The following is a 72089-nucleotide window of genomic DNA, read 5'->3' as shown; positions in this document are numbered from 1 at the left end:
TTCTCTCTCTAGAATATTTTTCTCTCTCTAGGCTAAAACAGATAGAAACAAGGTCTTTATATTTCTGAAGAGGGATTGATTACAGGGAAAGATACTAGACATCAAAAAGGGGGTGGGGGAGGAATCTTACATTCTACCCCACTTAAAAAACGCGAGATGTCCTCATCTCGCAAACTGGGATAATTTCGCAAGATGCACGAATATGAGACTTAGAGAAAAATTTTAATCAAGATTAACCACCAAGAAACGTCTTAAAGAGAGCAAGATTCAAAATAAGAACAAGATTTAAACTTTATTCATTCTCGAAACTTATACAGTAAAGATAGAAGAACTCTTTACACTTCCATAAGCCCGTCCATCATATGATCACAAAAGCAGTCTTCACAAGCTGCACAAGTATAAGGTAACTCATCTATGGGAATAATTCTGTGGGTTATTGCTGCGCCTATCTCAGTGGTATGAGGTGTTCTAACAAAAGGACCTCTGAGAGGCAAGCCAAAAACGGGGTAAAGGCATACCTTCTCATGAGGAAGAAAACACGCCAGTAAGAAGACCCGCTCAGAAAACCCAGGATGCCTTGATCTCATGACGCAGTAGTATCGGGGACCCAAACCCAAAGCTTCAATAACCATGGCCAAGCGGACATTGTTACGAAAGTGCTGCTGACCCCAGGGTGTTACCCTAGTTATGTCTTGATAGGTCCGCCATTTTGTCTGCGCTACAGAAGTTCCCAAGTGAGGGAAAAGTGAGCGCTCATACTGCTCTATAAAATCTTTCTTCACAGACTCCCTTGCGTCTTGAAGGTGAGAAATCATTAGGGATAAAACTAGTTCTTGTTGCCAAGCCATGAAGGATATTAAGAAAGAAAGGAGATCGATGGAAGTAAGATTACTGTGAGCGACAAGTAAAAGTTACGACTTATATAAAGGAAGGGGCTAGCGTAACTTAGAAGCCAACGGTATCTTGTCACTGAAGTTTTACCGTCTTTCCATGATTTGGATTTGGCACATATTTCTATGAAATACATTAAGAACTTTAAGATGAGGAGATAAAAGAAGCTTGTAGGCTAAGTCACCTACTTTCATTGAATTCAGATATAAGGCTCACAATATCTGGGAGATAAGTTCTTATACTCCCTAAGAGATAAAGAACTTCTTTTGGGCCGTACTCGAATGAAAACCAAAACCTTGGTATCCAAAACACCGATTTTCACTTCTGAACTCATTGTTCTGAATCCTTAAAACAGCGTGACTCCTGAGAAGTATTCTAGGGAAAGGGTCTTCCTTTTTTAAACAGAATCTTTCTTTTATTTTAGAGAGGGAATAATTATAAGATCAAAAAGGGAGATTCTTACTCCTGTATACCTCTAAGGCTGGGGGAGGAATCTTACATTCTACCCCACTTAAAAAGTGCGAGATGTCCTCATCTCGCAAGGTAGAGGACAACTCTTTTTCTTAACATCCAATTTTATTTTGGGGTTCCTTATATTCTGGTCAACCCAACAGAACACTGGGATAAATATCCCTTATATAGAACTCATCATTAATATTCAGCTCATATCATTCATATCTTTAACATGATAATGATCCATTAGACCGAAAAATTTCCTTCTGAACATTCCTCCACGGGAATTTCAGTCAAGCAAGTTCTCAATTTGTCATCCCTTAACTTGATCTACTGATCAAGTATTAATAGTAACAATTTGACAGCACAACCACTAATCTCATAGTGATTTGCTGAATTCATTATCATCATTCCAGTTATGAATATCATCACTGGGACTCGTCCCATTCATCCTCATTGTGGTTTTGTTCAGATTTTTATATTTCAACTAATTTCAGAAATCATCATTTTTCAATCAGAATTTTCAATCAGAATCCAATTCAATTCATCAATTCTCAAACAGAATTAAAAATCATATCAACCACATTCGAATTCATCATCTGGATAGCATTAACGCTTATAATTTCAAGTCTTAGATTTACTCGTATATACTGTCAGTAAAGAGCTGCAGTATACTCTCGGTATATACGGTAGTCGTGGCTCTTGGAATTATAAGGTAAATACCATCATGTCTAGGCCTCAAGCAAGTCAGGGATTCTATATAATTGCGGTACTTCCATCTGAAGACCCAATTACCAAATTACGAATTTCAGTTTGAATATCAAATTGTATGAATTATATCACACAATTACAACCTTTTTGTGCTTCTTGATAAATTTTTGACATATTTGTCTTCTCAGTTGATCTTTATTAACCAAATGCTCTGATACCAACTGTGAGATCCCTGTTCCCACCGCGCAACGGATTCGGGGTACTAGCAGCGGAAGTAGCACTTCTTGCGCGAGGCAGGGTCCCACACTCGGGGCCTTGTCCACGGATATCCGGACAAAAGACTAATCCGTCGGTTTTTCCAAAACCAGACCCGGAAAAACTTCCCTTATCCGGAAAGCACGGGCGATTCCACCAAGATAAATTTTACTCTAACGTAGTCAAAACCTTTACTGATCAAACAGATCCGACTGCATCTATAAAGATACTTGGTCAGATCAAGGAAGAAACTTGCACTTGGATCATTGGGATCAACGCTTTTTTCCCCACCAAGGAGGCACAGCCGTTGATTCCTATCCATAGAACAATTACTATCCGGGATTTACTTTATCTATCGTAATAACAGAAATTGAGTCTCGATTTATGGATCCATCAGTCCAGCCTAACCCCATCCGATCCCATGGGTTAGCCAACCGCCCAACCACTGTAGTGATGGGATCCAATTTAGAATTTGGTTAGGTTTTGTCCCGGGTACCAAGGAAAAGAGTTCCAAGGCCCCCTAGCCGGAATTTCATGCAAACATAAAACTAGCCACACCACTTACACACCCAATATGAAAATTGCCTTTTTCTTAGCATCAGCTAACTTTAAAACAATCCTTTAATGAAACCATAGTACCACTGATCACAATCTCCCAAATTATCCAGTTGATTCATAATTTCCCATCATTCCTTCATCAGAGTATCTATGGCATCATTGGCAACTAGAACGCTCACCACCTGTCCACACAGGGGCCGTTTCAATAGTTCCTAGCCCATAATACTCAACAGTATAATCACTTATCAAGATGGACTCTCGTTGAAGATCAGCAAGATCAACCAACAGATCCATATAAAAGAGCCATGGACTCATCCGTTGAGGACCAGCAAGGTCAGTCAACCAGATCCATGCCCGGTTCCAGAAAACAACTCTTACTCCTTGTTCCAATATCTTCCTCGACGCACGCGAGGGTATCCTGGGCGACCCAGAGCCCGAGCACCGTATGGTCAGCACCCTCTAGGATCCTTCGCAGGTGACCTAGCGCTTCACTCATAGGCCGCTTCCTTGGTCCCTCATCCACCGTACCGGAAGCTCACCATTTTAATCGAACCGAGGCTGGTCAAGACCTCGGCCGACCTTGCTACGCGAGACGTCCTCCATTGACTCTCCGTCAGCAGTTGCAACTTTATCAGTTAGGTCTCCACGACCTTAATCACAAGACGGTCAAAATGCTTTCCCAGCATTCTTGACATAAAACAGCCATTTACAAACAGCATTTACAAACAGTTTACAAATACAATTTCTATATTAACTCTCATTTTTCCACATTATCCCTCATGCAATCCACATTACTTATTCCACATTTCATTTATATGTGTACTCATCCAATCATATCATTTTCCATCTCTTCACTTCAGATTCCTTCACATCACATATCATATATTCACATCCATATCCACATCCATACATACACATCCACATCCATACATCCACATCCACATTCACATCCATACATCCACATCTACATGCTTATCTCCATTTTCACATCCTCATTTATACATCCACATCCTATATCCACATTCATACATACACATCCATATCCACATCCATATCCGCATTCATACATACACATCCATATCCACATCCACATGCATACATTCATTATCACGTCCTCATTCATACATCCACATCCACATACATACATACATACATCCACATCCACATCCACATTCTCATTCACATCTATACATCCATATCTACATGCACATTCACATCCATACATCCACATCTATATCCTCATTCACATCCATACATCCACATTCATGCATCCACATCTACATGCTTATCTCCATTTTCACATCCTCATTTATACATCCACATCCCATATCCACATTCATACATACACATCCATATCCACATCCACATGCATACATACATCCACATCCACATTCCCATTCACATATATACATCCATATCTACATGCACATTCACATCCATACATCCACATCTACATCCTCATTCACATCCATACATCCACATTCATGCATCCATACATCCACATTCATACATCCACATCCACATCCACATTCACATCCATACATCCACATTCATACATCCACATCCACATCCATACATCCACATTCATACATCCACATCCACATCCACATTCACATCCACATTCACATCCATACATCCACATTCATACATCCACATCCACATCCACATGCATCTTATCATATCTTATCACTTCCCATATCTTTTATGCATACCTCTATGCATGAAATTCAATTATGCTAAAAGTAACACTTTTATAATAAAATATTCAACTTTTATGCATACCTCTATGCATGAAATCCAATATGATAAAAGTAACACTTTTGATATAAAAAAAATTATCCTTTATGCATACTTCTATGCATGAAAATTAAAAATGATAAAAGTAACACTTTTGATATAAATTTTTTTTCTTTATGCATCCTTCTATGCATGAAAATTAAAAATGATAAAAATAACACTTTTAATATAAAAAAATTATCCTTTATGCATACTTCTATGCATGAAAATTAAAAATGATAAAAGTATCACTTTTGATATAAAAATTTCCCTTTATGCATACTTCTATGCATGAAAAATTAAAAAATGATAAAAGTAACACTTTTGATATAAAATTTTTTTCCTTTATGCATAATATTAAAATTCAATTTCTCCATGATTATAATGAAATTCTTTCAATTAATCTAGGATGATAATTCCTAGAATATGGTAGGAAGTCCTCTTTTTATGCTTTGAATGAAATTATTTTATGCATAATTTTTATAAAAATTTTACCATAGCTCCGCTGCTATGACTGATAAATCTCAATTTTTTCTAAGGGATAAAGCTTATCATTAAGGAAATAATTAAAATGATCTCTAATTGGATCATTAATCTATAGTGGATTGAATCATCAATATGCATAAACTAAAAGCATAGAAAAAAGCCATTAAATTGGCCTCAAGCATAGCTTAATCTTGGGTTAAGGAAAAGCTTTATGAAAAGCTTGATTTGGATTGAGAACGGGTCATGAGTATGACCATTTCTTGAGTGAGAGAGAGAGTTTACATAAAAATCATTAGAATTTAAACATAAATGAAAATTAACTTCAATAGCATTTATTAACTTATGTAACTCTTCACTACTATTCAAACTTCAATAGTATTTAAAAAAAACCATACCAATTAAACTTCTCAAGCTTGAGAGGGGTTGAGAAGAGAGAAACATTGAGAATTTATAGAAAGATCAATATTCACTAATTACCTTACAACTTGCTTGATTCTTTGTTCACGGTAGAGGCCCCCAACCAATCAATTGGTTAAGTATGTTGATGGAGCCACTAATGGGGATTGAAGAAAGAGGGAAGCTCCAAAAACTAGTGAATTATTAAATGAATTCACAGTTCTTGGCTTAGGTGGAGTAGAGTAACGATGCATAAACACTAACTATTTTTCAACAAGGGGGAGGCTTCTATTTATAGGAAAAATTGAGCTCCTAACCAAACAAACTGATTCTAGAATTTTCTAAATCAGTTTGGTCAATATTTGACCATTTTTAGGTCAGTTAAGCTAACTTTTTGGAACTAGACTTGAATGAGGAGAGAGGAGAGATGAAATATCTCAATTTTTATGAGTTTAAAACTCATTCAAGCATGTGAAATATGCACCTCCTTTAAAGAACTCCCCTTCCTTACATATGTGTCATAATGGAATCATTTTAATATTGCTCATAGTTTTTTTTTTTACTAATAAACCTTGTACATTTTCAACTCTTCATCTTATGTGAAATATGCACCTCCTTTAAAGAATTCCCCTTCCTTACATATGTGTCATAATGGAATCATTTTAAAATTGCTTATAGTTTTTTACTAATAAACCTTGTACATTTTCAACTCTTCATCTTATGTGAAATATGCACCTCCTTTAAAGAATTCCCCTTCCTTACATATGTGTCATAATGGCATCATTTTAATATTGCTCATAGTTTTTTTACTAATAAACCTTGTACATTTTCAACTCTTCATCTTATGTGAGCATTTACTCATTTTTGGATACCCAAAATATCTCATATTTTTAATATTGCTCATAGTTTTTTACTAATAAACCTTGTACATTTTCAACTCTTCACCTTATGTGAGCATTTACTCATTTTTGGGTATCTTCTTTTTTACAAATTTGGATTTATCTCTTCCCTACACATGGATTGATGCTATTGGCCCATAGGAACCTTAATTGGACCATAGTCTAAGATTTCTGAAAATCTAGACCCTTAGACTAAGGTTCTTTATACCTATTTCCAATTAATTCCAATTGCACATTGGAAAATTCTTTTTGAATTTCTATTTCAGGGGAACTCATCTGAATTATAAGAGATATTTTTCTATCCAAAAATATTCAAAATCTGAATATTCTCTCTCTAGAATATTTTTCTCTCTCTAGGCTAAAACAGATAGAAACAAGGTCTTTATATTTCTGAAGAGGGATTGATTACAGGGAAAGATACTAGACATCAAAAAGGGGGTGGGGGAGGAATCTTACAAGTCTTGCTTTCCTGCATCAAAAGGGTAGTAATAGGGGCAAAGAATTTGTCCTGCATGAATTTCTCCTTTGCTTCATTGATCAATGGATTTGACACCACTGTAATTGCAAGCAAGGAGGCTTTTCTGCTGAGCGCATCTGCAATCACATTTTCTTTCCCCGGTCGATACTTTATTTCAAAATCAAATTCCTGCAGGGTCTGCATCCATCTCCCCTTTGACGCATGTTGAGATCCCTTTGGGTGAAGATCCACTTCAGACTTTGATGATCTGTCCATCAAGGTGAATCTTTGTCCCAAAAGATAATGTCTCCACAACTTCAGAGCATACACTACTGAGAGTAACTCCAAGTCATGGATGGCATAATTCCTCTCATGTGTTCTGAGTTTTCTAGATTCATCGGCCACTACATGACCTTCCTGCATTAGAGCACCGCCTAAGGCAAATCCACTGGCATCAGTAACTACCTCAAAGGGTTTGGTAAAATCTGGCAATTTAAGGACAGGGTTGGTTACTGAGGCTGTCTTCAGCTTGTTGAAGGCACTTTAACACATTGCAGTCCACTGAAAAAGTATACTTTTCTTGAGAAGGTTACTTAAAGGGGATGCTATCTGAGCATACCTAGGTATAAGGATCCTATACCATCTGGTTAACCCTAGGAATCCTCTGACTTCCTTTACTGACTTGGGTTCTGATCATTCAACTACTGCTTGGATTTTTGCGAGGTCAGGAGAAATCCCATCCTTTGACACTATGAATCCCAAGTATTCCACCTGGTTAACAGAGAAGGAACACTTGCTCTTCTTTGTAAAGAGTTGGTGTTTCCTTAGGATTTCCATGACTTTGCGCACATGATCTTCATGGTCTGCAGCATTCTTCGAGTATACTAAGATATCATCAAAGAAGACAAGAACAAAATCATCCAAGTATTCTCTGAGAATATCTTGCATAAGACGATTGAATGTCGTCGGGGCATTAGTTAATCCAAATGGCATGACTGTGAACTCATAATACCCATAGCGAGTATTGAATGCTGTCTTTGGGATGTCTTGCTCCTTGATTCTGATCTGGTAGTACCCAGATTTGAGATCTATCTTTGTAAACATTTGGGTACCACTTAACCGATCTAGAAGTTCATCAATCCTAGGAATAGGATACTTATTCTTAATTATTAATTGATTCAGTCCTCTATAGTTAATACAGAGTCTTAACGTTCCATCTTTCTTCTTTTGAAAGAGAATGGGCGCACCCCAAGGCGAGACACTGGGTCTGACGAATCCTTGCTCTAATAATTGTCTTAATTGCTCCTTAAGTTCTATGGCTTCGAGGGACTTGCATTTTGTATGCAAGCTGGGCTACCGGCTGAGCTCCGAGGGTTAATTCGATCTCATGATCTACTTCTTCATGAGACGGAGGCATCTTAGTCAGCTCTTCAGGAAATACATCTACATACTCACTTAACCACTTTGGTTCTTTAGCCTTGCATTTTATGTCTACCGGATTCATTTTAACGACATACACAACTTGCCTTTTTCTGAGTCCTTTTAATAATTTGGAAGCCTTGACTAATTGCAGCACTGGGGATCCGGAAATTCCAATTCCTTGAACTTTATTCCCGTGAAGGTCTAGGAAAGAGATGGTTCCTTTGTGACAATGAATGTCAGCCTGATTCTTTTGGAGCCAATCCATTCCAAGGATTCCGTCATATTTCCCAGGTGTAGGACTCTGAACTGGCACTTTGTTACGTTCCCATCTAAGTCAGTCTCAAGGTGAGTGAAAAGAATCTTCCCACTAGCTAATTCCACTTGCATAGGTTTCCCTGATTTTTAATTTAGGACTAATTTACACAGACATCCTGGGGAAATAAAAGAATGAGTACTCCCTAAATCAAAAGCTTGAATTTCTTACCCTGGTACTTTGCTGGAGTCTGGAGGACTGAGAACTGACTGTTATTCCCTTGATGCTCAATTGCTGCATAAATCTGTCCTTTCTCTTCCTCCACTTCCTCAGCTATGGTGACTGCTCTGGCTGCTGCGGTCTGAGGTGGAACTCTCTCTCTTTGGTTAATCCAATTTTGGGAGGGAGTTTGGAGACTGCTTTTTTGCATGGAGGCTGCAGGCTGAGCTGGCACTCTTCTAGGGTTACCCTGATTTTGGCGCTGGGGACCCTCATTGGACTGATATGAAGGAGTCTGTCTCTCGGAACTCTGGGACCCTGGCTTCCTTGGCCCACAGAAGGAGATGGGCAATCCTTGAGCTGGTGCCCAAGTCCCTGACATCCAAAGCATCTGTTCTCGCTTTGAAGGTCTTCCCTTTGCATTCTAGAGAGAGCCGGAGTTCCTGAGAATGTACTTCAAGGGAAAGGTCTTCCTTCATTTCTAAAGCTTCCCGTCTCCACATTCTGGTTAGAACCTTGGTGTCTCTTTGGAGGCAAAAAGTTGGAAGAACTTCTCGGTGTATGAAATCTCTTGAAGGATGAGGGAGCTGGCTTTGGTGGGACTTTTACGACGATGAAGGCTTTGGCAAAGTCCTTCGCCATTCTGACAGCTTCTGCCATGGACACTGGCTTGGCATTTTTGACCAGTGTATCCAAGGGTTCGTTCATTCCTTGAATGAACCTGCCATGAGTTGCTCTTCATCTAGAGGTGGTGAATATTTGAGTAGACGAGCAAAGGCTTGGTGATATTCCTCGATGGTTTTGCTCCCCTGCTTTAGCTCTAAGAACTCGTTCATTTTGGTTTCCAAAATGAACGAGTTCTAAGGCTTGGTGATATTCCTCGATGGTTTTGCTCCCCTGCTTTAGCTCTAAGAACTCGTTCATTTTGGTTTTCAAAAATCCAGGGGGACAAAATCTCTTTCTCAAATAGGTTTTAAGGTCGTTCCAGGACTGAGTATTTCTGTCCAGACGGTTGGTGTCATAGTGGTTCCTCGATGCCACCCTGGCTGTTTCCACTATTTTCAGCCTGCTGGCAAGAGCCATTTTGCTCCGCTCATTGTAGCCTATGACATCAAAATAATCTTCCATAGCTTCCACCCATTTCTCCACAGCCTTGCCTAGGTTCTCCCCTTCTCCTTTGAAGGGTCCTAGTTGAGTCCTATGAAGAGCCTTGCGAACATCAGGGTCAACCTCACTCATCATCTTCAGAAAGAGGGTCTGGCTGACGGCCACGGTTTTCTCGTCTCATGATTCTGCCAAAATTATATATTATTAAATTTTTATTTTGATATCGTCCACGAGATCCTAAGACTTAAGAAGTTCGAAAAATAATTTCTTAAACAAGACAATGATCTTATTGGAGATCTATGACATATGTCTGATAACAGATTTTTCTTTAACAGTTCGTCCATAAACAATCACTTATACAACAGGGAATTTTTCTCCAAAAAATATTTCTTTATTTATATAAAAGTTGCAATATGTACATAGAGCAGCTCGGCTCCAGAATTCAAAATCTCCTCGGGAGACGCATAAGACGACGGTACTGGTGGGCCATAGCCATGCCCTGATACAAACGTTCACTTACTAATAAGGGAGCTATTATCTTCTCCTTAGGAATAAAGTAACTAAGGAGTCTGTAGACTTGGCATGAAAGTCTGAAATTCCAAGGCGTTGAATGATATAGAATGACACCACGCACCATTTTCAGCTTTAATAGAATCATTGCCAATGAGAGGTCCTGCCTCAGCATTGCACATCGGTCGCAACAAGAGGCGTGGACATACTTCCCTGCAAACCACTTATGTTATCGTCTCTCCACTGGATCAAGAAAATATAAATCCTCGAAATGGCGTGCAAGTCTTGCTCGGGTTGTTTGAGTTGAAGTGGAAGAGTGCTCGAAGGCGAACGCAGTCATATCTTGAGACTGGGTGAGGTCGGGAATACCAGATAAATAGGGAACTTCCATCTATAAAAACAATTTCTCTGATTAAAAATTCTTCATTAATATCATAAAAGCATTAAAAAGCCATTATTTTGGCCTCCAATTAGACAAGCATAAAAATTACTTTTGGATTAGAGAAATGCCTCATGAGAAGCTTCATTTGGATTGAGAATAGGTCATAGGAATGACATTTCTTTGGGGGCAGAGAGAGAAATTCTTAAAAACTAATAAAATTAAGCATAAATAAAAATTTATGTGTTTCTTTATTACAATACATTAAAACATTTCAATAATATTCAAAAGCCATTCAAATTAAAGCTTCTCAAGCTTGAGAGGGGTTGAGAAGAAAGAAACATTTAGAAATTATAGAAAAAAGACCATAATCCACTCTTTACCTCCTAAAATGCTTGATACTTTAGTCACTGTAGAGGCCCCAAACCAATCAATTGGTTTGGTATGTCTTAGGAATCACCAAGGAAGATTGAAGAGAGAGATAAGCTCCAATCTCTTCAATTTTGTAGAGGTTTTTAGAGGATAATAGAAATTAAGCTTAGTTTAGAGCAATACCGAGATAGTTTAGCTCACAGATAATAATACAAAGAAATGAGGGTTTATGTATTGGAGAGGGAGGCTGCTAACTAAGTCCAGAATTTTCCAGCTTCAGTTTGGCTGAATTTGGACAAGTTTTGGACCAGTTTGGCTCCCTTTTTGATTTGGTTTGATTTAGGAGAGAGAAGATATAAAAATATCCTATTATTTTTGAGTTTTAAACTCATCCAAGCATGTGAAATAGGCGCCGCCTTGAAGGTCTCCCTTTTCCTTACACATGTGTCAAAAATACATGATTACTCCAAAATATCTCATTTTTTTTATTAATACACCATAATTTTTAACTAATAAACCTAGTACTTGGTCAACTCTTCATCTTATCTGGGCACTCATTTTTGGGTATTTTCTTTTGTTCTTTGGATTTATCTTGTCCCAACACTTGGATTAATCTTATTGGTCCATAGGAACCTTAATTGGACCATAATAAAAAAAATCAAAAATCTGGACCCTTAGGCTAAGATCTTCTGAATCAATTTTAATTAATTCCAATTGCACCTTGGAAAATCTATTTTTAATTTCTATTTTAGAAAACATTTTTTTGATATTTGAAGAATTTATTTATCCAAAAATATTCCAATTTTGATTTACCACTCTCTAGATTTTTTATCTCACTAGGCAAAACAAGGAAAAATGATATTTTCTTGTATTCAAAATCATAGAATGATTACAAGGGATTGAAGTAGAGGCTTATTTGATATTCAGGCCGAGGAGGAATCTTACAATACTGTGGAGAAAAAGAGTATGTCTGTGAATGACTGCATTGAAGATCAAGGGTATTGTGGAATCCCTTGCATCTATTGGCATTTCAGTAGATGATGATGATAAGGTGGGAATTTGTCTACGTGGTCTCGGGCCACAATACAAGGCATTCAAGACATCTATTCCGACTCAAGAAAACGTTCCCAATTTCATAGATTTGGTGTCTATGTTGATTATAGAAGAGAAGAGCTTGGGTGAAGACCAACAGCCTTCACAAAACAAAAACAATTCAGAGCAACAGGCCTTCTACACAAGTTCAGGAAGAGGAGGCCGTGGATGCAGCCAAGGAGGTGGCCCAACAAGTAATCAGAATTATGGCCAACAGCAACAACAACAATAGTCCCAGAATTCACAACAACAACAACAACAACAACAGGCAGGTAGAAGAGGCCAATTTAGAGGCAGGGGAGTCAAAGAGGTCGTGGAAATTGGCAAAGGTAGTATAATGATACACGTGGATGCTTTTATTGTGGTAAGCCTGGACATGTGTAGGCAGATTGTTATAAGAAGCAGGCTGACATGCAAAATGGGAAATTGCAGCAAAATAACTATGCATCCTCGAGTAGAAATAATGAGGATAATGAAAGGTTGTTGTTTGTTATGCAGCATGTCATTAATGCCATGTCTGAAAATGTTGAAGCAGCACATAAAGATGATGTATGGTATGTTGATTCAGGAGCTTCAAACCACATGACAAATCATGGGGAGTGGTTCAAGGAGATGAAAAACCTTGAAAGACCAGGTTTTGTGGAAACAGGGGATGACACTGCTCATCCAATTGCCCATGTTGGAGATGTGCCATTGTCTATGCAGGATGGCAAAGTGATGTACCTTGTAGATGTACTTCATGTTCCAAACATAACAAAGAATCTTGTTTCGCAAAAGGCAACAGAGTGGGCAGAATGTTTACAATGAATGTAAACATGCCTGAAGTGAGTGTTGTGATGTTTGCAAATGGTTCAGGAATTATTGTAGACACAGACATTTGGCATAAAAGAATTGCACATGTGAATGTGCAGAGAATGAAGTCTATGCAGACTAAAGGAATTGTGACAGGACTGCCAAAGTTTAAAGTTGAAGGTATGCAGAAAATATGTGAAGCATGCTAATTTGGAAAGCAAACAAAGCATGTATTTCCACGTGATAGAAATGTGAGCAGAAATGCACTAGATGTTATGCATTCAGATGTATGGGGTCCTACGAAGACCATGTCTATGGGAAGCTACAGGTATTATGTGACATTCAGATGTATGGGGTCCTATGAAGACCATGTCTATGGGAGGCTACAGGTATTATGTGACATTTATTGATGACCACACAAGAAAAGTATGGGTATACTTCATGAAGGAGAATGGTGAGGTATTCACTCATTTTTAGAATTTCAGAGTTATGGTTGAAAAGTAAACAGGGAAATATGTAAAGTGCCTAAGGTCAGATGGAGGGGGAGAGTACTTCTCCAATGAGGTCTCTGAATTTTTGAAGAAGAATAGTATTCTGAGACAGTTTACATGTAGATACACACTGCAGCAAAATGGAGTTGCTGAGCAGAAAAACAAGCACATAGCAGAGATTGTGCGAGCATTGATGGGAGAGAAGAATATGCCGCATAGCAATTGGGCTGAGGCTATTTCTACAACAGTTTACATCATGAACAGGACTCCAACTGCAGCCATACATGATGTAACTCTAGAGGAGGGGTTTATTGGCAGAAAACCGGATTTGTCTCATCTGAAAGTCTTTGGATGCATTGCATATGTGCATGTGCCAGATGAGCTGAGAACTAAGCTGGATCCAAAAACTGAAAAATGTGTGTTTATTGGGTATTCCCTTGAGCAAAAGGGATACAGGTGTAATAACCCTACTACACATGAGTTGAGGATAAGCATGGATGTTGTTTTTGATGAGATGAGTAGTTGGTATGCTACTGAAAAAGAAGCTGTTGGGACTGATGTGAGTGGAAATGTGGTTGCACAAAATTCAAGTCAGCAATCACCATCTTTGAGTGGAACAAGAGAGTCCTCATCTAGTGGTTCAGTTGATAAACCATGGAGTGGCAGGCTGCATCATAATATCAGTCTTGCAAATGTGATTAGTACATCACATAAAGGCAAAGGGAAAGTGGTTGAGCCCCTTAGTATGCCTGACATTTCTGCAGGGCATTCTCATGTTGATGGAGAGTCTAGTGGCTCAGAGATGAGCCTTGATGAGGAACTTGGGATACCAGCTATGAGAACACCTGGTGTAAAGAAGGATATGGAAGCCATGAATGCAAAGCTGCGAAGATCTGGGAGAGTGAAGAATCCTGTGCAGAGGTTTACCTATGATGGTTATGTGGTACATCACTATGCATACATGGCAAAAGTTGTACAGGTTGTAGAGCCCACATGCATTGATGAGGCTGTTGGAAATGTGTGTTGGGAGAAAGCTATGGATGAGGAGATGGATGCACTATATGGCAATGAGACTTAGGATTTAGTGCAATCGCCTGAAGGCAAGAAAGCCATTGGATGCAAGTGGGTGTACAAAGTAAAACATAACAGTGATGGAAGCATAAGCAGGTACAAGGCTAGATTGGTAGCCAAAGGATATGCACAGACATATGGCATTGATTATGAGGAAACTTTCAGCCCAGTTGCCAAGATGGCAACAGTGAGAGTTGTGATAGCAGTGGTTGCATCAAAGAAATGGTCTTTACATCAGATGGATGTAAAGAATGCATTCTTGCATGGGGATTTGCAGGAAGAGGTGTATATGTTGTAGCCACCTGGTTATGAGGATGTGAGTCACCCCGAGCATGTTTGCAAGTTGAAGAAAGCCTTGTATGGCTTAAAACAAGCACCAAGAGCATGGTCTGACAAGATTTCTGAATATCTTGTCACTATTGGTAACTATGATGTCTGTTGGACTCGTTGGATAGTATTTTTTGGGCCGAAAATGCATTTCGGACACGTCTAGACCTCTGTTTTTCAGTTCGCAAGAGTTCACGCGGGCATTGCAGGGTAAGTTTTGATTCTCTGAAGAACTCTATTTTTGGAACTGCAGGGAGGGTGATTGGTTGTATAGACATTGTGTGTACTACAAAGAGGTCTCAAAGCTGCCATTGGGTGTATATATGCAAATTGAGGTCACTGGTTGTGATAGTTTGAGAGGTTGTTTGTTATGCAACATGTGGTTAATGTTGTGTTTGAAAATAATGTAGCAGCATGTAAAGATGACGTATGGTATGTTCATTCAGGTGCTTCAAACCACATGACAAGTCATGGTGGGTGGTTCAAGGAAATGAAGAGTCTTGAAAGACTAGGTTTTGTTGAAAAACAGGGGATGACACTGCTCATCCGATTTTCCATGTTGGAGATGTGCTATTGTCTATGCAGGATGGTGAAGTGAAATACCTTGTAGATGTACTTCATGTTCCGAACATTACAAAGAATCAGGTTTCAGTTGGTCAGATGATTGAGCAAGGTTGTTTGTAAAAGGCAACAGAGTGAGGAGAATGTTTACATTGAACATAAATATGCCTGAAGTGAGTGCTGCAATGTTTGTAAATGGTTCAAGAGTTGTTGTAGATACAAACATTTGGCACAAGAGAATTGGGCATGTAAATGTGCAAAGAATGAAGTCTATGCAGACTAAAGAAATTGTGACAAGGCTGCCTAAGTTTAAAGTTGAAGGTATGCAGAAAGTTTGTAAAGCATGTCGATTTGGAAAGCAAACAAAACATGTATTTCCACATGACAAACAAGTGAGCAGGAATGTACTAGATGTTGTGCATTGAGATGTATAGGGTCATGCAAAGACTATGTCTATGGGTGGCTGCAGGTACTACATAACATTCATTGATGACCACACGAGGAAAGTGTGGGTGTACTTCTTGAAGGAGACGAGTGAAGTGTTCACTCATTTTCAGAATTTCAAAGTGATTGACCGAAAAATAGATAGGAAAGCATGTGAAGTGCCTAAGGTCAAATGGAGGGGGAGAATACTTCTCCAATGAGTTCTTTGAATTCTTGCGAAAGAATGGCATTCAGAGACAATTTACATGTAGATATAATCCGTAACAAAATGGAGTTGTTGAGCAAAAAAACAAGCACATTACAGAGATAGCACGAGCATTGATGGGCAGAGAAGAATACGCCGCATAGCTATTGGGTTAAGGCTGTGTCTACAACAGTTTATATCATGAACAGGACTCCTACTACTACAGCCATACTTGATGTAACACCAGAGGAGAAGTTTACTGGTGGTGGTGGCAAGAAACCCAATTTGTCTCACTTGAAAGTTTTTGGATGTATTGCATATGTGCATGTGCTAGATGAGTTGCGTACTAAGCTGGATCTAAAAGCAGAAAAATGTGTGTTTGTATCCCCTTGAGAAAAGGAGATATAGATATTATAATCCTGCTACACATGAATTGAGGGTAAGCATGGATGTTGTATTTGATGAGATGAGTAGCTGGTATGCTACTAAAAAAGATGTTGTTAGGGCTCATGTAAGTGGAAATATGGTTGTACAGAATGCAGGCCAGCAATCAACAAGCATTAAGTGGACCAGGAGAGTCCTCATCCAGCAGTTCTATTGATAGACCATGGAGTGGCAAGTTGTGTTAGAATACCAGTTCCTGAAAATGTAGTTGGTACATCACATAAAGGGAAAGAGAAAGTGGTTGAGCCCCTTGGTATGCCTGATATTTTTGCAAGGCATTCTCTTGTTGATGGAGATTCTAATGGCTCGGGAGATGAGCCTTGATGAGGAGCTTGGGATTTCAGCAATGAGGACACCTGATGTGAATAAGGCTATGGAAGCCATGAATGCAAAGTTATGAAGATCTGAAAAAGTCAAAATCTTGTGGAGAGATTAACTTATGATGGTTATGTGGCACATCACTATGCTTATGTGGTAAAAGTTGTGCAAGTTGTAGAACCCACATGTTTTGATGAGGCTATTGGAAATGTGTGCTGGGAGAAAGTTATGGATGAGGAGATGGATGCATTGTATGGAAATGAGACTTGGGATTTGGTGCCATTGTCTGAAGGCAAGAAAGCTATTGGCTGTAAGTGGGTGTATAAGGTGAAACATAACAGTGATGGTAGCATAAGCAGGTACAAGGCTAGATTGCTAGCCAAAGGATATGTGTAGACACATGGGATTGATTATGAGGAGACATTTGCACCGGTTGCAAAGATGGCAACTGTGAGAGCTGTGATTTTATGGTGGCTATAGCTAAAGGTTGGTTTTTACATCAGATGGATGTAAAAAATGCATTCTTGCATGGTGACTTCTTGCAAGAAAAGTGTATATGGATCAGCCACTAGGTTTTAAGGATACATGTCATCCAGAGTATGTGTGTAGGCTTCGTAAGGCTTTGTATGTGGGCTGAAGCAAGCTCCACGAGCATGGCATGACAAGATTGCTGAGTATCTTGTCACTATTGGTTTTTATATGGCAGATGTAGATCACTCTTTGTATGTGTGCAAGAGTGATAAGGGTATTATTATCATCACCATATATATAGATGATCTTATTGTTGGGGGTGACAACTTGGATGAGATTGAGCATGTGAAAAGTATTCTCAAAAGTAAGTTTGAGATAAAGGACTTGGGAGATCTATGCCACTTTTTGGGAATTGAGGTCATTCGCACACCTGAGGGTATTTGGCTTTGATAGAGACAGTATGCACTAGACATGTTGTCTAAGTATGGGATGGCTGATTGTAAGCCAATCTCGGTGCCATTAGATCAAAATGGCAAGCTTAGTGCGGATGTAGGTTATGTGTTGGAGGATCCCACTATGTACAGGAAGATTGTGGGGGGTTTGATCTATTTCACATCAGCAGGCGAGATTTAAGTTACACTGTTGGCTTAGAGAGCCAATTTATGCATGTTCCACGTAAACCACATCTTGACAGCGTGCGACGCATGCTTTGGTATTTGAGGGTCACTATTAATTATGCATTTTCTTATGTAGCAGGTGTACCATTGGAGCTATATGGGTACACAAATTTAGATTAGGCAGGTAGCATCTCATACAGGAGATCTACAAGTGGATTTATGTTTTCATTGGGGAGTGCTGTTGTGACATGGAGCAACAAGAATCAGCCCACAATTGCCTTGTTGAGTACAAAAATAGAGTACAGAAGAGTTGTGGTGGCAGCATGTGAGGTAGCTTGGTTACGCATCTACTTTGTTGATTTGGGGTTGCATGTGGAGAGAAATGTTATCATATATTGTGACAATCTTAGTAGTATACAGTTGGCCAAGAACTTGGTTTTTCATACGACACGGACGAAACACATTGAGGTACATTACCACTTCATCAGGGAGAGAGTCTTGGAGGCGACATTGACTTGGCCTATGTTAGCACACAAAATCAGGTCGCTAACATCTTCATGAAGGCCATGGGAGCTGAGAAGCTCCATAGATTTTGAGATATACTTGGAGTTCATGAGCTGGAGTTGAGCTTGAGGGAGAGTGTTGAGGTGTGAAGCTCAACATGAGCTGACACTCACAAGGCACCTACATGATCGTTTGACATTTATATCACTGGCGGGTTTGGTAGCTGACATCGACATATCTTCGCCAGAGATTCTACAGATGGACTTCACCAACTAGTCCACATCTACCCACTCGTCTTAATGTGTTCACATTATGGACCGCATGTATATACTCTATTATGTGTGTTAGTCACCTTATCTTCTTTGTAGACCTCTTTTTGTTGTGTGAAGAAGAAGAAGAGTTTTCAACCTCTCACCTTGTGTGTTCTCTTCTAGGGTTTATGTGAGTGTGTGTATGCTTGCAAGAGCTCAAGCTATCTTCTCCCCTACATCTTTTCAAAACCTTCCACAACTTCTCAAACTCCACTATCGTGCTCTCCACCTTAACCTTCTGCGACACAACATCTTCATTGATGACCCTCTCACCTCATCCACCCTCTCCTACCTCATCATCAAACTGCCCTACCAATACCTTAACCTCCTCATCACCTTATTTTTCCAAATCTAGGAATCCTTCGACAACCCACTAACCTCTTCACCTTTCCCATTCACCACATCACCACAAACCTCATCAACTAGGCCACACTTCTAGGTATTGGCATGCCACTAACATCGATGGCACCATTAATCTATCCATCCCCCATGACCTCTACCCCTACCCCTATGACTCTTCTAAATCCATAATGGCCCTCGCCTTCTTGGAGCGGCTCGATTGAACCACAATCTTCTATGCTTACAAGGCACTTCACCCACCACCGAGCTCTACCCCCTTATTCCCCCTTATGGCCTCCTCCTCGTTCTCTACCATTGATGCTAGCACCAACTCAAGATCATTGCCGCCGCCATTGGCATCATCTAGTTTGATGACTCACACATCGCTTTCCCTTATGACATCATATCAAAGAGGCCCACGAGGCTAAAAACTTCTTCTTCTCCAAACTGCTAGCCCGTGACCTTGATAATTACAATGAAAAATCAACAATGGCTGGGATGAGGGCACCGATCCGCCCGTAAGAGCAGATCCCCTTCCTCCCACTCTCCTCCTCAATGTAAGGTCCCTCCCAAGCCATGTATGTGTCTCTTTTAATATAGATTTCAAGAAGGAAAGAGAGTGCACTTAGAGAAGAGTGAGACAATAAGACTAGAAACATTAGGAAAGTGATAGAATACAAATATTAGCTCCAAAAAAAATCCTAAAAGAAATAAGAAGACAAGAATAGTTCTATTAAGAGATAAGTATCTCCAAAAATAGAAATTCGAATTTAGGTGATAGGAGGTCGTATTTAGAGTACTTTTATATATTTAGGATCCATGCACACTAAAAATGTGAAAAAGCAATGCATTTCTAAAGATGACACGTTTGTGGCTATATACATACATTTGTGGCTATATACATACGTTTTTTCCTATTCTACTCACGTTAGCTTGTAGACTAGATATGTTCCGGTTCTTTTGAGTGGTAACATGATTATATTCTGAGTTTTGATCAGAGAGTTATGGTTAAAACAATTCGCTAGTTCTGTCAAAGCCTCTACACAGGGAAATTGTAAGAATGTAGCTAGTAGCCACAAGGTGATTCTAGACCTTAAGATGCATATATCCCTTCATTCTTATCTAATCTCTTGGAAAAGAAAGCTAGCTTGCTATGACCTTTATGAGGAAGAGACTACTACTCCATAGCTTTTCTTTTAAAGAAAGAATAGTATGACGTAACCCTACAAGAAAAGGCTACTTTGCCATAGACTTTTGAAAGAGAGAAAAGTCAAAGTACGAATAAGAGGAGATAAAGCTTGGGGATGATTGGATGATTTCAATCGTAATAGAAGGTATTAGAAGACTCTCTATTCTTATATATCAAGTTTTGAAACTTTTATTAACGAGAAAAAACAACGATAAACGATAAATTTCTATAAGGTATATATATATTTTATTTTTCGATTATATATCATTCTTAGGGGTTGAGGTATGGCCCCGGCTTCTCTATTAATTGTTGTTAATAGTGATCTATTTGATTGATTTAAAGTTTTTATTCTTTTAAACATCATATGTCTTAACAAAGAATGCCTTATCGCAATCTCAAGTTGAAATGTTAAAATCTTTATGAAAGGGTTGTTTTCTTAAGAAGATAATGTGGATTCTAGTCCTATGGTTTAGTTGAGTAAATGGATTGTTATCTTGGTTAAATTAAGGTACAGGTACAACTTCTCTCTGCCTTGACGCTACCCCATTCTTGTGCTTGTGTAGACGAACGACGAAGACGTTAGTAAGGCCCGAAGTTGGCCAATGGTATCCCTCATACCATTGGGAGAATGAGGTTCATCTCGATTGAGGCGAGTGAATGTGATGCTATCTAGTTTTGAGAGCCCAGGCTAGTGTGGTGAATAAGCCCACCCTAGTGCGTAGACATCCCTCTGAGGGGTGGGAGGATCAAGCGACGGAGCCTGAGAGGGTGACAGGCTGGCTTGAGTCCTCGCCAGCATGCCTGACGATGTGTATGGTCCCGTAGGATTTTGCCCAACATGTAGAGGCTGGAAGGCCGAATTCTAGATCATGGATAGTATAAAGAAAAAGAATAAGATAGCCGATTTGGCTTGTATCGAATTGATTCTTGTATAAACTTTTTTTCTATAAATCTTATCTTTGGCATTATTGTACTGTGGAAAAAGGTTGTTTTAACGAACCTTTGAAAAGGACCTTAATTAAGGAACATGTTTATTTATGTCAAACAATGTGGTAGGATTAATTAGAAAATAAATTGATACGTGAGTAGGGTGGAAAGTGGGAGGATGGAATGCCCTGATGGTACCATCCTACAGACGGGTGGATCCGATTAGTCGGATAGCTTTCCAACAGATTAAGTGAAATTCCTACGCTAGATAAATAAGTTCTCGGGCAACTCTATTCTAGAAGACCAGGCCAGTGACTGTGCCTTGCATGGATGAGAAAAAAAGCGTTGTCTCTAGGAATCAAGATTAGTGGTTGCCCAAATTATGATCAATTACCCTATGGGTGATTTGATTTTTAGAAGACCACACTCCCCCTACAAGATAGGACTAGGTCTTACCTACAAATCGTATCCTTGAATCTATGCATGGTCAAGGTGTCGACGAGTAAGAAACTTTCACCAAGTTAATACTTAGTAGACTATCTTAAGTGTTTTCCCTATTTTAGAGACCCTCGTCCCCTCCGCGTGGCCTCCTTCGAGGCGCTGGCAGAGTAGAAGTAGTAGCCTCTCGTGCACCAGGATTCCCACTCGAGGCCTCGCGCCCACGAATATCCGGACAAGAGACTAGCCCGGCGGTTCCTCCGAAACCGAACCCAGAAAAATTTCCCTCGCCCGAAAGGCACGGGCGATTCCATACTAGGAAATTCATACGGGTCAAGACCTTAACTAACCAATCTGATCCGATCGAACCCGTAGGTCGCATGGCCAGATCAAGGAAGTGACTTGCACTTGGTTCATAGAAATCACCGCTTTTTTCTTTCTTAAGCGAGGCACACCCGCCGTCGCTGATTCTTTTCCATAGAACAAGAATCTTCTAGAGACTTATTCTAACTAGCGTAACTTGACGTATCTGACTGTATCACAAGAATCCACTAATCCAGCCTAACCCCAACTGGCCCATGGGTTAGCCAACCGCCCACAGAACAAGAATCTTCTAGAGACTTATTCTAACTAGCGTAACTTGACGTATCTGACTGTATCACAAGAATCCACCAATCCAGCCTAACCCCAACTGGCCCATGGGTTAGCCAACCACTGTATTGGTGGAATCCCTTTATATAAAAATTAAGTTATGTTTTGTCTCGAGTACCCCAAGGAAAAGAGTTCCCAAGCCCCCTAGCCGAAGCTTCAAGCAAAATTCAAGGTAGTCACACACCACTTACACACCCAATATGAAATTACCTTTTTCACAGATTCGGCTATCTTTAAAGCAATCTTTTAATGAAACCATAGTATTACTGATCATAATCCTCCAAAATATCCAGTCCGTTGTTCTACAAAAATGTCATCCAGACTCTTTATTGAAGACCAGCTAGTCAACCAATGAGATCCAATCTTAAATTCCAGTTCACATAAATAATTCCTTTTGAGTCCATCCATATCTTCTTTGACACGCATGGGTGTCCTAGCAACCGTGAGCCCGTGCAGCATTACTTGGTCAGAACCCTCTAGGATCTTACTTAGGTGTCCTAGCACTTCACTCAGGGATCACTTCGTTGGTCCTCGCCCATCGTACCCAGGGATTTTATATTCACGTGATCGCAAAATTTTTTTTGTTAATAACATGTGTGAACATGTTATTAACATGTTCACAAAAAAGCCGGTGGCAAGCGACCTAGTAACCGGGAAAAATCCCGCCGGGCTTTTGATATACCCAGCGGGCCCGTCGGGCTTTTGCTTTGCCCGACGAGTCCCTGCGGGGTCGTCACATATCCCGGCGGGGTACATTTTTCTATATATATGGGCCCGGGGGGCCCTTTGGGATTTCATTGCTGACAGCATACACAGGTAATAAAAAACTTGTGTGTGTGTGTGTGTGTGTTTGTGTATGTGGGTGTGTTCGTGCGGGTAGCCGCCCACTGTCGCAATGCGCGGCAAGATGTGGGTGGTCCGCCACACGAGGGATGTGTGTGTGGGTGAGTTCGTGCGGGCAGCCGCCCATTGTCGCAATGCGCGGTAGGATTTGGGTGGCCCGCCACACGACTGGTGTGTGTGTGTAAGGCCATTCTTCGGAATGGTGCTTACCCTGGGGCACTTAGTCGGTAACGTGGCTAGTCTGTGTCCTATGGTAAGTATGGCACGCCGTAGCGGTACTAGTCGGTAACGCGGCAAGCATAGTATCGTTATGGCGATGTCACCTTCCCTTCCCTTCCCTTTGTCAAATGCGGACATATGGTCGGTAACGCGGCCAGTGTATGTTCGTATCCTATTGGTATTCCCATAGAATCGGGCGGCATTTTGTCGTTAACACGGCAAGTTGGTGTCGTCCGCTAGTGCATAAAATATTTTTTGCATATTGCGACATTTGATCGTTAACGCGGTCGAAAAAGTGTCGTAAATTTGCTTGCGTATTTCGGCATATGATCGTTAACGCGGTCAAATAAATGTCGTAAATTTGTTTGATTTGACTTGTATTGTTTTTATTGTGTTTGATCCATGCGATACTTGGTTGCTAACGCGGCATTAGTATTTCATGGATCAAAGTTTACATCATATTGTCTAACCGTTTTATTTTATAATATCGTGATTCGTAACTCGAAAAATATGAATCTCTCTCTTCTTACCCCCCTCTCTCTCATGATACACTTCACAACTCTTTCTCTATCTCTCTCATGATTCACTTCACAACACGATAGATGTGTAGATAATGATTTTTTTTATTTCTCTTAAAATATACATAATTCTTAATAATTTCTTTTTTCTCCCTCTATTTACTTAAAAATTAAAACAATACATTATTTTTCTCTTTAGGAACTCCCAAAAACATTAAAAATGTGATTTAATGTTTCTTCTCTCTATCTGTCACAACTCTCTCTTCCTCTCCTCTCTCTCTCTCTCTCATGATACACTTCACAATTCTCTCTCTCTCTCGCAATGATACACTTCACAACTCTTTCTCTCTCTCTCTCTCATGATACACTTCACATCTCTCTCTATCACGATAGGTATGTAGATGAGGAGTGCTTTAGGATTACAAAACATTATTTTTCTCTCTCTAGGAACTCACAAAACTATAAAAAATATCATTTAATGTTTCCTCTCTCTATCTGTCACACCTCTCTCTCTTCCTCCCCCTCTCTCTCTCTCTCTCATTCGATAATGTATACACTTCGTAAGTAATAATGCGCTTGTTGCGGTTGTCTCACGTTCGATAATGTATTGCATGATGTTGAGTTCAGTAATGTTTGATATATTCTGTTTTTGTTTGATCATTGATAAGTAATGATACACTTATTGCTGTTTTCTCACGTTTGATGATGTATTGGATGATATTGAGTTCATTAAAATTATTTGATATTCCGTTTTTGTATGAACATTGACGATATTGATATACTTGTTGCTGTTCTCTCACGTCTGCTTGATGTTTATTTCAGTAATGTTTGATATTTTGTTTTTTTATGTTTAGTGTTATTTGCTAGATTTACGAAGACGATCAACATGCTTTCTCCCGAAGAGCGCAAAATTGTTCTGCGAGCAATTCGCGTTGAAGCGGTCATCACAGTATCACAATGTACTGATGATGTCGTCAAGAAGATCAATGAGTCTGAGATACTCATGCGAGATCTCATAGACCAAATATGGGAAAATGCACAGCGTCGGCTTCAAAGCGCAGGCAACGCTGAGCTGCTAGATAGATAGAAGATAGCAGATTTCAACCATCAGCACATAACACGAACCATTTTGGGGAGCATGCGAGTAGCGTGCAGTGATCTAAGAGATGCTGCCCCGCCTGAAGCCAACATGCAACGTCTACAGTTATGGGACGTTGTATGGAGCGAGCAAAGGGCCAAGAGCAAGCGCATGAAGGCGTTGGATGCAGAGTCCCTCCCCAAAAGAGTGCGAATTGCCCAGGACGTCGCTGCAACTTCCAGTCAGGCAGATGCAAGTGGTACAGGTGTCATTAATCGTACCATCTACAATTCTATGTGCACACATCTTATTGGCATCCCGCACGAAGCTCTTCACGAAGGACGAACAATTGGCTCCGGTGTGTTTGGAACAGTAAAAGAGTATGCAATTAAAGGTATATCATTTTTACCGGAGCACATCACTTTTTGCGGAAAGCACTACAAAGGAGAAGGCAGCGCGAAGTTCGAGAGCTTCCAGGTAGAGCAGGGTATGCAAGTGCTACATCCATCGATTGTCCGATGCATTGCCTTTACAAAAGAGGCTCCTTGGATCACAATTTTCCCGTACTATAATGGCGGCGTTCTTGGTGATACTCTTCTGAAGGTTCCCTTTAGATTCAGTGAGTTCACCAGAGCCATTTTTCGTTTGGATCGAGGATGGAGACAACCCCCGCCTGATAATATCCCTTTAGGTCATCTAGAACTTTCAAAAATAAAAGAGGTAGTAATAAATATGCCACATATTATGCATGCCCTGGTGGAAGGTGTAGCGGCAGCACATATGGCAGGTATTGTACATACCGACCTACATCCTTTTAATGTAGTGTTGGATTATACAAAAGAGCTAAAGCCACGCATAGGTCTTATCGATTGGGGGTTGCTGCTGAGAGCGCCCAAAAAATGGGTGTCTCTCAATTTTGTTTTTGAAGCAGACAAGAACCCGGAGAAGGTGGCACAGGCAGTCTCCTACGCAGACAGAGAGCGAAATAAACGGCCGTGGATTGCCCCAGAGCTTTATGATCCATTTTTGGCAGATGCATACACTCCTGCATCTGATGTTTTTGCCTTGGGATATTTATTACAAACTTTATATGACTTTTGGAAGAAAGTGCAAGAGTTGTGGATGGATAATAGTTCCCATGACAAAGTTACCATGGATACTATTATTCATAGAGTCAAAAATTGGATGTTTCTGCCTAATCGCGATGAGCGAAAATCAATTTTGCAAGTAGTTGAATTTTTTAGGTCACTAAATACTGACCCTACGAGGGCACAACGTCCTCTTGTAGAGCTATCGGTGGCATTCACCCCGACTTTGTAATGATACAGTATCAAGAGATGAAGTTTCAGGAATTTGAGAATTTGATGTGTCCAATGTTTCAAAATTTTGTTTCTCTCTTCATTGAGTCTTTGCAATATCTCTCTCCTCTTCTGGTGTTTAAGTTTATGTTTTCTCTTCAAAATTTGATGTGTGAGTATTGTTTGAAGTGTTTTTGGAGTCGTGGATATTTCTCATCGAGTCTTTGCAATACATATCTCCTCTTGTTGTGTTTGACTTCAAGATTTTGAGAGCAATGGTCAATTTATCTTACGTTGATCTTTACAGTTCATTAAAATCTTAAAGTCGTTTACGTTCATGCAGATATGGAGCAGGCGCAAGCGAACGAGCATCAGGAGTTAGCCAAGAAGGCATACGAGAGAATGAAGGCCCTTGCACATGGCCTGACAGCCCGCGAAGCTACAAGAACAGCGTGCAGATTATCGAAATGGACAAATCCAACTTATGCCCAATGGAAAGACATAAACAAACGGGTAACCACAGAGATGATAAAGGCAATATGGCCATGTCCAGATGGCGAGATAAAGAAGGGAAGATGGAAGATTTCTTGTTGCACTCACAATGATATCAAAACTAATGCCGAGCGCATTTTCTTGGAGGTGTACGGCCGTCCTCTCCATAACGCCGACGCTCCACTGTATTTTGCTAAAATGCTATATGCTCACTTTATACTGGAAACTCCAGTGGACTTCGCCTCCAGAGAGGCCACTGTCAACACCCACGACATACGTGAAGAGACAGTTACATTCACAAGAGAAGAACTTGCTCTCATGGTGGAGGGCGCCGGACTGGAGTTAAACCAGGTCAAAGAAAGCTTAGGGGCACAGCTAGCAGAGAAGGAGAAAGAAGCTGACCGATTAACTCAAGCGTCAACTCCTCCCCTGGCCAATAGAGGAATTCAAGAGCAGCTAACAAAGATCAGCCAAGACGTGCAGAGCATCTCTTCACGTATTGCTCCTGTGCGCCAAGGAAACCACATCTCTCATTTTTTGATACATCCTGATCTTGTGGGAGTTTCTGCTGAGGCTACAAGTTCCTCCACCCCCCAATGTCTTGTATGTTACAAAGTATTCGATGGGTGGAGCGGCCAGTATATACTACCATGTGGACACTACTACCACTTAATATGTTTAGTGAGACAAATGCAAAATACTTCCACATGTGCATTGTGCAATGTCCCAATAAATCAAGGTATTTATACAGTGTTCGGTATGGCTAGCGAATATAAACCACCAGGACCTTTAGATGCAACTCCTAGTGCAATTCGCAATTTATTTCAAGATGAGAGCTAAGAAAAACAAATTCTACTTTTGTATTGATAATTTCTCCAAATATGATCATTTGTACAAGTACTTTTTATTAAATTAATGAAGTGACTTCTTCCTCTATGTGAGTATCTTGCTCCAAAATTCTTTCACCGTTTACTCTCTCGTCTGCTAAATTAAGCTCATCTAAGTCAATGTCTAAATTGTCTTCTATCTCAAGGGTGGTGCACAACGTACGTCCAACATCAAAGTTCTCGTCTACTACATCTTCACAATTGTACATCCATCTGGGCATATCTTCTTCATACTCTTCGTTTTCGATGTCTCGCAAGATCTTTTCATTGCAGTACATGTAAACAAGTTTATCTGCTCGATCTGCAAGAAGTTTATCTGCTCGATCTGCAAGAAGTCGATTGCAAGCATATAACAATGAATACACAAATGAAAAAACAACAAATCACTCACGTATAACTACTTCGAAACTATCATGCACATTGCACCCCCAATGAAGGATGCCTTTTGTACCCAATTAAGGATACTTTACACAATCAAAGATCTATGCTTGCCCAATACTCTAGTATAGGACAATAGACCTTCTCTAACATTCACAAAAAAAAATCAAAGATCTATGCTTGCCCAATACTCTAGTATAGGACAATAGACCCTTGTCTACTCTAAACTATATCAAGTATCAAGAACCAATACAAGCCCCTAAGTAGGACTCTTGGCTCCATCAAACCATTCATAAAGCAGAATGAGGTAGATTACGTACGTGGCTCAAATGCAAAGCTGAATGACTCCAAATTTGTCCCTAAATCTCCGCAAGTATTAGCTACGAACCACACCCTGCCCCCAGTTCAAAGAACTAAGGACGAGTGGCCCAATAGCCTTAGGAGTGCCTACAAGGAAAGACGACATCCCCTAAAATAAGGACGTTCTTCCCAAGAGGACACTTCTAGCAACTCGAGAGCTCTACAAGTACTTTGAGGAGAGATATCACGCCCCCAAAACAAGGACTATCTTCCCAAAAGTTTTACGATGGGTGTCGGGCAGTGTTTATATACAGAATAATACCCCGTCGGTGTTTTTTGTTTTCCCCGGCGGGCCCGCTGGGCTTTTACCTTTGTCGGCGGGCCCGCCGGGAAAACCTCATACCCCGGCGGGCCCGCCGGGAATGGTAGAAGCCCGGAGGTGTTACTGGAATAGTGGGTTCCGGCAGGTCATTTCTCAGGTCATGTGAATATACAATGTGATCACAAGTTTTAATATGTTAACAATAGGTTTTGTTAACGTGATCACGAAATTGTGAAGACGTTAATGAAATCCCTGATCGTACCGGAAGCGCACCATTTAAACCATACGAAGGCTGGTCAAGACCTTGGCAGGCTTTGCCCACGAGCGACGTCCTTTGATGACTTCCCGCCAGTTGTTTCACAAATCTCTCCTAAGTTAAATCATAATCAAATACTTTCTCCAGCATTCTGGTGTAAAATAGTCCTTTAAAAATAGAGTTTCTATGGAAGTAAGAATTTCCCGTTGAGTTTGATTCTTCAAAATCTTTTTTCTCACAATCCAGATTTTCTAATAAAAATCACGAATCTCATATCAGGATAATCTACCCATCAAATTTAATGAAGTTCCAACTCATTTCTCGATGAATTCGGTCTAAGGAAAACTTCTCTAATTCAACCGGTAGTCTATTCTTCGTATCAAAGATTTGAAATTGGTCACGAGATTTTGCTTGATTTAGATTCAAGAGATGGACAAGTATCTTACTAGCCCACCATACTCATAGTTGTGGTCTAACCATAAATTACTCGATTTAATCCTAACTTTGATTCCTAAGGATTTTTTTTTCTAATTAACAGAAAATTTAATGGTGACTTTCAACCGTAATAAGGAAAATTTCTAACTTTATGAAAATTCATTGTTTCTTGGCCACAATAGAATTAAAAAAATAGTTCTATTCGAGAATAACGAGACTTGATAAAAATAACTCTTCTTCCAATAATACAATTGTGAGTATATATCATTTTATTGATTTATCCGCATAGAAATATCTAAAATATTCTTTTATGCATAAATGTTTTAATGGAGAAAAGATAAATTTTTGTTATATTTATTTTTATATGTACATGCATAAAAGTTTAGATGAAAAAAATAGAGATTTCATGATATTTTGTGTACAAATATTTTAAATATTAAAAGAATTTTTTTTATTATATTTCAAAATAGATATATTCATAGTATGTATATACATGGATACTTTTAATTATTTATCAAAAGATAAATTTTTATCATATTTTTAATTTAAAAAAATACATAAATTAATTTGGTATCAAAAAGAGAAAGTCTCGCGATATTCTGCATAGATAATTTAGGGCATGTGAATGCTTAGGTCCAAATGAAAAAAAAAGAATATTTTTCTATGTGAATATTCTAAATAAATGAGGTATGCATATTCACAACAACAAGGATCATTGAAAAAAGAAATATCCTTGTTGAATTCTATTATTTACAAATAAAATTATTTAAGTTTTGTTATGTCCAAGAAAGAATGAATTTTCATAATTTTGGATTTTTACCCTTATAGTTAGAAATCACAGTTAATTTATTAGATAAATGGAGAAAAATATTCATGAAATAAATCCAAGATTAAATCCGAGTAATTCAGGGCTAGACCATGACCACATGAGAAAGGCGGATCAGTAAGATACCTGCCCATCTCTTGAATCAGAAATTAAACCAAGTCTTGTGACCATTTCCATTTCTTCAGTACAAAGAATGGATACCCGGCTGACTTAGAAAAGTTTTCCCTAAGACCCAAAATTGTCAAGAAATAGGTTAGAAATTCGTTGTAATTGATGAGTAGATCACCGAGATACGAGATTCGTCATTTTCATTAAGAAAGTCTGGGTTTTGGAAAAGAGGATCTTGTGAAATCAACTCAATGGAAAATTCTTACTTGCATAGATACTTTGTTTTTGTAAAGGATTATCTTACGCTAGAATGCTGGAGGAAGCATTTGGCTTATTATTAAACTAAAGAGAGTTAACATCGCAACAGTTGGCGAGGAGTCATCGAAAGACGTCTCTTGCAGTAAAGCTTGCCAAGGTCTTGAGCCTCGGTATGGTTGAAAATGGTACGCTTCCGGTATGATGGGCGAGGGTCATCGAAGCAGTCCTTGAGTGAAGTACTAGGACATCTAAAGAGGATCCTAGAGAGTTCTGACCAGGCAATGCACGAGCTCGCGACTGCTAGGATACCCACACGTATGTCGAGGAAGATATTCATGGATTGGCGAAAAATTATTTAAGTGAACTGAAAACTTGAAATTGGATCTCATTGGTTGACTAGCTGGTCTTCAAAACGGAGAGTTCGGATGACAATTTGATTGTAAAATGAGGAGTCTTGATGAAGTCCCATTATGTTGTATGGAAAGATTAGGTGAAAGATGGATTACTTATTGCATATAAAGATGAGGGAATACATAGAAAGATGGATTACTTATTGCATATAAAGATGAGGGAATACATAGAAAGAGAAAGCACATGATTGCCCCATACATAGTGTCTAAGTAAATATTGGCAAGCACATCATTGGCATTGTCAACACATTCTTGGTGCAAAGGTTGTTTCTTTGGGCCTGCATCTTCAAGATGTGTAAGCATTATCCTTGGTGGTGGTCAACAAAACATACCGAAAGTGATGATATCATGGCTTTACACAAGGAAATTGCTCTGCCACCCGCCCCCACACAACACCATGCTTCCTTACTCACGTAAGGGAAAGAGCGGTGAGTTTTACGTGGGGCACTAAATATGATACAATGGGCTCAACCAGAGTGTGATAAAAAAACCATCCTTTGGTATAATTTTTACGACTCAAATTGGAAAAAACCAGTTATAATGTTGTGTAGCCTTGAATTTAAAGATCCAGATTTTTGAAGTTTTAGTTATAAAACCATTAATTTATATGCATTTTTTCAATAAAAAACGATTGGGTTTGAAGGCCATCCTTTTTTTCACTGGTTTAAAAAAAAGTTTATTTATGACACTCGGTGGTTGCTACACGCGTTTGTTTGTGTATTTTAAGAATAAAATAATTTGATTGTAACGTGGCGGGTCTGAACACACGCACTTCGACTTTTTCCACAACGTAGCCACCGACGTGTGCTGGGCTCTTTTGACGGCTTCCGAGATACTGCTCGTGTCCCGCTCTCGTTGAAATGGTTTTACAAAGCAATCCCTATATAAGGGAGTCTTCGTCGATGAGCTTCTCAAATCCACGCTTCATTCCATTCTACTCGATCTGCTTCTTTCTTCTACTTCTGCAACAAGTTCTGTACTAGAAGCCTACTGTTAAGAGCGTCTAATCTTAGCTAAGGCCATCGTAAGCTTTGTAGCTATTAGCACACTTTCGCATAATTTGTTGTACAGTTTTTAGCTTACCTCAGATATGGCTGAAAAGGTTCACCCTTTGGATCCGTCTCATCCTTCAGCACCACCCTTCTCCAGCTCATCATCCACTACTCCCAGCTCTGTGGCCATCCACATGCCTGATCAGAAGATTAACAAAGACCAACAGCAAGGCCTTCTCCCTGCTGATGATCAAGTGTACAGGCAGAAGGACTTCATCTACAAGACGCCCATGCCATTGCCTCCTAATCATCCCAGCTATAGGGCTGGCCGCCGACGCGGCCGCCGATCCTGCTGCTGCTGCTGCCTTGCGTGGGTCTGCTCAATTCTGGCACTAATTATCATCGTATTAGGAGTAGCAGCTCTTGTTCTGTACTTAGTCTTGCAGCCCAAAACCCCTCAATTCTCAGTCACGGGCGCCACCATCTCTGCCTTCAATCTCACCACACAGCCAACCCAAGCATCGAATACTAGCCCCGGTGTCTCTCTCTACTTGAACGCAGATGTCACATTTGCTGTGCAGGCCGAAAACCCCAACAAGAAAATTGGCATCTACTACGACCAAGTGGACGTAACGCTCTTCTACCAAGGTGCCCAGATCGGCCAAGGCTCGATTCTGGCGTTCTACCAAGGCCACAAGAACACCACCCTGCTCGACCTCCAAATGAAGGGGCAGGACATTGCCTTGACGTCTGCCATCGGATCGGCCTTGCAAACGAGCCTCAAGAGCGATAGCAGCAGCATCTCGTTGGACGCCAAGACCATAGCCCAAGTCAGGATTAAGGTCGGCAGCTGGAAATCAAGGGACTCCAAATTCGAAGTGGATTGCAATGTGGAGATCAGTAACCCGGCCGCTGGAAACGCCCGCCTCCTCTCCAAGAATTGCAGCTTCACAGTCAAAAGTCTTGTGCTTTAGGAGACACTTCACCTCATGCCGTCCATGTGGTGGTATGAAACCTGTCTTTTGCAAAGGCATCACAGCATTTCATTATTATACCAAGCTTAGTTTAGTTAAACTACCTTTTGTAGGAATATATTGTTTGATAATTCTTTTATAAAAAAAATCAGTATACATTTTCCTAGCACCTTCTTGGCTTGCCACACTTGTTGATACAAATGGGACACCCATGATCAAGGCCATTCAAAAACCTAACATGACATGAAACGCATTGACACAAAAGAAATAGTACATGTGCCTTTTGAGGGGCTTTCGGCATCATTCTAGGATGGACTCTTCTTTAGGCTATTAGGGAGTATAATGGTCCTTGTGAGACTGGTCATGTGTTGAGACACTTCACTGGACCAACGATCCACGAAGTAGAATGCTATACCTTGCACATATTTCTTTGATAACTATAAAGAGCTCCTAATCCACTTTAGCAAGCACTGTTTCTTGACTCCTTTTTTTGGTAGCTTCAAGGTGCCATTCTTCTCATTTGCCTCCTACTATCTGCAATTCTCTTGCATGTGGCTAGGCTTGTCGAGTAAAAAGCAAGGGTTTACCAAAGTCCTTCCTCGTAACTTTCTTTGTGCTTACTTAGAAACCAAAATCAAATCCATCTCTAGCCTTCTGACATATCTCCATCTCCATGAGCATGGCATTAAACTCTAGAGAGGAGGAGTCCTCACTTGAGGTTTTAATGAGGTGACCAAGCTATCATACTTCTAGGCAAGATCCTAATGCCCTTATGTGGTTGAACTCCACTTGACTTGTTAATGTCAATCATCGCCGTCTATTGATCTCATAGATCCTTAATCTGCATAATGAATTGCTTGGTTGCTTCTCCATCAAAAAGTCTGCCTGCTGATGCTAGCTGGTTCTCAAGGTTTTGAATCCTTCATTGATTTATCGTTCCATATAAATTTCAAAGAATCATCCATGCATCATCTATTGTCACAAAGAATCAATGGCTTTGGTGATGATGGCACACAAAGCATCTTCTCCCCCATGCTCGAGTAAGAGGTGGATCTTGTGGTGTTGTTTGAGGGTGCTTGCAAGATGAGGTTATCTAGTTTCATGTAGTGGGCGCCCTTGGCTTTAGCTGGAAAACAGGCATTTTTTCAAGAAGAATAGCCAATCTCTCATAGTTAGCCAAGGAGTTTCACTTCAAGGTCTTCTAATGAAACATCATATGCAAAGTTTGGCACCTAAAACTATAATCTAATCGAATATCCAATAATTGCAAATGCCCTTTTCTTTGGGAACCAGGTTTGTATACAGGCCCTGTCCTAGGTTTAGACAGGTACAGTGAATGTGAGTGAATTACCTATAACTTTTATATTATTACTCATATGATGTTCCCACTTTGCATATCACAAATACAAATAACATAGAGCTTAACTTGATTTATCGAGTAATTTTTGATGTGTTCTACTATTTTCTATATTATTTAGAATTGTTAAAAAACATACTATTTTATCCTCCCACCACATCTACCATTTAAAATGCTCAAATTGTATGGATCTAGTGATGATTAGATTGGGAAAGATTAGTATAATGTGGGTATAAGGTAAAATTACAAATCTAACGGTTGGATTTTTGTAGATTTACTTTGGAAAATTTATTATGACTGTTAGAGGCCCATTAAATCAATAGTAATTTAATTTTAGAAAATAAATATTGAATCTTTCAATCTAAAAACTCAAGGGATCAATACTCTTGTTGCCATGAATTTATTAAAAAAAATGGGCTTGATTTGAGTATGGGAAGGTCCATTTTCAATCCTCCCAAGTGAAAATTCCCATATTGTGTCCACTCTCCCCTTTTCAAGTCTAAAACCAATCCTAGTTAGGTTTGGAAATCTAGGCTTGGTAAACTTCACAGCTTAGGTTTCATTCGATGTGTGAGGCTTGGGTAGGCACAAATCTTATATATGCATGCCACTTTATGTCCACATGAGTATCGAGAGGATCCACATAAGCAGCTTGCTACCTCAGCTTGCCACCTCCACCCTCCATGTCAACATGGTCAACCTAGTTGACTCCCCACCTCATCATCCTAGTTATCATTAATGCCACATCATCTTGCCACCTTTGCATACCACCTCGCACTTGGTGACATGGCATACCACATCATGGAATTGCCACATCAACCATAATAGTGCCACATGTCAAGAGAATGCCACGTGTCATGCACGCATGTGACACGTGGCACCTCCTTCCCACCTCTCCTCTTTTTTCAAAAACATATTTTTGAAAAAGTTAATTTAGTAATTTAGAGAAATAAAAAAAGTTAATTTAGTAATTTATATATCTAGTAATGATAAATATTTAAACTTGTTAATAAATATTATTATTAATATTGATTTTTAAGTGGATAATAGTTTATCTTTAATTATCTTTATGTTTATCTTAGTCATCCAATCAATCTTAGATAGGAAATCCAATGAGATTTGAAGTGGATAACCTATTTTTCCTATATAATCACACATCTCTAGTACTATCTCACACTTATCTCTAGTACTATCCCATCATTGAGCCTTTATAATATTTTCTCTCTTAGCTTCCTTGAGAATGGGTTCTCAAAGTCGTAGGAGTCGAAAACTTGATAGGACTCATCCACCAAGTTCAAGAGGAGGAGAGGAGAAGGGTAGCTCGTGAGAGAAAGAGAGAGTGGAGAGCACGTCAACGAGCAACACCTTCCATTGGCGATGATCCAAGCCTTGCTCCTCCTCTTCCACTTCCTCTCCCTTCGCCCTCTTCCCCCCCACTATCCCTTAGTTTAGATAATCCACATGAACCCGCCCTTCCTGAGTCCTCTCTTCTACAAGAACCCACCCCCTCCTTTGGGCGCCCTTCGTGTGGATAGGAAATAACTATCAAAGTCAGGGGCACATCGTCGTGCCCATGCAATCTTCCATTCCTATTTCAAAGACCTCACGCCTTCATCAGGCATGTGTGCTTGATGCTTTGATTGATCTGCCCAACATGGCCAACTGCAGGGCGCTTTCTGACATTGGAGGTTGAAGAGAGAGGAGAGCTGGCATGGCGGTGCTACAAAGTGTTCGTCATTCCTATATAGTTAACAAGAAGAGAAACTCTGCGGGCGGATGCTTTGGTTGCTCGACGGGCCATTGTGGCAGCCATAAGTAGCTCCCAAATGAAGGGTAAGGTTAGTGCCACATCTCGCATCCTTTCCATAGCACCACACGCACTTAGAGTTGGGTCTATTAGACGACAAAGTTTAGATGCCAATGAGGTTGGTGCTTTGTGGGCGAGTAGTGGTCGTGTAGCTAGGCAGCATGATCGCCTACTAGATGAAACCACTTGATAGAAAGTTTTTGGGAGGAGAATTGTCGTGCCTCACCAGTTTTCAAGAAAGCTTTGCGTAAGAGAGTGACAAGAGGTTCATTGAGCACGGTGCTTGCTTTCTTGAAATGACCCAAACTGAGTTGTATTCTAAGTTTTTTAGGAGATTGTGGGATCAGACGTGTCCAGCGATGGGTTTGGTCGGATGGTTGTTGCGCACAGTTCAAGTCATCACGACAATTCTATTGGCTCTACAGGTAGTACTTATGGTTTTCTTACATTTACAATTAAACTAAATTCACTAGAACATCTTAAAGAAAACAATAACTAAGACTATCTTTTATGGATTTATAGGTGGCACACATGCCCTTGGTTGCTGGCGATGCTCAAGACCAAGGAAGCATAAACCTGACGAATGAGCAACTAGTTGCAAGTGACGATGCAACTGAGGTATGCCCTTACTTCTTAGTTGTAAAGCAAATTATTTTTTGTATCATTTCACGCTTCCTAACTTCTGTATTGACATGTTGAGAGACTGCTTTTGAAGTGGACAAGTTTACTATGCGCGTAGGAGGAACGCGGCCAAAGTCAGAGGGTCGAGATGCATCCCTTTGGCACTACATACCTGCCCTCAGGGCCGACATAGTGCGGGTTTTTCATTTAGAATATGCAGAGATCGCCTATGCCGAGCTCCTAAAATGTAAAGCACTTAGTGCAGTCTTGTCGGAGAACCCCTTAGCCTCGAACATAAATAAATGTATTTTGGTAGCTAGGGAAGCTGCCTTGTATTGCTTCACGGGCAACCATCACGGCTCAGTTTTAGGCCATTGTGCCCTTTCTCAGGCTCAAGGAATCAATGAGCCGAGTGATGTATTCCAAAGCTTAGGCCAGAAACCAGCCTCTAGAACTCTCTCTCCTGAGCTCTTCCAAGAGCTTATTAAAAAGATGTAATGCAAACTTCTCTTCCAAGTTTAATAAAATTTTTTTGTTGTGCATTGTAAGTTGTGATTTTTCCTGGCATACTTGTGATATACCATTTCAAGCCTCGCAATTTTAAGATTTTGTTCATGTGTTCATAGAAAAAATTGTTTAGGATTTATTTTAATTGAGATCATGATTAAAAAAAGTAATCGATATTGGGTTAGAGCGGTATGAAAAAATATTGTATTTATAGATGTAAACACACTCACATATATGTATATATATATGTACATATATGTATATATATACATATATATATGTGTGTGTGTGTGTACCTATATATATATAAGATTCTGGGGCTATTGAATGATATATATATATACATATATATACATATATATATATAAAAGATGTATAGGATATATATATATATAAGACATAAGATATTATAAGATTTTAAGGCTATTATCAGATATATATACATATATATAATATTTTATATAAATATATAAGATTTTAGGGCTGTTAGGGCACCTAAAGGGTCTTATGAGCCTCACCAGACCATGTGATATCAAAAAAAAAAAAAAAAACCATGTGCGCTACGGCGCGTAAATCGACATTTTGACCTTGTCAAAGTGCCGATTAACGCGCCGTAGCGCACATGGCAATTTTTTTTATTTATTTTTTATTTTTTTGGCCTTGAGGCTCATAAGGCACTCTATAAGGGTCTCTAGGTGCATTTATAGGATCTACCTTTTTTGTATATATAAATAAACATATATATATATATATGTATATGTATATATATTTGCATATGTATATATATGTGTGTATATATGTTTGTGTGTATATATATATATATATATGTGTGTGTGTGTGTGCACCTATATATATATATATAAGATTCTGGGGCTATTGAAAGATATATATATATATATAAAAGATATATAGGATATATATACATAAGACATAAGATATTATAAGATTTTAAGGCTATTATAAGATATATATATATATAAATATAAATAATATCTTATATAAATATGTAAGATTTGGGGCTGTTAGGGCACCTAAATGGTCATATGAGCCTCACCACACCAAAGATATCAAAAAAAAAATAAAAAAAATGCCATGTGCGCTACGGCGCGTAAATCTCCATTTTGACCTGATCAAACTAGAGATTAACGCGCCGTAGCGCACATGGCATTTTTTTTGTTTTTTTTATTTTTTTTTTGCCTTGAGGCTCATAAGGCACTCTATAAGTTTCTCTAGTTGACTTTATAGGATCTACATTTTTTGTATATATAAATATTCATATATATGTGTGTGTGTGTGTACATATATATATATATATATATATATATATATATATATGTGCATATGTATATATATTTGTATATGTATATATATATGTGTGTATATATGTTTGTGTGTGTATATATATATATGTGTGTGTGTGTGTGTGTGTGTTTGTGTGTGTTTTTTCCTGTGTGTATAGTGCTTTTATAATTTTTAAATGAAATGTTCATTGGCACTGAGCATACAAAAAAAATGGACTCAACAAAGAATGTAACACAACTCACAAAGTTTTCATTAATGTGTGAAAAAGCTACAAAGGAATTTGGGAACATTACAAAATTTTGTAGGGAGAATTACAAAAAGGTTAGCCTATTGAGGTAGAAGGCTACGCTCTAAACGTAGACGTAGGGCTAGGGACATATCTACAGGCTTCAAAGTAACTCTCTTGGCATGTACCATAGCCAGCACTGAGTCTTCAAAAACAGAAACTACAATATCTTCAGCAGCTTCTTGAAGAGCTTCAAGAGCTGTGCTCTGTATATGCGGTCAACCCTGTCAGAATATTTTTCCATTGTTTCTCTCACCAGTCGAGAGAATGGTGCCTTGGGGATGAGAAGATCTGTGCTTTTCTAATATTTCCTAATCTCTCGTAGCACGACTGTCCTTGGCCTCCATTTTCTCTTCTTCTTTGTAACTGGTGGAGGCGGTGGTGGTCTTTGATTCTCCCACGGTGGTCGTTCAGACCTGAACTTCTTTTTCTTTTGTGCACGCTCTTCCTCTTCTTGTTGGTCCCGAAACTTGCCCTCCATTCTTTTACCACACTTCTTGACTGGCTGCCTGGATGTTGTGGCTGCCTGTGGCTGTGCTTGGCTTGCCCTCCTTGCGTCCTCTTTGGGCTGCTGTCTCTTTTGCATTTCTGTCTCCCAAGCTGCCCTCACAAGAGCAAACTCTTTGTCAATGGTATCTTTCGTGATGCCGTAGGACAAGAGCTCGACCTCCCTGTTCTGTAAGATAACCTCTAGCTGTTCTAGGGTGTCGGCCTCAATAACAATCTCCGGTGGCTGCCCTTGACCTTCCTCGGCTTCTTTTCGACGTCGCTCTTCTTCTGCTTCTCTACTAGGCCCTGCTTCTTCAGCTTCCTTCCTGCTTTGTGCTTCTTCGGCCTCCTTCTTGCGCTCTTCTTCTCTCATCTCCTTTGCCTCTTGCTCTGTTACGATAGGTAGACTTGTCCTTTTGGCTGTAGCAGGTAGTGGGCCGAGTTGATCGAAAAACCGCAAGTCTTGCTCCTATTCTTCTGGCATGGCCTAGGTATTTACGAGTGCAAGAGATAGTGGGAGGGCAAGAGAGAGTAGAGCACAAAGAAGAAATTGAAATGTGGTTTCTATAAATGAAAAATGACTTAAATATGTCTATAAATATATTTTTTTAAAACTTTTAGAAAATTTAAAAACACAAAAAGATTATAATCAGAGAGTTTAAGCCCATGAGGAACCACACCGACGCTTGCTTGCTACCCACTGCCGTAGTCTCTCCCTAGCATTTGATCTGTGGAGTGTTGAAGACGAACATAATTATCAGTAAATTGATTTATTGTGCGCACACGATCCGCTAGATTATTCTTCTGCACCTCAAGCTCCTCTGAGAGCTCTTTAATCCTCTGCATCAAACCATTGATCTGCTTAGTCGATGCCGCTTGAAGCTGGTCGAAGACAAATTGTGTTTGCCTCTTTTAAGCTGCCTCATCTAGCCACAACATGTGTAATCTCCTACAATAGCCAAGAAGCCCATTGAAACCATCACCAACAAACATAAGAAAACTTGTAATGCTTTTGAATGGTGGAGGGGCACCAGATATTGGATCTGGTGGATAAAGATTTCCATCAATCCAAAGATCAATGGCCTTTACTCCTTGCATTCGAAGCTGATCGTATGAAATATTGGGTGCAACATGCCTACTGCGTAGGGTTGCGTATTCTGTCTCCAAATCAACCTGAAGGCGGACTTAGAAGGCTTATTGGTGATGTCTTGTAGTGCCATCTACAAGAAAGTAGGCTTGTAAGCTTGGGTTGAATAGGAGTGGAAGGAGCAGGATATGGTATCAAAAAATAATGGGAAGAATGGAGATGAGGGTTGCTTCTCTAGAGCTGCATTGTGGATAGAGAAAGAAGCCAGAAAGGGAGCCAAAGAAACATAGAGAGGGTTGGCAATGGTGAGACGAAAATGCAAAGGAGACAATGCATCATGGGAAGCTTCTTTAGTGCAAGCTATGGCTGCTAAGCAATATAGAGAGAGAATACTTCATGAAAAGGTTCTTCTGTGCTACTACTGTGGGTTTGGAGAGAGAACCAAGTATTGTAGAAAGAATGCTCCTGGTAAGCTTCTTCCTTGCAAGCCATGGCTACTACTGTGGGTTTGGAGAGAGAAGGCTCATTTAGGAGTACAGACCTGCTAGCTATGGAGAGAGGACCAAGTACTGTAGAGAGAATGCTCATGGTAAGCTTCTTCCCTGCAAGCCATGGCTACTACTGTGGGTTTGGAGAGAGAAGGCTCATTTAGGAGTACAGATCTGTTAGCTATGGCTTTTGGAGTAGAGAAAGACGCTTTTTTCCATGGAGAAGGAGTGCAGGGCGTTTTAGAGAGAAGATTTAGAGAGAGAAAGAGATCTGGTGTACACACAAAAAAGGGGGGAAGAAAGTGACGAATTTTTGGAATGTTTGGAGTTCGAAAAGGTTGCTGCAGGCTATGATTACTGACTGACAGCCCATTACAAAGCTTTAAAGTCACCTAGGTGGCCAGATCTAGGAATATCTCCTTTTTTTTATTTTTTTTTTGTTTTTGTAAAAAATCAAATATATGCTTTTAGGACTAGGCTTCTAGGCTTGGTCAAAGATGGATTAGCATTTTAAGCATTTCACTAAACGTCCAAATTAAAAGGCCCAAGAAGACTCCATTGAGTTCCTAATGGAATGCTTCATATGGTTTCACATGTCTACCTTTTTATAAACCATTACGGTGCCTTGGAAGGAGAATGGATGCTATCTTTAGCCGGACTCTATCCCTGTCACCTTCCTTGCAAGGATTGCTTTGGCCAACCCTACATAGTTTTCTTTTTTTTGACCAAGCCTTCCATAGTTTTTTCGAGGCTATCCTGGCTCGAGAAAGCGTTCGTGGTCGCTTGAGAGAAAGTGAGAACAGAAAGAGTTCGTGGTCACTTACATATAGCTTTTGCACGTACGGCTCCTCATAAACAAGCACAGGCGATGCATAAGGAGGAGGAAGTGGGAGTTATGTTGACCCCTTAGGGTTTTATACCTTAGGAAATTTAAGGGTAGTAATCATAAATTTTCCTCCATAGGAAATTTTTTCCATTCATTTTAAAAACTCTCATCAAGCTCAACACTTTGGGAGAGCTATGAATTTCGAGAGATAGTAGAACCATATGAAAGAATTAAAACTTGTGTTGTTGCTAGAGGCGTGTTGAGGAAAAATTAAACTTGTGTTGCTAGAGGCACCATGAGGAGTCTTGATGAAGTCCCATTATGTTGTTATGGAAAGATTAGGTGAAAGATGGATTACTTATTGCATATAAAGATGAGGGAATACATAGAAAGAGAAAGCACATGATTGCCCCATACATAGTGTCTAAGTAAATAATACTTAAAGCCTAATCCTGCAATAGGTTGTTATGATAACTACGTATACAAGCTTGTAAGATGGCATCGGAGGGTATTGACACAAGAGCTTGGCAAGCACATCATTCACATTGTCACGACATTCTTGGTGCAAAGGTTGTTTCTTTGGGCCTGCATCTTCAAGATGTGTAAGCATTATCCTTGGTGGTGGTCAACAAAACATACCGTGGTATAATTTTTACTACTCAAATTGGAAAAAATTTTGTATTTTAAGAATGAAATAATTTGATTTTGTAACAACGTGGCGGGTCTGAACACACGCAAACTCGGAACTGTACTTCGACTTTTTCCACAACGTCGCCACCGAACAAAAGTGCGTGTGCTGGGCTCGTTTGACGGCTTCCGAGATACTGATCTCGTGTCCCGCTCTCGTTGAAATGGTTTTACAAAGCAATCCCTATATAAGGGAGTCTTCGTCGATGAGCTTCTCAAATCCACGCTTCATTCCATTCTACTCGATCTGCTTCTTTCTTCTACTTCCCAAGAAAACATAATGATCAAAGAAAACATAATGATCAAAGAATAATTGAATGAAGGGGCTTCCCAAGAAGGATTCCAATCATCAAAACGTCTCTTGTAATTGATGGGAGAGGGAGCCTCTCCCACCTTGTGTTTATCCCACTCATTATATTCCTACGCTTGTGTAAAACTTCAAGCCCTAAACCAACATTGTAGCTTATGAGGCACCTATGATTGACCACAAGGGTAGTAGATCCAGTGTATATATTGTGGTAGTAGTTCATCACTTGAGGGGGAGTGGTGAAAATAGCAAGTGATGTTGGATAAATGCTAGGCGCAAGAGGGAGTGTCATGTGACCCTCAATTAATTGTATGAGTTACGTAAGCCAAAGGCTTAAAGGAAGCCCAAGAATGAAGGTATGTGTGGAATGTCCAGCCCAAATGGAGGCCAAAAGAAGGCACCTAGAAGAAGGTGCTCAAGTAGGTGCTCACTTCAAGGGAGATGTTGCTTAGGGGATGGCTTAATCAAGACTAGGAGCCACAATTGTGGCTAATGGAGATATACTTAAGCCTATACCAGAGTCCCTCTATCTAATAGATTATCATATGAGATTTTTGCTAAATCTCTTGCCTAAGATTATACTCTAGTTTTGTCATTAGTCTCAATCTCTTTCTTGCATTTCTATTATGTCAAGATGTTGATTCTCATCCATTTCTATTATGTCAAGATGTTGATTAATCTCTTTCTTGTCTTAATCTCTTTCTTACATTTCTATTATGTCAAGATGTTGATTCTCATCCATTTCTATACACCCTAATCCTCTCTAGGCAGCACAAAATTCAACTACAATGAGCCTCTTGAAATAGATGTGCAACCAAATCACCTAATTGGACTCTAATAAGTTTATTCCACATGCATGCTACCAATCTAGTTTGTATGGACATGCTACATGAGTTAACTAAGTTGTGCACCCTTATATCTTATACATCTAATTATGAAAGGTCTGATAGACTTGCAATTATTCAATACTCATAAACTTCAATAAGTAAGGGCAATGCCAAGCTTCTATCCTATATAACTAATACACACGGGCCCAATGGACGGTGATGTATGGCCTAACAAAACCATGTTAGTGTGAGGCACATTATTTTCTAGTAGAAAAGTAACTAATCAACATGAGATATGTGCTCTAAAATCTTTGGTCGCTTCAAACATAGCCCCAATTGCTCCATTTGTTTCTCTCACAATGAATCAATAGGAGATCAATAGGGGCCTACAATGAGTAAAAAATGAAAATCAATTAATTAATCCACACTACATAATTGTATTCCTAATGCCTAAACCTTTGATGTTAAGTTTTTTTTAAATGAAACATTGAGCAAGTGGAAAAGCAATGTGATTGTCCCCTCTATAGGAGCCGCATGCAGTACTGTGCTCGGTGGCCAACCATATTCTAGCCCCCAAAATGGGGATCGATAGAAGTGCGTGATGAAGTTGAGGATACCGAGCAGATGATTACTCACACCCATTGGTAACTTCTATATTGAGCGATATTGCTAGTCGACGAGAAGAGAAGCTCCTCTCTAACCTTTCAAAGGGTAGCAGCTACGAAGCTTTGTCTATTTCGCTAGGAATATATTGCCTCTAACAAGCCTTGGCTGCTTAGGAATAGAGATGATTAACAATGTATGAATGCTTCATATGGTTTCACATGTCTACCTTTTTAATATCTATGGAGTCAAAAACTCTCATCAAGCTCAACACTTTGGGAGAGCTATGAATTTCGAGAGATAGTAGAACCATATGAAAGAATTAAAACTTGTGTTGTTGCTAGAGGCGTGTTGATGAAAAATTAAACTTGTGTTGCTAGAGGCACCATGAGGAGTCGTGATGAAGTCCCATTATGTTGTTATGGAAAGATTAGGCGAAAGATGGATTACTTATTGCATATAAAGATGAGGGAATACATAGAAAGAGAAAGCACATGATTGCTGCCCCATACATAGTGTCTAAGTAAATAATACTTAAAGCCTAATCCCGCAATAGCTTGTTATGATAACTACGTATACAAGCTTGTAAGATGGCTCGGAGGGTATTGACACAGAGCTTGGCAAGCACATCATTCACATTGTCACCACATTCTTGGTGCAAAGGTTGTTTCTTTGGGCCTGCATCTTAAAGATGTGTAAGCATTATGGTGGTCAACAAAACATATCGAAAGTGATGATATCATGGCTTTACACAAGGAAATTGCTCCGCCACCCGCCGCCACCCCCACAACACCATGCTTCCTTACCCACTTAAGGGGAAGAGCGGTGAGTCTTACGTGGGCACTAAATACGATACAATGGGCTCAACCAGAGTGTGATAAAAAAACCATCCTTTGGTATAATTTTTACGACTCAAATTGGAAAAAACCAGTTGTAATGTTGTGTAGCCTTGAATTTAAAGATCCAAATTCCAAAATTTTGAAGTTTTAGTTATAAAACCATTAAGTTATATGCATTTTTTCAATAAAAAACGATTGGGTTTGAAGGCCATCCTTTTTTTTTTCACTGGTTTAAAAAAAAGTTTATTTATGACACTCGGTGGTTGCTACACGCTGTGTGTGCTAGCGCAAATTTTTGTATTTTAAGAATGAAATAATTTGATTGTTGTAACAACGCGGCGGGTCTAAACACACGCAAACTCGGAACTGTACTTCGACTTTTTCCACAACGTAGCCACCGAACAAAAGTGCGTGTGCTGGGCTCTTTTGACGGCTTCCGAGATACTGATCTCGTGTCCCGCTCTCGTTGAAATGGTTTTGCAAAGCAATCCCTATATAAGGGAGTCTTCGTCGATGAGCTTCTCAAATCCACGCTTCATTCCATTCTACTCGATCTGCTTCTTTCTTCTACTTCTGCAACAAGTTCTGTACTAGAAGCCTACTGTTAAGAGCGTCTAATCTTAGCTAAGGCCATCGTAAGCTTTGTAGCTATTAGCACACTTTCGCATAATTTGTTGTACAGTTTTTAGCTTACCTCAGATATGGCTGAAAAGGTTCACCCTTTGGATCCGTCTCATCCTTCAGCACCACCCTTCTCCAGCTCATCATCCACTACTCCCAGCTCTGTGGCCATCCACATGCCTGATCAGAAGATTAACAAAGACCAACAGCAAGGCCTTCTCCCTGCTGATGATCAAGTGTACAGGCAGAAGGACTTCATCTACAAGACGCCCATGCCATTGCCTCCTAATCATCCCAGCTATAGGGCTGGCCGCCGACGCGCTGCTGCCTTGCGTGGGTCTGCTCAATTCTGGCACTAATTATCATCGTATTAGGAGTAGCAGCTCTTGTTCTGTACTTAGTCTTGCAGCCCAAAACCCCTCAATTCTCAGTCACGGGCGCCACCATCTCTGCCTTCAATCTCACCACACAGCCAACCCAAGCATCGAATACTAGCCCCGGTGTCTCTCTCTACTTGAACGCAGATGTCACATTTGCTGTGCAGGCCGAAAACCCCAACAAGAAAATTGGCATCTACTACGACCAAGTGGACGTAACGCTCTTCTACCAAGGTGCCCAGATCGGCCAAGGCTCGATTCCGGCGTTCTACCAAGGCCACAAGAACACCACCCTGCTCGACCTCCAAATGAAGGGGCAGGACATTGCCTTGACGTCTGCCATCGGATCGGCCTTGCAAACGAGCCTCAAGAGCGATAGCAGCAGCATCTCGTTGGACGCCAAGACCATAGCCCAAGTCAGGATTAAGGTCGGCAGCTGGAAATCAAGGGACTCCAAATTCGAAGTGGATTGCAATGTGGAGATCAGTAACCCTGCCGCTGGAAACGCCCGCCTCCTCTCCAAGAATTGCAGCTTCACAGTCAAAAGTCTTGTGCTTTAGGAGACACTTCACCTCATGCCGTCCATGTGGTGGTATGAAACCTGTCTTTTGCAAAGGCATCACAGCATTTCATTATTATACCAAGCTTAGTTTAGTTAAACTACCTTTTGTAGGAATATATTGTTTGATAATTCTTTTATAAAAAAAATCAGTATACATTTTCCTAGCACCTTCTTGGCTTGCCACACTTGTTGATACAAATGGGACACCCATGATCAAGGCCATTCAAAAACCTAACATGACATGAAACGCATTGACACAAAAGAAATAGTACATGTGCCTTTTGAGGGGCTTTCGGCATCATTCTAGGATGGACTCTTCTTTAGGCTATTAGGGAGTATAATGGTCCTTGTGATGACTGGTCATGTGTTGAGACACTTCACTGGACCAACGATCCACGAAGTAGAATGCTATACCTTGCACATTTTCTTTGATAACTATAAAGAGCTCCTATTCCACTTTAGCAAGCACTGTTGCTTGACTCCTTTTTTTGGTAGCTTCAAGGTGCCATTCTTCTCATTTGCCTCCTACTATCTGCAATTCTCTTGCATGTGGCTAGGCTTGCCGAGTAAAAAGCAAGGGTGTACCAAAGTCCTTCCTCTTAACTTTCTTTGTAGTTACTTAGAAACCAAAATCAAATCCATCTCTAGCCTTCTGACGTATCTCCATCTCCATGAGCATGGCATTAAACTCTAGAGAGGAGGAGTCCTCACTTGAGGTTTTTATGAGGTGACCAAGCTATCATACTTCTAGGCAAGATCCTAATGCCCTTATGTGGTTGAACTCCACTTGACTTGTTAATGTCAATCATCGCCGTCTATTGATCTCATAGATCCTTAATCTGCATAATGAATTGCTTGGTTGCTTCTCCATCAAAAAGTCTGCCTGCTGATGCTAGCTGGTTCTCAAGGTTTTGAATCCTTCATTGATTTATCGTTCCATATAAATTTCAAAGAATCATCCATGCATCATCTATTGTATGCTAAATCAGAGTCGTCACACAAAGAATCAATGGCTTTGGTGATGATGGCACACAAAGCATCTTCTCCCCCACGCTCGAGTAAGAGGTGGATCTTGTGGTGTTGTTTGAGTCACATCTATCGAATCCAAAAATCGGACACAGCCTAACAATAACTTTGACTCAAATTTGAGTGATTTGAGGCAGATCCGTTGGATGTGATACTGGACCTAGCCTCATATCAATCCTAGTAGATGTCTACCGTGCAGCTTGCAAAGAGTCCAAAATAGACCTTAACTTGAACTTCTAGAGTGTGTAGTTAATTCCATCCAGTTTTCACTCGCCTTGAGCCAATTCTCCAAATCTACTACCAAAGAGCCGCTTGTCAATAACCTTTATCTAAAGAGCCGCTTGTTAGCAACCTTTATCTAAAGAGCCGCTTGTCTCAACAACCTTTATCTAAAAAGCCGTCCATGTGGTGGTATGAAACCTGTCTTTTGCAAAGGCATCACAGCATTTCATTATTATACCAAGCTTAGTTTAGTTAAACCACCTTTTCTAGGAATATATTATTTGATAATTCTTTTATAAAAAAATCAGTATACATTTTCCTAGCACCTTCTTGGCTTGCCACACTTGTTGATACAAATGGGACACCCATGATCAAGGCCATTCAAAAACCTAACATGACATGAAACGCATTGACACAAAAGAAATAGTACATGTGCCTTTTGAGGGACTTTCGGCATCATTCTAGGATGGACTCTTCTTTAGGCTATTAGGGAGTATAATGGTCCTTGTGAGACTGGTCATGTGTTGAGACACTTCACTGGACCAACGATCCACGAAGTAGAATGCTATACCTTGCACATATTTCTTTGATAACTATAAAGAGCTCCTATTCCACTTTAGCAAGCACTGTTGCTTGACTCCTTTTTTTGGTAGCTTCAAGGTGCCATTCTTCTCATTTGCCTCCTACTATCTGCAATTCTCTTGCATGTGGCTAGGCTTGTCGAGTAAAAAGCAAGGGTTTACCAAAGTCCTTCCTCGTAACTTTCTTTGTGCTTACTTAGAAACCAAAATCAAATCCATCTCTAGCCTTCTGACATATCTCCATCTCCATGAGCATGGCATTAAACTCTAGAGGAGGAGTCCTCACTTGAGGTTTTAATGAGGTGACCAAGCTATCATACTTCTAGGCAAGATCCTAATGCCCTTATGTGGTTGAACTCCACTTGACTTGTTAATGTCAATCATCGCCGTCTACTGATCTCATAGATCCTTAATCTGCATAATGAATTGCTTGGTTGCTTCTCCATCAAAAAGTCTGCCTGATGTTGCTAGCTAGTTCTCAAGGTTTTGAATCCTTCATTGATTTATCGTTCCATATAAATTTCAAAGAATTAGCCATGCATCATCTATTGTATGCTAAATCAGAGTCGTCACACAAAGAATCAATGGCTTTGGTGATGATGGCACACAAAGCATCTTCTCCCCCATGCTCGAGTAAGAGGTGGATCTTGTGGTGTTGTTTGAGTCACATCTATCGAATCCAAAAATCGGACACAGCCTAACAATGATTTGATTCAAATTTGAGTGATTTCAGGCAGATCCATTGGATGTTATATTGGACCTAGCCTCATATCAATTCTAGTAGATGTCTACCGTGCAGCTTGCAAAGAGTCCAAAATAGACCTTAACTTGAACTTCTAGAGTGTGTAGTTAATTCCATCCAGCTTTCACTCGCCTTGAGCCAATTTTCCAAATCTACTACCAAAGAGCCGCTTGTCAATAACCTTTATCTAAAGAGCCGCTTGTTAGCAACCTTTATCTAAAGAGCCGCTTGTTAGTAACCTTTATCTAAAGAGCCGCTTGTCAACAACAACCTTTATCTAAAGAGCCGCTTGTCAACAACCTTTATCTAAAGCCTGAGCTTTGATACCATATGTAAAAATATATAATTGCATGGAAAAAGACAAAGAACATGATGTACGAGAGATGGAGAATAATGCTGAATTATATGTAAAATATATATAAGTGCATGAAAAGAACGTGATATAAAAGAGATGGAGAATAATATTGAATTAAAGCAAAAGTATAGATTGATGGTGTTTGCCTACCCATGCACTCCAAGACAACCTGAGCTTTTATGAAAATTTAGGTAGGTGGGGTGGCGGCAGAGGATATCATGCACGACAAGGGTGCGCACAATGCAGCGAAGATAGATCTAATCATAGTCATCTCGATATGACTAAGGAGGCTACCAAACCTATCTATATATAGTACCTAGGTGATCATATTGTAGGTCTATGTATCACAGGTCGACCACCCTTCTACAACTAGTTCATGGATTAAACTAACCATATCAACTAATTGATACCATATAAATATAAGAAATTAGATTATTACTTAAGCATTGAACATCATTGAAGCATGAATACTATAATTAGATTGATCTTTGAGAGAAAGCACCACGAATTGTATTGATTGTATCAATTGCCATTTCATGTGTTAGATAGAGGTTGATGTACGTATATCTTCCACGGTGTGGGTGAAAGTTTAATAAAAGTATTCATACCTAATAAATGTCCTAAAGTCACTTGTAAGTGTCCATACTTCAAAAATTGAGCAAAATCCTAATGTCCTAAAGTCACTTATAAGTGTCCAAACATTAAAACTTGAGAAAAATGTCATATGCATCCTATATATCATTACGAAGCTCTGGAGATGAGTGTCACACATCTCTCCATAGCTAATCTCCAAATTTGAGAATAAATGGGCATTATATCCATCAAATCTCCCCCTTGATGATCAACTTATTCGCCCCGGTGTCTCTCTCTACTTGAACGCAGATGTCACATTTGCTGTGCAGGCCGAAAACCCCAACAAGAAAATTGGCATCTACTACGACCAAGTGGACGTAACGCTCTTCTACCAAGGTGCCCAGATCGGCCAAGGCTCGATTCCGGCGTTCTACCAAGGCCACAAGAACACCACCCTGCTCGAACTCTAGAGGAGGAGTCCTCACTTGAGGTTTTAATGAGGTGACCAAGCTATCATACTTCTAGGCAAGATCCTAATGCCCTTATGTGGTTGAACTCCACTTGACTTGTTAATGTCAATCATCGCCGTCTATTGATCTCATAGATCCTTAATCTGCATAATGAATTGCTTGGTTGCTTCTCCATCAAAAAGTCTGCCTGCTGATGCTAGCTGGTTCTCAAGGTTTTGAATCCTTCATTGATTTATCGTTCCATATAAATTTCAACGAATCATCCATGCATCATCTATTGTCACAAAGAATCAATGGCTTTGGTGATGATGGCACACAAAACATCTTCTCCCCCATGCGCGAGTAAGAGGTGGATCTTGTGGTGTTGTTTGAGGGTGGTTGCAAGATGAGGTTATCTAGTTTCATGTAGTGGGCGCCCTTGGCTTTAGCTAGAAAACAGGCATTTTTTCAAGAAGAATAGCCAATCTCTCATAGTTAGCCAAGGAGTTTCACTTCAAGGTCTTCTAATGAAACATCATATGCAAAGTTGGGCACCTAAAACTATAATCTAATCGAATATCCAATAATTGCAAATCCCCTTTTCTTTGGGAACCAAGTTTGTATACAGGCCCTGTCCTAGGTTTAGACAGGTACAGTGAATGTGAGTAAATTACCTATAACTTTTATATTATTACTCATATGATGTTCCCACTTTGCATATCACAAATACAAATAACATAGAGCTTAACTTGATTTATCGAGTAATTTTTGATGTGTTCTACTATTTTCTATATTATTTAAAAGGTATTAGAATTGTTAAAAAACATACTATTTTATCCTCCCACCACATCTACCATTTAAAATGCTCAAATTGTATGGATCTAGTGATGATTAGATTGGGAAAGATTAGTATAATGTGGGTATAAGGTAAAATTACAAATCTAACGGTTGGAATTTTGTAGATTTACTTTGGAAAATTTATTATGACTGTTAGAGGCCCATTAAATCAATAGTAATTTAATTTTAGAAAATTAAATATTGAATCTTTCAATCTAAAAACTCAAGGGATCAATACTCTTGTTGCCATGAATTTATTAAAAAAAAATGGGCTTGATTTGAGTATGGGAAGGTCCATTTTCAATCCTCCCAAGTGAAAATTCCCATATTGTGTCCACTCTCCCCTTTTCAAGTCTAAAACCAATCCTAGTTAGGTTTGGAAATCTAGGCTTGGTAAACTTCACAGCTTAGGTTTCATTCGATGTGTGAGGCTTGGGTAGGCACAAATCTTATATATGCATGCCACTTTATGTCCACATGAGTATCGAGAGGATCCACATAAGCAGCTTGCTACCTCAGCTTGCCACCTCCACCCTCCATGTCAACATGGTCAACCTAGTTGACTCCCCACCTCATCATCCTAGTCATCATTAATGCCACATCATCTTGCCACCTTTGCATACCACCTCGCACTTGGTGACATGGCATGCCACATCATGGAATTGCCACATCAACCATAATAGTACCACATGTCAAGAGAATGCCACGTGTCATGCACGCATGTGACATGTGGCACCTCCTTCCCACCTCTCCTCTTTTTTCAAAAACATATTTTTGAAAAAGTTAATTTAGTAATTTAGAGAAATAGAAAAAGTTAATTTAGTAATTCATATATCTAGTAATGATAAATATTTAAACTTGTTAATAAATATTATTATTAATATTGATTTTTAAGTGGATAATAGTTTATCTTTAATTATCTTTATGTTTATCTTAGTCATCCAATCAATCTTAGATAGGAAATCCAATGAGATTTGAAGTGGATAACCTATTTTTCCTATATAATCACACATCTCTAGTTTTATCTCACACTTATCTCTAGTACTATCCCATCATTGAGCCTTTATAATATTTTCTCTCTTAGCTTCCTTGAGAATGGGTTCTCAAAGTCGTAGGAGTCGAAAACTTGATAGGACTAGACTCCCCCCCATCCACCAAGTTCAAGAGGAGGAGAGGAGAAGGGTAGCTCGTGAGAGAAAGAGAGAATGGAGAGCACGTCAACGAGCAACACCTTCCGTTGTGGTGATGATCCAAGCCTTGCTCCTCCTCTTCCACTTCCTCTCCCTTCGCCCTCTTCCCCCCCACTATCCCTTAGTTTAGATAATCCACATGAACCCGCCCTTCCTGAGTCCTCTCTTCTACAAGAACCCACCCCCTCCTTTGGGCGCCCTTCGTGTGGATAGGAAAGAACTATCAAAGTCAGGGGCACATCGTCGTGCCCATGCAATCTTCCATTCCTATTTCAAAGACCTCACGCCTTCATCACAGGCATGTGTGCTTGATGCTTTGATTGATCTGCCCAACATGGCCAACTGCAGGGCGCTTTTCGACATTGGAGGTCGAAGAGAGAGGAGAGCTGGCATGGCGGTGCTACAAAGTGTTCGTCATTCCTATATAGTTAACAAGAAGAGGAACTCTGTGGGCGGACGCTTTGGTTGCTCGACGGGCCATTGTGGCAGCCATAAGTAGCTCCCAAATGAAGGGTAAGGTTAGTGCCACATCTCGCCTCCTTTCCATAGCACCACACGCACTTAGAGTTGGGTCTATTAGACGACAAAGTTTAGATGCCAATGACGTTGGTGCTTTGTGGGCGAGTAGTGGTCGTGTAGCTAGGCAACATGATCGCCTACTAGATGAAACCACTAGAACCTTGATAGAAAGTTTTTGGGAGGAGAATTGTCGTGCCTCACCAGTTTTCAAGAAAGCTTTGCGTAAGAGAGTGACAAGAGGTTCATTGAGCACGGTGCTTGCTTTCTTGAAATGACCCAAACTGAGTTGTATTCTAAGTTTGTGGCTTCGTATCCAGAGCTTAAAATTGGGCAAAGGTCATTTGAGGGGTGTAAGCCTTGGTTTGTGAGGTACTCACGTCAGCGTGACACATGTTGTTGTCGCTACCATGTTGAGTTCAAACTTTTTTATGATGTGTTCCGTTCTCTTAGTGGGCATAGAGAGTTGCCTCGTAGTCCACGTGATTTCATCCCCTCTCTTTTGTGTGCACGCACGGAGGATGCCTAGTTCCATAGGATGCCTTGTGTGGAGAGCAATTGCACATCATGTGGTTCACTTGCACATCTACAGATGGTAGATCTTGATGCAAGTGACCAAGAGATGGTGGCATGGCAACGTTATGAGTATGTGACACACGAGCTCCAGAGTGGACAGTCCAGGAAGTTGCAGCTCGTGGACAAACATACACCATGTTGTCACTTCACAGCCACATTTAGGGAGCAGATCTACCTCTATATAGGGCACAGTCATTGTGCCAAGTGGCAGGATCGTCAGTTCTGAGCATGCCTAGCAGAGTTTCCTATTGGTGTGGTCGTCTCTGTGATTGATTTTGCAGAGAACTACACCTTCACACCTTTTCAGGAGACACAATCTGAGTATTACTTCTTAGAGCAGGTAATGGTTATATTTTGTAATATTTGTTTTATGTTTGAGCTACATTACTTATTTGATTTTTTGTGTCCTAAACGTATGTATTGCTCACCTCACCAGGTTGCTATTATGGTCCACATTAGCTATCGACATGCAGAGGCTCATGTAGATGGGATAGCGAGTACCCTCGAGACCCGTGTCATTATTCGAGAGTATCATTTCTATATCAGTGATGATCGTTCACATGATGCACATTTTGTGCAACACTGTTTTCGTCTCCATGATAATTTTTTAGGAGATTGTGGGATCAGACGTGTCCAGCGATGGTTGTGGCGCACAGTTCAAGTCATCACGACAATTCTATTGGCTCTACAGGTAGTACTTATGGTTTTCTTACATTTACAATTGTTGAGATATCGAGCTCGTCTAGTGAGGCGGTGGCCACTGATGACCCGCCTGGGGGATAGGCCCCACACTTACACCACTGGCATGGTTGGTGAGATCTTGGGTGATATGCGGCCAGTGGGATGACAGGCTGTGTGACAGCCATTCTAGAGACTGGCATAGTTATAGCGCCAGCTCATTTAGTCGGGTTCACACTATAGAGAACCCGTGTATGTATTGGTTGAGTACCTTCCATATTATTGTGTACTATTATTCTTGTATATGGTGTGTTGAGTGTTGAGTAGAGAAGAAGAAGATTTTCAGCCTCTCACCTTGTGTGTTCTCTATTAGGGTTTGTGAGTGTGTGTGTGTGCTTGCAAGAGCTCAAGCTCTCTTCCCCCCTGCATCTTTTCATGGTATCAGAGCCAGGTTCGTGCTAAGGGCTGAGCTGCAAGCAAGAGAACCACAGGAAGCGGTACGAGGGTAAGAGCTTCAACTACTCTTCCCTATTGTGTTGGTGACTACACCCTTGTCGGGAGCTCTACGGGAGGCACCGGCAAACGATCTCCGATTGAGGAGCTTTCTTCGCGGGAGTGAAGCTATAGGGCAACTATACAGTCCTTCGGACTGTTCTTCGGACTGACATTTTCTGGCCGAAAACGCGTTTCGGGCGCGTCTGGACCTCCGTTTTTCAGAAAGCAGGCGATTTCAAGCACTGCGGGTAAGTCATCGATTCTCTGCAGAACTCTGTTTTAAGAACTGCAGGAAGACAGATTGACTGTGCAGACACTGTGGATGGTGCAAGAGGTCTACACTTGCCATTGGGTGTATGTATGTGCATTGAAGTCACTGGTTGTGACATTTGAGAGTACTACAGTACCGCTGCAGAAAATACAGCATTTGTGCAGGAAAAACCAGAGTGCAGTTTCTGGTGAAATTGTGTGTTTGGCAAGATGTCTAATGATGGCATAACACAGATTGTGGCTGAGAAGCTGGATAAGAATAACTTCCATGCTTGGAGGTTTAGGTTGACGAATTTCCTGATGGGAAAAGGCTATTGGGACTACATAGAAGGTGAGCATGAAGAGGCACCGGAGATACCGGATATAAATCCGACTGCTGCAGATGTGAAAGAGTTTAAAGATTGGAACCAAGGAGCCAGGAAGGTTATGTATTGGCTTTCCATTAGTATACAGGACACCATGATTGGGCACATTCAGGATGCCAAGTCCCCCAAGGAGGCGTGGGACACCTTGGTAAAGCTTTATGAAACAAATACCAAGGCACGTAAGATACAGTTGAAGAATGAACTTCATACTGTGGAGAAAAAGAGCATGTCTGTGAATGACTATGCGTTGAAGATAAAGGGTATTGTCGAATCCCTTGCATCTATTGGTGTGTCAGTAGATGATGATAACAAGGTGGAAGTCTGTCTACGTGGTCTCGGGCCACAATACAAGGCGTTTAAGACGTCTATTCAGACTCGGGAAAACATTCCCAACTTTACAGATTTGGTGTCTATGCTGATTATCGAAGAGAAGAGCTTGGGTGAAGACCAACATACTTCACAAAGCAAAAACAGTTCAGAGCAACAGGCCTTCTACACGAGTTCAGGAAGAGGACGAGGTAGAGGAGGCCGTGGACGCGGTCAAGGAGGTGGCCGAACAGGTAATCAGAATTATGGCCAGCAGCAGCAGCAACAACAACAGTCCCAGAATCAACAACAACAACAACACGTAGGTGGAAGAGGCAAATTCAGAGGCAGGGGGAGTCAAAGAGGCCGTGGAAATTGGCAAAGGCAATATAATGATGCACGTGAATGTTATTATTGTGGTAAGTCTGGACATGTGCAGGCAGAATGTTATAAAAAGCAGGCTGACATGCAAAATGGGAAAGTGCAGCAAAACAACTATGCATCCTCAAGCAGAAATAATGAGGATAATGAGAGGTTGTTTGTTATGTAGCATGTCGTGAATGCCATGTCTGAAAATGTTGATGCAGCACAAAAAGATAATGTTTGGTATGTGGACTCAGGTGCTTCGAACCACATGACGAGTCATGGGGAGTGGTTCAAGGAGATGAAGAACCCAGAAAGACCAGGTTTTGTGGAAACAGGGGATGACACTGCTCATCCAATTGCCCACGTTGGAGATGTGCCATTATCTATGCAGGATGGCAAAGTGAAGTACCTTGTAGATGTACTTCATGTACCGAACATAATAAAGAATCTGGTTTCAGTTGGCCAGATGATTGAGCAGGGGTTGCAGGTTCGGTTTAACCCTGATGGGTGTTATGTTGAAGATTTCAAAGACAAGTGCAGGTTGGTTGCAAAAGGCAACAGAGTGGGCAGAATGTTTACGTTGGATGTAGACATGCCTGAAATGAGTGCTGCGATGTTTGCAAATGGTTCAGGAGTTGTTGCAGACACAGACATATGGCATAAAAGAATTGGACATGTAAATGTGCAAAGATTGAAGTCTATGCAGACAAAAGGAATTGTGACAGGGCTGCCAAAATTTAAAGTGGAAGGTATGCAGAAAATATGTGAAGCATGCCAATTTGGGAAGCAAACAAAGCATGTGTTTCCACGTAACAGATATGTGAGCAGAAATGCACTAGATGTTGTGCATTCAGATGTATGGGGTCCTACGAAGACCGTGTCTATGGGAGGCTGCAGGTATTATGTGACCTTCATTGATGACCACACAAGGAAAGTGTGGGTATATTTCATGAAAGAGAAGAGTGAGGTGTTCACTCACTTTCAGAATTTCAGAGTTTTGGTTGAGAAGCAAACAGGAAAATATGTAAAGTGCCTAAGGTCAGATGGAGGGGGAGAATACTTCTCCAATGAGTTCTCTGAATTTTTGAAGAAAAATGGTATTCGGAGACAGTTCACATGCAGATACACTCCGCAACAAAATGGAGTTGCTGAGTGGAAAAACAGGCACATTGCTGAGATGGCGCGAGCATTGATGGAAGAGAAGAATATGCCGCATTGCTATTGGGCTGAGGCTGTTTCTACAGTAGTATACATCATGAACAGGACTCCAACTGCAGCCATACATGATGTAACTCCAGAGGAGAGGTTTACTGGCAGAAAACCAGATTTGTCTCATCTGAAAGTCTTTGGATGCATTGCATATGTGCATGTGCCAGATGAGCTGAGAACTAAGCTGGATCCGAAAGCTGAAAAATGTGTGTTTATTGGATACTCCCTTGAGCAAAAGGGGTACAGGTGTTATAACCCTGCTACACGTGAGTTGAGGGTAAGCAGGGATGTTGTCTTTGATGAGATGAGCAGCTGGTATGCTGCTGAAAAAGAAGCTGTTGGGGCTGATTTGAGTGGAAGTGTGGTTGCACAGAATGCAGGTCAGCAATCACAGTCTTTGAGTGGACCAGGAGAGTCCTCATCTAGTGGGTCTGTTGATAGACCATGGAGTGGCAGGCTGCGTCATAATACCAGCCCTGCAAATGTGATTAGTACATCACGTAAAGGAAAAGAGAAAGTGGTTGAGCCCCTTGGTATGCCTGACATTTCTGCAGGGCATTCTCATGTTGATGGAGAGTCTAGTGGCTCAGATATGAGCCTTGATGAGGAGCTTGGGATCCCAGCTATGAGAACACCTGGTGTAAAGAAGGCTATGGAAGCCATGAATGAAAAGCTGCGAAGATCAGGGAGAGTGAAGAACCCTGTGCAGAGATTTACATATGATGGTTATGTGGCACATCACTATGCATATATGGCAAAGGTTGTGCAAGTTGTTGAGCCCACATGCATTGATGACGCTATTGGAAATGTGTGTTGGGAGAAAGCTATGGATGAGGAGATGAATGCACTATATGGAAATGAAACTTGGGATTTAGTGCAATTGCCTGAAGGCAAGAAAGCCATTGGATGCAAGTGGGTGTACAAAGTTAAACATAACAGTGATGGGAGCATAAACAGGTACAAGGCTAGATTGGTAGCCAAAGGATATGCGCAGACATATGGGATTGATTATGAGGAACTTTCAGCCCAGTTGCCAAGATGGCAACGGTGAGAGTTGTGATAGCAGTGGCTGCGTCAAAGCAATGGTCTTTACATCAGATGGAAGTAAAGAATGCATTCTTGCATGGGGTTTTGCAAGAAGAGGTGTATATGTTGCAGCCACCTGGTTATGAGGATGTGGGTCACCCCGAGCACGTTTGTAGGTTGAAGAAAGCCTTGTATGGCTTAAAACAAGCACCAAGAGCATGGTCTGACAAGATTTCTGAATATCTTGTCACTATTGGCTTTCATGTAGCCAATGCAGATTTCTCATTGTATGTGAGACATGGTGATAGAGGAGTTGTGCTTGTTGTCATCTATGTAGATGACTTGATCATTACGGGGGACCATGATGCAGAGATCTTTGATGTAAAGATCTTGCTAAGACAGAAGTTTGAGATGAAGGATCTGGGGGAGCTCAGATATTTCTTGGGCATTGAGGTGATTAGGTCACCACATGGTATTGGATTACTGCAGAGACAGTATGGCTTGGACATGTTGTCCAAGTATGGTATGACAGGCTGTAAGCCTATTTCTGTGCCATTGGATCAGAATGGCAAGTTGAGTGCAGATTCAGGAGAGATCTTGGAGGATCCTACTATGTACAGGAGCATAGTAGGAAGTTTGATCTACATGATGATCACCAGACCAGATTTGAGCTATGCTGTTGGATTGGTGAGTCAGTTTATGCAGGTTCCACGGAAACCGCATTTGGATGCAGTGAGACGCATACTGAGGTATGTGAGGTCTACTTTGCATTGTGGACTATTCTATGAGACTGGGACAGAGATATGTGTACATGGGTACACAGATGCTGATTGGGCTGGTAGTATCTCAGACAGAAGATCTACCAGTGGCTTCATGTTTTCTTTGGGGAGTGCTGCTGTGACTTGGAGCAGCAAGAAGCAGCCTACGGTTGCTCTATCCAGTACAGAGGCCGAGTATAGAGGAGCTGCTATGGCAGCATGTGAGGTAGCTTGGTTGAGAAAGCTACTTGCAGATTTGGGTCTATCAGTGGATAGACAAGTTGTCATTTTCTGTGATAACATTAGCAGTATACAGTTGGCCAGGAACCCAGTCTTTCATGCTCGTACGAAGCACATAGAGGTCCACTACCACTTCGTCAGAGAGAAGGTCTTGGCAGGAGACCTTGACCTTGTTTATGTCAGCACAGAGGATCAGGTAGCTGACATCTTCACCAAAGCATTGGGTACAGAGAAGCTCTGCAGATTCAGGGCTTCGCTTGGTGTACATGAGATGGAGTTGAGCTCGAGGGGGAGTGTTGAGATATCGAGCTCGTCTAGTGAGGCGGTGGCCACTGATGACCCGCCTGGGGGATAGGCCCCACACTTACACCACTGGCATGGTTGGTGAGATCTTGGGTGATATGCGGCCAGTGGGATGACAGGCTGTGTGACAGCCATTCTAGAGACTGGCATAGTTATAGCGCCAGCTCATTTAGTCGGGTTCACACTATAGAGAACCCGTGTATGTATTGGTTGAGTACCTTCCATATTATTGTGTACTATTATTCTTGTATATGGTGTGTTGAGTGTTGAGTAGAGAAGAAGAAGATTTTCAGCCTCTCACCTTGTGTGTTCTCTATTAGGGTTTGTGAGTGTGTGTGTGTGCTTGCAAGAGCTCAATCTCTCTTCCCCCCTGCATCTTTTCAACAATTAAACTAAATTCACTAGAACATCTTAAAGAAAACAATAACTAAGACTATCTTTTATGGATTTATAGGTGGCATGTGCAGTCTAGTATCCCAGTGATTTGGTCATTCTTTGAGACTGGTCACGGGAAGGGAGAGCATGATGGTGCAGGTGCGTGTGTGAAACGTGCTTTGAGGCGTCATCAGCTGTGCGGGCGACAGGATGCTCAGCGGTTCAGAGATGCGGGCCACGTAGTCGAGTGGTGCTCCCAACATTTGTGTGGGAGTGTAGCATCATCGTACCCGAAACGTGATGCTCGGATTGTCAGGAGACTTTTTTGGCATGTGGATGGTGGCATGATTGACCGTAGAGCCTCCCATGATTGTGACACAGTACCTGGCACCTTGGGCTTAGCACGTGCATGGCGGCCCCCACGATTTACACACGACGGTTTGCATGCTTCTGTGGAGCATGTATGGATGGCGATTGGTCACATTGTGCCTCGAGAGGATGGGTAGATGCATGGATACAGACATTCCTCTCCCCCGAGCATCCTTCACATCTAGTGTTGTCTGATGAGCACACAGGTCCTGCGTTCATGGTCAGTTATGATGACCTGATAGATTTGCTACAGGAGGGTGATGTATTTGCTGTTATTGCCAATGAGGGAAAGCGAGGGAGTAGACTACTATCTGATGAGTTGCACTAGGCCAAAGTGCATCCTTGACCAGGATACAGTGGATGATCATGGATTTTCTTATGATGCCCATAGCATGATTGTGGTAGGCCAGTTTTACCAGCAGATTCGACTTCATCGGGGGAGTCTTGAGTTCCAGCAGTGGAAGTGGGAGTTAGAGGCATTTCAGTTCTCTCATCTAGTGATTGCTACCAGACTCACTCTTGTTCGAGTACAGAGCCGAAAACACAGTTCTCACCCTCGTTTTCGGCTTCGAGTGAATGACCATGAGAGCATTCTAGAGCAATTGATAGCTAGAGAGGGTGCTGCTAACTAGATCTCTATCTTGATAGTGACTAAACTCAGACTAGCTGGGTTAGCTCACTTACATTGTACTTAGATTTTTGGGCAGTGACTAACCTCAGACTAGCTGGGGTAGCTTATTTTCATTCTGATGTACTTATTTGATGTTTATATCATTATGAGTTTTTTCATTATTGAGTATCATTACATTTTAGTTGATGTTCTTGATTTTATTATATTTTTTAACACTTTGGCTATCATATTGTTTGTTGAAAATCTCCATGCCATCGTACCCAAACATGCTCCGATGGGGACCAAACTTTGCAAGCATGAGGGGGGACCCACCCCCACATGCTTGCAAAGTTTGGTCACAATCAGAGCATGTTTGGATTGGTAATTAGTGCCATCCGAGCATGTTTGGGTATGATGGTATGGGGAAGGCCCTGATTTTCCATGGCATCTAAAGCACCAAGAGACTTGAAAAATCCGGACTGGGTGGTAATTACCAATCCAAACATGCTCCGATGGGGACCAAACTTTGCAAGCATGTGGGGGTGGGTCCCCCCCCATGCTTGCAAAGTTTGGTCCCCATCGGAGCATGTTTAAGTTTGTACGATGGTATGGGGAAGGCCCGGATTTTCCATGGCCTCTTAAGCACCAAGAGACTTCAAAAACCCGCACTGGGCGCTAATCACCAATCCAAACATGCTCTGATTGTGACCAAACTTTGCAAGCATGTGGGGGTGGGTCCCCCCCATGCTTGCAAAGTTTGGTCCCCATCGGAGCATGTTTGGGTACGATGGTATGGGGAAGGCCCGGATTTTCCATGGCCTCTTAAGCACCAAGAGACTTGAAAAATCCAGACTGGGCACTAATTACCAATCCAAACATGCTTCGATGGGGACCAAACTTTGCAAGCATGTGGGGGTGGGTCCCCCCCACATGCTTGCAAAGTTTGGTCCCCATCGGAGCATGTTTGGGTACGATGGTATGGCGAAGGGCAAAGAATCCGCAGCTAGGAAGCTTTGCTAGGAATATATTGCCTCTAGCAAGCCTTGGCTGCTTTGGAATAGTGGTGATTAACGATGTATGAATGCTTCATATGGTTTCACATGTCTACCTTTTTATAAACCATTACAGTGCCTCGGAAGGAGAATGGATGCTATCTTTAGCCGGACTCTATCCCTGTCACCTTCCTTGCAACAAGGATTGCTTTGGCCAACCCTACATAGTTTTCTTTTTTTTGACCAAGCCTTGCATAGTTTTTTTGAGGCTATCCTGGCTCGAGAAAGCGTTCGTGGTCGCTTGAGAGAAAGTGAGAACAGAAAGAGTTCGTGGTCACTTACATATAGCTTCTGCACGTACGGCTCCTCATAAACAAGCACAGGCGATGCATAAGGAGGAGGAAGTGGGAGTTATGTTGACCCCTTAGGGTTTTATACCTTAGGAAATTTAAGGGTAGTAATCATAAATTTTCCTCCATAGGAAATTTTTTCCATTCATTTTAAAAACTCTCATCAAGCTCAACACTTTGGGAGAGCTATGAATTTCGAGAGATAGTAGAACCATATGAAAGAATTAAAACTTGTGTTGTTGCTAGAGGCGTGTTGAGGAAAAATTAAACTTGTGTTGCTAGAGGCACCATGAGGAGTCTTGATGAAGTCCCATTATGTTGTTATGGAAAGATTAGGTGAAAGATGGATTACTTATTGCATATAAAGATGAGGGAATACATAGAAAGAGAAAGCACATGATTGCCCCATACATAGTGTCTAAGTAAATAATACTTAAAGCCTAATCCTGCAATAGGTTGTTATGATAACTACGTATACAAGCTTGTAAGATGGCATCGGAGGGTATTGACACAAGAGCTTGGCAAGCACATCATTCACATTGTCACGACATTCTTGGTGCAAAGGTTGTTTCTTTGGGCCTGCATCTTCAAGATGTGTAAGCATTATCCTTGGTGGTGGTCAACAAAACATACCGTGGTATAATTTTTACTACTCAAATTGGAAAAAATTTTGTATTTTAAGAATGAAATAATTTGATTTTGTAACAACGCGGCGGGTCTGAACACACGCAAACTCGGAACTGTACTTCGACTTTTTCCACAACGTAGCTACCGAACAAAAGTGCGTGTGCTGGGCTCGTTTGACGGCTTCCGAGATACTGATCTCGTGTCCCGCTCTCGTTGAAATGGTTTTACAAAGCAATCCCTATATAAGGGAGTCTTCGTCGATGAGCTTCTCAAATCCACGCTCTCTCCCCCTTCATTCCATTCTACTCGATCTGCTTCTTTCTTCTACTTCTGCACAAGTTTTGTACTATAAGCCTACTGTTAAGAGCGTCTAATCTTAGTTAAGGCCATCGTAAGCTTTGTAGCTATTAGCACACTTTCGCATTGTTGTACAGTTTTTAGCTTACCTCAGATATGGCTGAAAAGGTTCACCCTTTGGATCCGTCTCAATGAAACACTTGCAACACTTTAGTAAATGAAGCAGCTTATGATAGAGAAACTTTGTATGTATTGGAGCAATACATGAGAAAACGCTATGTTTGAGATACAATTTGTACTCAATTATTATCTTGACGACGAAGGGTTTTTGTCTTCGGATAAATTGTAAACTTGAATGTAACAATCTCATTGAATGTAACAAGTGTTCTTTGGCATTATCATCCCATGTTTTTACTTCAATGTCCCTCAGATTTGAGCATATATATCATGATTTATAATCTTGATGTAGTGTCTAAGATGGGTTTTTATCTGTGGATCAATCATAAACTTAGCATATTGTTCCTGTCATTGAGATTTACTTTTTGTTTTGTTGTTTCTAACACCACACCCTTTAGAGATCTCTCATTTCTAAGGTTCCTTTTTATAATGATATTTAGAATTCTTTTGGCAAATTAAATAAACCCCATGTTTTTACTTCAATGTCTCAAAGTGGAGATAGTATTTAACATTATCTTCTTCATATGAAAGGTGTTGTATAATCTCAATTAAGTTTAGTGTCACGTATGTATCTATACAACTACAAACAAATACGCCAAATAGTTGTGTCAAGATATAATCTATTGGCACAAAGAATGCACCAACAAATAGATGTTAGCTCAAACTACACAAAAATACCGAGTTTCCAACCAATCCTATAAGAAATGGGACTCGAATAATTCCCAAAATTCCTAAATTTGTCTTAAAGTGTTATGCAACAACTTGCATATGTTCAATCTCTAGGGGATGAGGAGGAGGCCATAGCAATCCTTCTCAAGAGCATTATCTTGGAAGAATTCAGCCCACCATTGGTGGCTACCTTGAAAAATCTACTTGACCCCACCTTCACTAGCATTGAAGCAGCCTTGATTGAAGAGGAGAAAAGACTCAAAGTCAAAGCTGGGTGGACCTCCATCACATTATGAGGAGAAATCATTCTTCACCAAAGGACCAAGACCCAGAGTGAATTTGTGGCAAACTAGACCATATAGAGGAAGATTTTCAGAACAAAAAGAAGACTCAAGAAAACATAATGATCAAAGAATAATTGAATGAAGGGGCTTCCCAAGAAGGATTCCAATCATCAAAACGTCTCTTGTAATTGATGGGAGAGGAAACCTCTCCCACCTTGTGTTTAACCCACTCATTATATTCCTACCCTTGTGTAAAACTTTAAGCCCTAAACCAACATTGTAGCCTATGAGCCACCTATGATCGACCACAAGGGTAGTAGATCCAGTGTATATATTGTGGTAGTAGTTCATCACTTGAGGGGGAGTGGTGAAAATAGCAAGTGATGTTGGGTAAATGTTAGGCGCAAGAGGGAGTGTCATGTGACCCTCAATTAATTGTATGAGTTACGTAAGCCAAAGGCTTAAAGGAAGCCCAAGAATGAAGGTATGTGTGGAATGTCCAGCCCAAATGGAGGCCAAAAGAAGGCACCTAGAAGAAGGTGGGAAATAGCTCAAGTGGGTGCTCATTTCAAGGGAGATGTTGCTTAGGGGATGGCTTAATCAAGACTAGGAGCCACAATTGTGGCTAATGGAGATATACTTACGCCTATACCAGAGTCCCTCTATCTAATAGATTATCATATGAGATTTTTGCTAAATCTCTTGCCTAAGATTATACTCTAGTTTTGTCATTAGTCTCAATCTCTTTCTTGCATTTCTATTATGTCAAGATGTTGATTCTCATCCATTTTTATTATGTCACGATGTTGATTCTCATCCATTTCTATTATGTCAAGATGTTGATTAATCTCTTTCTTACATTTCTATTATGTCAAGATGTTGTTTCTCATCCATTTCTATACACCCTAATCCTCTCTAGGCAGCACAAAATTCAACTACAATGAGCCTCTTGAAATAGATGTGCAACCAAATCACCTAATTGGACTCTGATAATTTTATTCCACATGCATGCTACCAATCTAGTTTGTATGGACATGCTACATGAGTTAACTAAGTTGTGCACCCTTATATCTTATACACCTAATTATGAAAGGTCTGATAGACTTACAATTATTCAATACTCATAAACTTGAATAAGTAAGAGCAATGCCAAGCTTCTATCCTATATAACTAATACACACGGCCCCAATGGACAGTGATGTATGGCCTAACAAACAAAACCATGTTAGTGTGAGGCACATTATTTGCTCTAAGTAGAAAAGTAACTAACCAACATGAGATATGTGCTCTAAAATCTTTGGCCACTTCAAACATAGCCCCAATAGCTCTATTTGTTTCTCTCACAATGAGTCAATAGGGGCCTACAATGAGTGAAAGATGAAAATCAATTAATTAATCCACACTACATAATTGTATTCCTAATGCCTAAACCTTTGATGTTAAGTTTTTTTAAATTATGGAACATTGTGCAAGTGAATAGAAGCGACTTATCTCTCTCTCTATGCAAAGCAATGTGACTGTCCGGAACCGCATGCACTACTGTGCTTGGTGGCCAACCATATTCTAGCCCCCAAAATGGGGATCGACAGAAGTGCGTGATGAAGTTGAGGATGCCGAGCAGATGATTACTGACACCCATTGGTAACTTCTATGTCGACGAGAAGAGAAGCTCCTCTCTAACCTTTCGAAGGGTAAAGAATCTGCAGCTAGGAAGCTTTGTCTGTTTCGCTAGGAATATATTGCCTCTAGCAAGCCTTGGCTGCTTAGGAATAGAGGTGATTAATGATGTATGAATGCTTCATATGGTTTCACATGTCTACCTTTTTATAAACCATTGCGGTGCCTCGGAAGGAGAATGGATGCTATCTTTAGCCGGACTCCGCATCCCCCTACGCTGTGCCTATCACCTTCCTTGCAAGGATTGCTTTGGCCAACCCTACATAGTTTTCTTTTTTTTGACCAAGCCTTGCATAGTTTTTCGAGGCTATCCTGGCTCGAGAAAGCGTTCGTTGTTGCTTGAGAGAAAGTGAGAACAGAAAGAGTTCGTGGTCACTTACATATAGCTTCTGCACGTACGGCTCCTCATAAACAAGCACAGGCGATGCATAAGGAGGAGGAAGTGGGAATTATGTTGACCCCTTGGGGTTTCATACCTTAGGAAATTTAAGGGTAGTAATCATAAATTTTCCTCCATAGGAATATTTTTTTCCATGCATTTTAAAAATATCTATGGAGTCAAAACTCTCATCAAGCTCAACACTTTGGCAGAGCTATGAATTTCGAGAGATAGTAGAACCATATGAAAGAATTAAAACTTGTGTTGTTGCTAGAGGCGTGTTGAGGAAAAATTAAACTTGTGTTGCTAGAGGCACCATGAGGAGTCTTGATGAAGTCCCATTATGTTGTTATGGAAAGATTAGGTGAAAGATGGATTACTTATTGCATATAAAGATGAGGGAATACATAGAAAGAGAAAGCACATGATTGCTGCCCCATACATAGTGTCTAAGTAAATAATACTTAAAGCCTAATCCGGCAATAGCTTGTTATGATAACTACGTATATACAAGCTTGTAAGATGGCTCGGAGGGTATTGACACAGAGCTTGGCAAGCACATCATTCGCACATTCTTGGTGCAAAGGTTGTTTCTTTGGGCCTGCATCTTCAAAATGTGTAAGCATTATCCTTGGTGGTGGTCAACAAAACATACCGTGGTATAATTTTTACTACTCAAATTGGAAAATTTTTTGTATTTTAAGAATGAAATAATTTGATTGTGTAACACGGAACTGTACTTCGACTTTTTCCACAACATAGCCACCGAACAAAAGTGCGTGTGCTGGGCTCTTTTGACGGCTTCCGAGATACTGCTCGTGTCGCGCTCTCGTTGAAATGGTTTTACAAAGCAATCCCTATATAAGGGAGTCTTCGTCGATGAGCTTCTCAAATCCACGCTCTCTCCCCCTTCATTCCATTCTACTCGATCTGCTTCTTTCTTCTACTTCCCAAGAAAACATAATGATCAAAGAAAACATAATGATCAAAGAATAATTGAATGAAGGGGCTTCCCAAGAAGGATTCCAATCATCAAAACGTCTCTTGTAATTGATGGGAGAGGGAGCCTCTCCCACCTTGTGTTTATCCCACTCATTATATTCCTACGCTTGTGTAAAACTTCAAGCCCTAAACCAACATTGTAGCTTATGAGGCACCTATGATTGACCACAAGGGTAGTAGATCCAGTGTATATATTGTGGTAGTAGTTCATCACTTGAGGGGGAGTGGTGAAAATAGCAAGTGATGTTGGATAAATGCTAGGCGCAAGAGGGAGTGTCATGTGACCCTCAATTAATTGTATGAGTTACGTAAGCCAAAGGCTTAAAGGAAGCCCAAGAATGAAGGTATGTGTGGAATGTCCAGCCCAAATGGAGGCCAAAAGAAGGCACCTAGAAGAAGGTGGGAAATAGCTCAAGTAGGTGCTCACTTCAAGGGAGATGTTGCTTAGGGGATGGCTTAATCAAGACTAGGAGCCACAATTGTGGCTAATGGAGATATACTTAAGCCTATACCAGAGTCCCTCTATCTAATAGATTATCATATGAGATTTTTGCTAAATCTCTTGCCTAAGATTATACTCTAGTTTTGTCATTAGTCTCAATCTCTTTCTTGCATTTCTATTATGTCAAGATGTTGATTCTCATCCATTTCTATTATGTCAAGATGTTGATTAATCTCTTTCTTGTCTTAATCTCTTTCTTACATTTCTATTATGTCAAGATGTTGATTCTCATCCATTTCTATACACCCTAATCCTCTCTAGGCAGCACAAAATTCAACTACAATGAGCCTCTTGAAATAGATGTGCAACCAAATCACCTAATTGGACTCTAATAAGTTTATTCCACATGCATGCTACCAATCTAGTTTGTATGGACATGCTACATGAGTTAACTAAGTTGTGCACCCTTATATCTTATACATCTAATTATGAAAGGTCTGATAGACTTGCAATTATTCAATACTCATAAACTTCAATAAGTAAGGGCAATGCCAAGCTTCTATTCTATATAACTAATACACACGGGCCCAATGGACGGTGATGTATGGCCTAACAAAACCATGTTAGTGTGAGGCACATTATTTTCTAGTAGAAAAGTAACTAATCAACATGAGATATGTGCTCTAAAATCTTTGGTCGCTTCAAACATAGCCCCAATAGCTCTATTTGTTTCTCTCACAATGAATCAATAGCTCATCAATAGGGGCCTACAATGAGTAAAAAATGAAAATCAATTAATTAATCCACACTACATAATTGTATTCCTAATGCCTAAACCTTTGATGTTAAGTTTTTTTTAAATGAAACATTGAGCAAGTGGAAAAGCAATGTGATTGTCCCCTCTATAGGAGCCGCATGCAGTACTGTGCTCGGTGGCCAACCATATTCTAGCCCCCAAAATGGGGATCGATAGAAGTGCGTGATGAAGTTGAGGATACCGAGCAGATGATTACTCACACCCATTGGTAACTTCTATATTGAGCGATATTGCTAGTCGACGAGAAGAGAAGCTCCTCTCTAACCTTTCAAAGGGTAGCAGCTACGAAGCTTTGTCTATTTCGCTAGGAATATATTGCCTCTAACAAGCCTTGGCTGCTTAGGAATAGAGATGATTAACAATGTATGAATGCTTCATATGGTTTCACATGTCTACCTTTTTAATATCTATGGAGTCAAAAACTCTCATCAAGCTCAACACTTTGGGAGAGCTATGAATTTCGAGAGATAGTAGAACCATATGAAAGAATTAAAACTTGTGTTGTTGCTAGAGGCGTGTTGATGAAAAATTAAACTTGTGTTGCTAGAGGCACCATGAGGAGTCGTGATGAAGTCCCATTATGTTGTTATGGAAAGATTAGGCGAAAGATGGATTACTTATTGCATATAAAGATGAGGGAATACATAGAAAGAGAAAGCACATGATTGCTGCCCCATACATAGTGTCTAAGTAAATAATACTTAAAGCCTAATCCCGCAATAGCTTGTTATGATAACTACGTATACAAGCTTGTAAGATGGCTCGGAGGGTATTGACACAGAGCTTGGCAAGCACATCATTCACATTGTCACCACATTCTTGGTGCAAAGGTTGTTTCTTTGGGCCTGCATCTTAAAGATGTGTAAGCATTATGGTGGTCAACAAAACATATCGAAAGTGATGATATCATGGCTTTACACAAGGAAATTGCTCCGCCACCCGCCGCCACCCCCACAACACCATGCTTCCTTACCCACTTAAGGGGAAGAGCGGTGAGTCTTACGTGGGCACTAAATACGATACAATGGGCTCAACCAGAGTGTGATAAAAAAACCATCCTTTGGTATAATTTTTACGACTCAAATTGGAAAAAACCAGTTGTAATGTTGTGTAGCCTTGAATTTAAAGATCCAAATTCCAAAATTTTGAAGTTTTAGTTATAAAACCATTAAGTTATATGCATTTTTTCAATAAAAAACGATTGGGTTTGAAGGCCATCCTTTTTTTTTTCACTGGTTTAAAAAAAAGTTTATTTATGACACTCGGTGGTTGCTACACGCTGTGTGTGCTAGCGCAAATTTTTGTATTTTAAGAATGAAATAATTTGATTGTTGTAACAACGCGGCGGGTCTAAACACACGCAAACTCGGAACTGTACTTCGACTTTTTCCACAACGTAGCCACCGAACAAAAGTGCGTGTGCTGGGCTCTTTTGACGGCTTCCGAGATACTGATCTCGTGTCCCGCTCTCGTTGAAATGGTTTTGCAAAGCAATCCCTATATAAGGGAGTCTTCGTCGATGAGCTTCTCAAATCCACGCTTCATTCCATTCTACTCGATCTGCTTCTTTCTTCTACTTCTGCAACAAGTTCTGTACTAGAAGCCTACTGTTAAGAGCGTCTAATCTTAGCTAAGGCCATCGTAAGCTTTGTAGCTATTAGCACACTTTCGCATAATTTGTTGTACAGTTTTTAGCTTACCTCAGATATGGCTGAAAAGGTTCACCCTTTGGATCCGTCTCATCCTTCAGCACCACCCTTCTCCAGCTCATCATCCACTACTCCCAGCTCTGTGGCCATCCACATGCCTGATCAGAAGATTAACAAAGACCAACAGCAAGGCCTTCTCCCTGCTGATGATCAAGTGTACAGGCAGAAGGACTTCATCTACAAGACGCCCATGCCATTGCCTCCTAATCATCCCAGCTATAGGGCTGGCCGCCGACGCGCTGCTGCCTTGCGTGGGTCTGCTCAATTCTGGCACTAATTATCATCGTATTAGGAGTAGCAGCTCTTGTTCTGTACTTAGTCTTGCAGCCCAAAACCCCTCAATTCTCAGTCACGGGCGCCACCATCTCTGCCTTCAATCTCACCACACAGCCAACCCAAGCATCGAATACTAGCCCCGGTGTCTCTCTCTACTTGAACGCAGATGTCACATTTGCTGTGCAGGCCGAAAACCCCAACAAGAAAATTGGCATCTACTACGACCAAGTGGACGTAACGCTCTTCTACCAAGGTGCCCAGATCGGCCAAGGCTCGATTCCGGCGTTCTACCAAGGCCACAAGAACACCACCCTGCTCGACCTCCAAATGAAGGGGCAGGACATTGCCTTGACGTCTGCCATCGGATCGGCCTTGCAAACGAGCCTCAAGAGCGATAGCAGCAGCATCTCGTTGGACGCCAAGACCATAGCCCAAGTCAGGATTAAGGTCGGCAGCTGGAAATCAAGGGACTCCAAATTCGAAGTGGATTGCAATGTGGAGATCAGTAACCCTGCCGCTGGAAACGCCCGCCTCCTCTCCAAGAATTGCAGCTTCACAGTCAAAAGTCTTGTGCTTTAGGAGACACTTCACCTCATGCCGTCCATGTGGTGGTATGAAACCTGTCTTTTGCAAAGGCATCACAGCATTTCATTATTATACCAAGCTTAGTTTAGTTAAACTACCTTTTGTAGGAATATATTGTTTGATAATTCTTTTATAAAAAAAATCAGTATACATTTTCCTAGCACCTTCTTGGCTTGCCACACTTGTTGATACAAATGGGACACCCATGATCAAGGCCATTCAAAAACCTAACATGACATGAAACGCATTGACACAAAAGAAATAGTACATGTGCCTTTTGAGGGGCTTTCGGCATCATTCTAGGATGGACTCTTCTTTAGGCTATTAGGGAGTATAATGGTCCTTGTGATGACTGGTCATGTGTTGAGACACTTCACTGGACCAACGATCCACGAAGTAGAATGCTATACCTTGCACATTTTCTTTGATAACTATAAAGAGCTCCTATTCCACTTTAGCAAGCACTGTTGCTTGACTCCTTTTTTTGGTAGCTTCAAGGTGCCATTCTTCTCATTTGCCTCCTACTATCTGCAATTCTCTTGCATGTGGCTAGGCTTGTCGAGTAAAAAGCAAGGGTGTACCAAAGTCCTTCCTCTTAACTTTCTTTGTAGTTACTTAGAAACCAAAATCAAATCCATCTCTAGCCTTCTGACATATCTCCATCTCCATGAGCATGGCATTAAACTCTAGAGGAGGAGTCCTCACTTGAGGTTTTAATGAGGTGACCAAGCTATCATACTTCTAGGCAAGATCCTAATGCCCTTATGTGGTTGAACTCCACTTGACTTGTTAATGTCAATCATCGCCGTCTACTGATCTCATAGATCCTTAATTTGCATAATGAATTGCTTGGTTGCTTCTCCATTA

At 40.6% G+C, this 72089-nt stretch overlaps 1 protein-coding gene, 1 long non-coding RNA gene and 2 pseudogenes across 4 annotated transcripts; all 4 read left to right on the top strand.

The window, feature by feature from the left end:
* Nucleotides 1-31847: 31847 nt before the first annotated feature.
* Nucleotides 31848-33078, top strand: LOC147636243 (NDR1/HIN1-like protein 10). The gene has a single exon (XM_086801676.1). It carries the CDS (start codon nt 32034-32036, stop codon nt 32907-32909), a length of 876 nt encoding a protein of 291 aa, XP_086657802.1. The 5' UTR covers nt 31848-32033; the 3' UTR covers nt 32910-33078.
* A 2983-nt stretch (nt 33079-36061) lies between these two features.
* On the top strand, nt 36062-37178 carry LOC147636242 (uncharacterized). The gene is made up of 3 exons (XR_015266396.1): nt 36062-36498; nt 36596-36691; nt 36789-37178. It is a non-coding gene; the product is annotated as an uncharacterized LOC147636242 (long non-coding RNA).
* Nucleotides 37179-45456: 8278 nt separating this feature from the next.
* Nucleotides 45457-47765, top strand: LOC147636241 (NDR1/HIN1-like protein 10; annotated as a pseudogene). The gene has a single exon (XR_015266507.1). The product of XR_015266507.1 is annotated as an NDR1/HIN1-like protein 10 (transcript).
* Nucleotides 47766-70172: 22407 nt separating this feature from the next.
* Nucleotides 70173-71385, top strand: LOC147636240 (NDR1/HIN1-like protein 10; annotated as a pseudogene). Its single transcript, XR_015266505.1, has one exon. The product of XR_015266505.1 is annotated as an NDR1/HIN1-like protein 10 (transcript).
* Nucleotides 71386-72089: the final 704 nt, after the last annotated feature.

The sequence above is a fragment of the Cibotium barometz genome, chromosome 8, assembly GCF_041138505.1.
Source record: "Cibotium barometz isolate CiBa-2024 chromosome 8, ASM4113850v1, whole genome shotgun sequence".
NCBI classification, from domain to species: Eukaryota; Viridiplantae; Streptophyta; class Polypodiopsida; order Cyatheales; family Cibotiaceae; genus Cibotium; species Cibotium barometz.
This window is presented reverse-complemented; position numbering and strand designations above follow the sequence as displayed.

Coding starts and splice junctions, on each gene's coding strand:
- LOC147636243 (XM_086801676.1), top strand. CDS start 32,034: ATGGCTGAAAAGGTTCACCCTTTGGATCCGTCTCATCCTTCAGCACCA.